Here is a 71,445-nt window from a genome sequence, read left to right as displayed (position 1 = left end):
AGTTCAAGAAGCATTTACAGTATAAGCTGAATTTCAGGGATATCCAGAGAAGGGAGCCCATTTTCCACAGTCCATCCATCTAGGGAGCCATGCCTTCCCCCCACCCCACCCCACACTTGCAGCTCCTCTTCATCTGCCTGGAAACCGGATCTTTGTTTCCATGCAGGCCCCTGCTGCTCCAGGCCCTGTTTGATGTCAGGATCCTCTTGTCCTTAACATAATCAACATCTCCCAGCAACGCCAGGCTAAGGGATTATGGGAGAAATAATCCACCAAGCAGGAACAGCAGCAGAAGCTGAAGTTGGGAGACAAAAGCTCCTGTTTTCATGCAAATGTTGGCCTGAACCAATGAGCCTGGGACTCCGGGGAGGTCCCGAATTTGACCTCACAGCTGGGCCACTCTCAGAGACAACAGCCTAAGAAAGTTGCAGATTGTACCACTCAGGCCTAGCACCTGGGAAACCCATTATGCAAGGCAGGAGAGCACAGTAAGCAGATGAGTTCAAAGGAGATGAGGCTCTTGGGAGTTTTTCTTTCCTTCTGCAGGATGGGTGAGGGTGTCACAAATATTTCAGGGAACAAAGTATCACAAAATGGGATTTATAGTTTTGAAACTACTGAGGAATTAAATTGTATTCCATCATGAGGACTAGAAACTTTATTTGATTATTAAAGTAAACAGCTTGATAGAATCTGTAAGGTCCAAGCATTAGGTGAGTTTTATACTTGCCAAACCCAGATCACTAGGATCAATCAAACAGAGGTCTTATATTAAAATGACTGTGTTTAAAATTTCTATTTCTTCTACCTGAAAATCCTTAGATATGTCAACATTGAAATAATCCAGTCTAGGGAAATCCCAGCCTCTTTGTTGCCAAGGGATGCAAAGCAGCACCTAGAAAGTTGCAGCATTTTACCTGCATGTATTAGAGTTTATAGCACCTGGAAAGTTGCGTGGATAGTAAATAGAACAGGAGAAATAATGTTCGAATCCTGGAACAGACATGTTGCTAGTTATCTCCTCAGTTTAATTTTTCTCTGAAAATCTGAAGTAATGACAGGAAAACATATTGAAATTTCCTAATTAAAAAGTACTAAGCATTATTATTTGAGACTTCCACTTTTGACCTGATTTTTAAAAGGTTAATTCACAATGCCTATTAAGTCTAGATCTGAGAAAGCCTGGCTGCGGCTGATGGAGTCAAAGAACTCTGGTGGGCACAAGTTTGGAAAAGGCTGTTCCACAGGTTATGACTCCCAAGCCAGAAATGCATTGGGATGCACTATAGCGGATTTCAGAGCAGAATCGTTGCTTATTTGTACAGTATTTATTTGCTTGTTGCAGATTTATATACAAGGATACGCTTTGCGAGTTCAACATCCTCAGGTTTGTGAACATGGACGGTACAGTCAGCTGAAGTTCTTTTCTAGACTGTTTACATCAGGGGTCAGCAAACGTTTTCAGCAGGGGGCCTGTCCACTGTCCCTCAGACCTTGTGGGGGGCCAGACTATATTTGGGGGGGGGGGATGAACGAATTCCTATGCCCCACAAATAACCCAGAAATGCATTTTAAATAAAAGGATGCATTCCCAGACCGTCCGCGGGCCAGATTTAGAAGGCGATTGGGCTGGATCCGGCCCCCGGGCCTTGGTTTACCTACCCATGGTTTACATGGTCAAATGGGATCAGACAGTACCTTCCACACACCACTACCAGGGCTTCCTTTGCTCTGGTTGTCAAGAATTTGTGAGCATGCCCCCATCAGAACAGCCACATTTCTTTTCGGAAGAGTCAGAAGATTTTGTTTATGCTTGGTGTCTAATGAGCATTCGAAACTCCCATTGTTCTAGGCACGTTTTGCGACGAGGAATTTCATTAGCGCGAGCAGTTCCTAAGCTCTGGGCCTAAGATTTCAGATTAAAACTGCAGAGTGGAAGGAAAAGAGGGCCTTTTTCTGCCTCCCCACTTCCAGCCACTCTCTGAAGACTGAGAGAAAAGACCCTCTTAAGAATATTTGGGGGGCAGGGAGGGGAAGCATGGCTTTCTTGTTATTTTTTGCAGTCTTCAGATGAGGACTGGACCATGTGAAAAATGAAAACTGCAGGTTTTAGCTGCAGTTCATTCATTTTTCAGCTTTGTATTCTTGTTATTTTAAAAGTGTGCCTAGACATTCCGTTTTTGCGCCCATAACCTAGGTTTAAGGTGCCGTTTAGCTCCTAGCTTTCATATCTCTGTTTCTAACACTGCCTCTCTCCAGTCAAACGTATAGGGTCCCTGATAATTTGTTGCTGTTTCCTGTAGAGCAATGGGTGATTTGGTTATCTTCAGCCAAATACTCACTTTGGTACTTCACATTGCTGTGCTTTCCTCCCCCCCCCCCAAGGAATCTATAAAGAAATAACTCAAAAAGAACATATTTGACATGTTCGACAGTGGAAAGGACCCCTTTGGGAGGTTGTGGACTCTTCTTCCTTGGAGAAGAAGAAGACGAGTTTGGATTTGGTATCCCGCTTTATCACTACCCGAAGGAGTCTCAAAGCGGCTAACATTCTCCTTTCCCTTCCTCCCCCACAACAAACACTCTGTGAGGTGAGTGGGGCTGAGAGACTTCAAAGAAGTGTGACTAGCCCAAGGTCACCCAGCAGCTGCATGTGGAGGAGCGGAGACACGAACCCGGTTCCCCAGATTATGAGTCTACCACTCTTAACCACTACACCACACTGGAGGTTTTTAAGCAGCTGTTGAATAGCCATCTGTAATGGGTGCTTTAGTTGAGATTCCTGCATTGTGGAGGGTTGGGCTTGATGACCCTTGTGGTCACTTTCAACTCTACTATTCTACGATATGAAGCTGCCTCATACTGAGTCAGGCCATTGGCCCATCAAGCTCAGTATTGTCTACAGCAGCTCTCCGGGTTTTCAGGCAGGGGGGTCTCTCCCATCCTTACCTACAGATTTCAGGAGTCGAACCTGCAGCCAACACTGCATGCAACAGAGGTGCTCAACCACTAAAGTCAAGAAGACCCGTCTCCTACGCAGGATCTTTGGCAACACAGTATGATGCTGTTATCAATGGCCCCTCTGACACAAGGAGGTGTTGTATGCAGGCAGATGCTGTAGAACACAAAGGACAACACACTGTGGGACGGAGATGCCACCTACCAAAGCACGGAACATTACCACGACTGGACCAATCTGCCAGAGGGCATCCCCACCCCTTTAAGTGCAGATCCAGGCTTCCCAGCATGAGGGCGGGCCATGTGATAGCTGCGCACATGACAAGCTAATGAGTTATGATCACTGGGAGCGCTGGATGGATGTGGAGTGACAGATCACCCAGAAGAGCAGCCTAGTGCACACTGATCAGGGGCAGCATTCAGTCGGGGCACGGCTGGGTCAACCCAGCAGGGTTCCTCCCACACACACATTCCACAGAAAGCCATGGAGAGGAGGAACCATCCTCACTCTCTCCTTGAGCCTGGGGAGTAAGGATTTAATCCCACATGATGACCTGGGCTGGCACCGGAGAACCAAAAGCTACCGGGTGATGTCCCTGCACCAGGTTTTTTTTTTTTTACAGGAAAGCTGTACAATTAACACGGAGACCCTTCAGAAAAGAAAAAAGGGGGGAATGAACAGGTACAAACACATGGCATTCTTAGCACTATTGAACCCTGCAAGTACTTGACACATCATAACTACGTAGCATAAGCAGATCCCAAGGCGCATGTGTGCACATATGCACACACACAAACCCCAGTCCTCTGAAATGCCAGTATGCTGACACCAGATCCAGCCAGCAGCTGGCCACACTCCTGTACTCCCAAGCCCAAGGTCTTGCCACCTAGGCTAGCCCAATCATAGTGGCAAACTGGATATGCGGGTACCACAATTCCAGCTATGTAAATACTTGCAGGCAGAGAGAAATGTGCTGTGTTGCACTTTTGCGAGCTCAGCGACTCATGGGATGGGCAGGGCTCCCAACATTCCAGGGGGCACAGCCTGATTGCTAACTGATCTCTGGAACACAGGCCCAGTTGTCAAGGGGAAGAAAGGAGTTACTTTGAAAATTAAAATGAGAAAGCAGAATTCCAATCAACTCTTGATTATTGCGTATGGTGGCACTGTGCTGCTCAGCATACAGTTAAGGGTGGTTTGTTGGTTTTTTTGGAGAGGGGATTTTAATTCACTGACCGTAGCAAAGCCTAGGGGCAGTGCTGCCCACCACTGTACAAGTTTAAACAGCAGGAAGTCAAAAAATGGATTGGCAGATAAACAGTCTAAATAGAGGGCCAGCTGCAGAGAGCCTTAATCCCAACTAGCTGCAACATGTTAACCAAAATAATTCGCGTTTGCATAGCATTTTAGAGAGTTTAAAATGTATCACATATATTAGTTCAGTAATGATGCTTCACAAAGTAAGATCAGCCTTATCATACCCATTTTGCAGAGAGGGCACTGAGGCTGAGAGAGTACTGGTTTGTTAAGACCTCTGAGTTTGCTGCAAAGGAAACATTTGCATGAAGGACTTCCTAGTTCACACCTTATACACTTCAATACACTTGCCTTGTAAATAAGCCAACAAAAGTTTGTTTTTCAAGAATTTTACTAGCCTGCATTCCCATGCTTGCCATAGATGTGAAGAAGTCCTATTCTGCAATCCCATACATGGAAATGTAGGCATCTACCCTCCTAAGAAGCTAGCTACAAGAAAGAAAGAAAGAAAGAAAGAAAGAAAGAAAGAAAGAAAGAAAGAAAGCCTTCTACCAAGTGGACTGGAAGTGGGAGGATGAAATGACTGCTCCTCTGGCACCCTCTGCATTTCCATGCTGACTGCAGAGCAAGGGTCTTTTTCTTCTCCTACAGCTAGCACAGAAACCAAGAGGACTGTTGGGAGAAGGAGCTGCCTCCCCCAGCCCTGTCAATCCCAACATGGAACTCCTGCATGCCTATAGCTATCAGTGACACTAGAACTCTGCATTGCGCATCCTTGGGCAAGCCCCTCCGGGCATTCATATCCTGCAAAATGAGATCTCCAGATGTGAGCAAACCAACTGGCTACAGTTAGCAATTAACCTTACACTAGAGGTTCAAGAGCATTGATGCTGCGCTGGGCTTTCCATGAGATAAATCTGCAGAGGTATATAGACAATGTACTAAGGGGGCGATCTATCCCCGCCCCAAGCTGGATCTGAGAGAGTCATTGACTGTAACTGTTTCTTCATTTGTTTCTCTGTCTAAAGGTCTACTACCTCACTTTTCACAGTGGTCTCAAAGCAACTCACAAAGAAAAAATTAAACATATAATGTACAAAAGGAATAGATTAAACATAAGAAAACAAGAACATTAAACATAAGAAAACAAGAACATTAAGCAGCCTCCGGGGGGGGGGGGATTGTTCTGACCCAACATCTGAAACTTTGCAGTGTGAATCCTGTCTGGTTCCTACTGCATGAAGCTCCATAGAAATGGGCTCACTATGCTGAAGGCACAACCCTTGTTGATGTGGGTCATGCTTCTAGACCATGGGAACCACTAGTAGTTTTCCATGGTGGAAATCCATGCTTATCCTCCACTGGGAGGACCAGAAAAAGAAGCCCTCTTCCGCCACATTTCTCCCAAACCACTCTCAGCATTCAGAGGCTTCTTTTCCCACAATGCAGCAGCGGAGGGCAGCACCTGTGGCTCTCTATAGTTGTACTTCAACTCCCATCAGCCATAGCCTGCACTGCCAACAATGGGGGGGTGATGAGAGTTGTAACCCAACAATGACCACAGCCCCCACTCCCAATGCTTTGGAATAAAATGTGCTACTTAGTGCTTGGCATCTGAATAAGTCTAGCAAAGCCATCAAGGGAGAGAAGCCTGCTGCCTCCACTTCTTAGCATTGGTCTTAAGCTGTGTCCCTGTATAACAGGGGTCAGCAAACTTTTTCAGCAGGGGGCCGGTCCACCGTCCCCCAGACCTTGTGGGGGGCCAGACTATTTGAAAAAAAAAATATGACCCTTTCTATGCCCCACAAATAACCCAGAGATGCATTTTAAATAAAAGCACACATTCTACTCGTGTAAAAACACGCTGATTCCCGGATTCATCCGCAGGCCGGCCTTAGTTTGGGGACCCCTGCTGTATAACAATGCTGCCCTGCGAACAAGACACTGCAGGGAGGGGAGGGGAGGTAGGTCAGGGCTATACCCTCCCTTCCCCCATCTATTTCACTTCAAAGCAAGGAGCGGAGGCATCTGCTGAAGCTATCAAGCCTGTCCAGCCTAAAGCTGAGGAACAAAGAACATGATCAGAGAGCAAGCACTCCTACCCTTCCACAGTCCCCCTCCTCCTCTCAACTCTGCCAGCAGAATGTACCCAAGAAAAAGCTGCTCTCTCCCCCCCCCCCTTTGCATGCCCGGATGCACCCATCACCAAAGATTCCCTAAATCCCAGCCCTGGCAGCCTGAGCACTGTAGAGGCTTCCTGGCCCTTCAATACTTTTCTCTCCTATCCACCGTTCACGGGCATCTGGCCTGGAACTGAAAGCTGCAAATGGCAGTGCTTTGCCCAGACTTTTCCAAGCCCTGCAGGACCAAACTGCCAGCAGCAGAGAGTTTTAAAGTTTCAGGGCTTTCAGGTTCTTGTTTATAGGAGAATGGTGATTCACAAGCTTGCAAAGGATAGCAAGCTGCCCCTTGCAGGAGAGTCTCTACCGCAAACAGGCTCAGGCTGAATCTTAAAAGCACCATATACAGTACAGAGGCAACAAATCCAAACACAATGAGTTGTGATGAATGGTTCTTGTTGCCTGTCCTCTTCACAAACACAAAGAGGCCACCTCATTTCTCCAGGAAATGTAATTAATACACACAGTCACACACACTCTTGGGGGTCCCCAGCTCACTCACATGTACCCCAATGACAGAAAAAGAGAGAACAGAATAAGAGAATTCATAGAATCAAAGAGCTGGAAGTGAGATGGCTTAGAGCAGCCTTCGTCAACGTAGTGCCCTCCAGATATTACTGGACTATTGCTGAGCGGGTCAGACCAGGACTGTAGAAACCCAGGTCGAACTCCCCATCTAACTACAAAGCTTATAGGGCAATTTTGGACCCGTCTCTCAGCCTACCCTGCAGGGTTGTTGTGAGGATAAAATTGGGGGACAGAACATATATCATTCCTGAATTCCTTGAAGGCAGGATATAAATGCATCTTATTATCACATTCTTGTCCTAGAGAGGATCTTTTATACTTAATGCTTCTGATATTAGCCCACAACACCCACTGTTATTCCACATTCAGACAAAAATCTCCAGGGCTTATCGCAGTCAGCCACCACAGCTAAATGCAGAAAGAGGAGCTGACAGAAACACACCTACAACAGGGAAAGCCAGCCTTGTTTGGTCTGCCCAGTGCAACGCACATGCTTCCAGCATGATATGCAACTGTGTGCATATAAACACATTCAAAGAGCCTTTTTAGCTATTGCACATGCCCCCCTACAGGATGCTTATGAAGGTCTCACGGTTTAGTTAGTCCCTGCACTTGGGGAGCGTGTCCCAGTATCAACATTGGACGGTTTCCTCGTTGGCCTCCCCACACCTGTGCTGAAAATAGCATCCTACACTCACCCAAACCTACAATTTTCATACAACATGCACACTCGCCTCCAGCATTGAGAGACTGGAGACACTCTGTCCCAGACCCTACAGACGACCACTGAACTCCAGCTCCCATCAGCCCCAGCCACCATGGCCAATGACAGGGAATGATGGGAGCTGTGGTCCTACTTCATCTGGAGAGCCACAGGTTCACTCTGCACAGTATCATCCAAGGGTTTCCCATAGGCTATCCTGGCTGCTGGGGTTCCCTTGGGGCATCCGCAGTCCTCTCCCTGGGGGGCAGCTGGAGGACTAGCCCAAATGCTCAGAGCAAGCACCTGCAATGGACTCTCAACAGGCATAAGCCCCAACCCAACCCATCCAGGCAGGGGAGGGAGGGCTCTGGCACACAGCCTGGCCTCCATCAACCCAGGATCCTGGCACAGATTCAGAGCACCGGGGATGTGGAGGAGGCGACGGCCAAACTTTCCCCATGAATGAAAGGAGGGAGAGGGAGAAGCCCACTCGGCCAGAACGACAAGCTCATTGGCTAGGAAGAGGCTGCCCCGTGACGAACAGGGAGAAAGGGGCACCTTCACGCGCGCCACAAGACCGGCAGCGCCGACTCCCGCTTCTCCGCTGCCCTTTCATGGAGAAAGTAACGCGACGGAACAACAACGCGCTCAGAAACCGACTCGCCGCCGGGACAAGAGGCAGCGGCGCCTCTCCTTTCCCACCGCGGAAGACCCGAGTCGACGGATGACGAAGGGAGATTGTGATCCCAAGCAGGGAGATGGAGAGGGAAGCGGGGGGCGCATTAACAGCAACATCGCCGGCCTGCTTCCGACTCCACGCAACAACAAAGATCGCCGCGGCGGGACCACACAGCCAACTCAGCCCCCTGAAATTCAGGAAGGGAGGTGGACGGGGGAAGCAGAGGAGCGACCCGTCGCTGGGGAAAGGCATCCCGAAAGAGGCGCCCAAGCAAGTCCCCCTCGGTCGCCAACTGTAACTCAGTGACTCTTAGCGCCCAAATCGGCTGGTTTTTTTTAATTTTTTGTTTGTTTTTTGGTGGTGGGGGGGAAGCTCTCCCCTTCTGATCTTTCTGGGCCCCAAAGCGAATTCCCGCCTGTCTCCCCCCACCCACCGGAAAGGGGATCGCGACCTCCCGCTGCCCGCCTTGCCCCGCACCTTGCCTGACCGCCTCCATGGTGCCGGTCCGCCGCTGGGCCGCTACGGGGCACAGTTCCCCCGGCCGACTCGAAGCGCCGCCGCGTCTGGACAAGTTTGAACAGGCTCCTCCCCTCGGCTAACCGGGACTCTCGTGTCTCGGATCCGCCCCCTACCCTCCTTCTCCGCCCAGCCCCACTTTCCTCCTCCCTTTCCCCCACCCCCACCGACTCGGCCTGGCCTGAGACACACGTGCAAAACGACGAGCGGGCGCGCCAGCTCTGCCTGAGCACCCCGTAGGCGCGCTCGGAGCGCCTCGCCACCCAGGGGCCCATCTCAGAGTCACCTGGTGGTGTACCGCGCCACTGACTTTTTTGCATCCGCACATCGCCAAACGCAAGCGAGTAGGAGCGAGCGCACGCACACAACTGCAACTGCTGTGTAACTTTAGGGCCTGCTGATGTGCTCGACGCTGTACATGACAACGTACCTCCAAGGCTCTAAACACCCTCCATCCGACTGCGAGGCACGGGGCTCTTTGCCCACTCACCAAACACTCTACATCTCCAAGGGGCACCTGTGAGAGAGGGGGCTTAGGTTAGCTTGTGCAGCCCAGTTTGCGCCAATGTTTTCTGGTTGCACATCTTTACCCAACTGTGTAGGTGCAGCTTCAGTAGCTATGGACAGGTTTCAGGCTTATTCCACCCTGACCTAATATAAGCTGGGCCACTGTGGTTGCATAACTGCCTTTCCCCACTTATCTCTGACTTCCCCTTGTTTATTTTTCAAAGGTGACTGGCTACAAAAGTGAGCAAGACTCCTGCATCTTCAGTAGTTCTGTCGCTCGCAAGATTTTTGGTACATGCAGCTTGTCATGCAGGAATTGGGGGGGGGGGCTGCATATATCTGCCAGAAATCCATCTTATGTTAAAGGTGCAATGAGGCTTGATCTCTTTCGTAAGTTGGTCATTCTCCGGAAGTTGAGAAAGAATCCCTTGGGAAGAGATTGGCTACATGCACACCCACCTCGCAATTCAAGGGCTCATTTCAGTGCAGTGGCATTGGAAGTTTCAAAGAATGTAAAGGCATCTCTCCCAGGAAGGGCAACGTAAGCTCATTGGTATAACCTTGCATGAAGAATGTCCCAGGTTTAATCCCTGGCATCTCCTGGTATGACTGGGAATGCCCCCCATTTGAAACTCTGGAGAGCTGCTGCCAGTCAGTGCAGACCACACTGAAGCAGATAGGTGATCGGTCTGACTCTGTATAAAGCAAGCTTCCTGTGCTCCTGCAAACTAGTGTTCAGAGTAAACACTTGCCTATGCATCCTTTCCCATCCACAACTGCCATCAGTTTCTTACCCCTAAACTACTCCATGCCCGCTTCTATCCATCCCTGGGCTCCCCTCCCAGGGCTGCACTGGGTCTCTCCATGCTGTCATTTAGTCCATATCTGTGCCTGGGTGAAGGTCCGGGCATGTGTTACCATTCCTGTCCCCAGCCCATGCCAGCCATCCAGCTGTGCAGGCCAGGAAGGCAGTCACACACACACACACACACACTGCTGCCTGATCTCGTTTTGTACATCGGCCACACAGGAAGCTCATTGCATTGGCTGCAGCAAGCAAGGACCCAGGAATATGGCCGCATGCAAGACTCTGCCTGCTGCTGTGCTGTCGCTTACAACTGATCCGTCCACTGAAGAGATGGAGCCAAGACAGATGGCAAGCCGAGTACAGGTGCAGGCAGGCCTTTCCCCAGATGGTGATATTCCACCCCCAACCCAGATAGCTGTCCTCACCCTCAAGCCTGGCAAAATCCTTTTGAACACATCTCCCACTATTATTTAAGTCCCCCCACCCCCCAAGAACCTGTGATCCTCAGAAATTGCTCCCTCCTTCAGCCACTAGAGGGCGCCATTGATTTATATAATCTTTCAGGGATATTCCTCCGATGGCTCACTGCCCCCTGCTCCAATAATGTGCTCATGCAGGATTTTTAATTTGCCTCAAACCTAGCATTTCAAACAAATAATAGTTCCATAAAGTGCCATTCACTTGGGAAGTTCCCGGCTCTAATATTGTACCAGTTTCAACAGATGACAGCCCTAGGAGCGCAAACCTGCTCCACTTTTGCCCGTCTGACACCCCAGGGCATGTGGGGTGACAGGTCTTCCAATGCTCATTTTAGATATTTTATTTGCCATCATTCATTAAGCTTATGGAGGTATATGCAAACTTTTAAATCAGCTTAGGTCTAAATCGGTTTATAAAACCACTACAGTCATACCCCGGGGTTGCGCACGCTCCGTGTTGCGTAGTTTCGGGTTAAGAACGCCCACAACCCAGAAGCATTTCCAGAGCACGCGCGACCCCCAGATGTGCAGAAGCGCTCAAATCGTGCTACTTCTGGGTTTTCGGGGTTTTTTCGTGCATTCGGGATACGCACGCATCAGATCAACAGAGCCAGACTGATACCCAGAGAAAACTTGCTGCAAGACAGACCCAAAAGAGAAAATAACAGAACACCACTAGTAATCACATACAGCTCCCAAGTTAAAACAGTTCAGCGCATCATCAGAGATCTACAACCTCTCCTAGGCAATGACAGTTCTCTTTCTCAAGCTCTGAGAGGAAGACCTTTCATTGCCTACAGACAGCTACCCAATCTTAAACAACTCCTCACCCACAATAATACAACAACCAGACTTAACATGGACACTGGTACCAGAGCCTGCAATAAATCCAGATGCCAACTCTGCTGCCACATACACCCGGACAACACCATTACTGGTCCCAACAACATCAAACATACCATCTCAGGACTATTTAATTGCTCATCTTCTAACATTGTGTATGCCATCAAATGCCAACAGTGCCCTTCAGCTCTCTATATTGGACAAACAGGCCAAACCCTACGCCAAAGGATAAAAGGTAAAGGTACCGCGAACAACTCTGGGGTTGCGTGCACATCTTGCTCTATAGGCTGAGGGAGCTTCTGGGTTATGTGGCCAGCATGACTAAGCCGCTTCTGGCGAACCAGAGCAGCGCACGGAAACACCATTTACCTTCCCGCCAGAGCGGTACCTATTTATCTACTTGCACTTGACATGCTTTCGAACTGCTAGGTGGGCAGGAGCTGGGACTGAGCAACGGGAGCTCACCCCGTCGCAGGGATTCGAACTGCTGACCTTCTGATCAGCAAGCCCTAGGCTCTGGTTTAGACCACAGCGCCACCACACCAAAGGATAAATGGACATAAATCTGACATCAGGAATCACAAGACAGAGAAACCAGTAGGAGAACACTTTAATCTTCCAGGACATTCTATACAAGATCTCAAAGTAGCTGTGTTATTACAAAAGAATTTCAGAAATAGACTGGAAAGAGAAGTTGCTGAACTGCAACTTATTACCACATGATAAAGCTATTTTTAGCCATCTCACCCCTTGTTTTTTTCTGTAAGACCAATTGCAGTCGTTAACAGTCAACAGGTTTACCACAGCTATCAGCCTATCACCCATTCCCACCACCCTTCTGAGTAATACCCCTCCCCACTCTCTCACTATATATAAGGGTCTGGTGACTTCAGTTTCAGTGTATCTGAAGAAGTGTGCATGCACACGAAAGCTCATACCAATAACAAACTTAGTTGGTGCCTAAGGTGCTACTGGAAGGAATTTTTTTATTTTGTTTTTTCCCTAAAGGAAAGTTATTCTGCAGGCAGAGGATTGGGGCCCCTCTCTGGACCAAAGGGAACAAAACTCTCCACTGACTATGGTCTCCCCTACTCATCCACTCCTGGTGAGTTAGAATAGTCCAGCTGTATCTGATGTTCCACAAGAGGTTGCTTCTTGCAAAATAACAATAAGAGAAACTGAATATATGTGTGTAAAATAAATGATTTATTTATTATTATTATTATTATTATTATTATTATTATTATTATTATTATTCTAAAGGTTGGACAGGCCCAAGGTAAGCTGAAGCTGTAAGGGACTGAGCAGCAGATTGGAGGAGATTTCACAACAGCAAAGTGTTCTTCACAGTGTATAAAGCCTAGTTCAAACTCAGCAGTGGCGTGTGAGGAGGACAGACTGGCGGCAGTGCCCTTCCAGTGGCTGTGGTGGTGATGCAGGGTGAGGTGAGGTGAGGTGAGGCCGTGTTGAGGCTGCGAACACAGACCTCCCGTGGCCTCGCTGCTGCTTGGCCCACCCCATTTCCTGTTCTGGTGAGCCGCCTGCCACTCTGCTCACACCCCATAGTGGAGTAAACCTACATCCGGACTGTACCACATTAGCCTGCTCCCTCGAGGGAAGGGGACACAACTCCTGCACATGGAAAATGAACGTGTCAGAGAGAAGGCTAGGCCAAAACCCTTGTCTGTGGCATTTAGCTTTTTATCTGCAGGGATTTAATTTTATTTTGTAACGAGGGCGATTCCAGCCTGTCATCTCTCACATGCAGTCTAAAGCAGCGCAGCCCAGGCACAGGTCTGTGGTCCTTAAAGTCCTGCCTTTGAAGGGCTGTCTAGTCCAAATCCAGTTTAAGGATGAAGAACCATAAAGGAGGGAGAAGGCCTTTTAAGTTGCCTGTTGAGAGTTAGCACTGGGACAGCAGACTGAGCGGGCACATAGGCCACCTCATTGCACTTCACAGAATCACAGAACCCAGTCCAATCCCCAGCAATGCTCAGGGATTATGTGAGCTGTTGGGTCAACAACATCTGGAGGACCCCAGGTTAGCTTATCCTAGATGCTGAACTTCAGCAGATTCTGAATTAACAGCAATGGAGGGAATGACAGATAGCAGTGGGAGGAAGGAGTCCTCACCTCACAGGGAGAACAAATAAACAGGGAGGTACATAGGCAGAGCGGCAGAGCACAGATGGGAGTTCAGGAAGGTGCCTTATACCAAGCCAGATAATTGGTCCATCTTGCTAAGTATTATAGACACTGCCTGGCAGTGTATCCAAAGATCCAGGGAGGGAACCCTTTTGCATGCAACATGTGCACTCTACCACTGTGCCAAGGCCCTTCTCCTATGCAGTGCCACTGGCAATACAGTTTGATGCAGTTATCACTGGCCCTGCTGTCACAATGCGATGCTGCATGAAGAACAAGCCAGGTGCTACACACAGCTCCATATGCTCCACACTGACTGGCAGGTGCTCTCCAAGGTCTTGGGGTGTTTTCTAGTCCCACCAGGGACCAAACCTCAAACGTCCTTGCATGCTCTTATCTCTGAGCAACAGCTTTTACTCAGAGAAGGGGAAAACTCTGATTTAGTGGGGACTCTGGTATGAAATCTCAAGGGCTCTGGTATGGAATCTCCTATGGGGTAGGATTACTGAAGAGCAAGAGCCCTTTGGCCTTTGTTTGCTTCTGAGCCTCTACACACTCACTGCCAACAATGCTCTGGCACCACGAGGCATTTGCAGTGAGCCCCTGATGTTGCCACCCCCTCATCTGTTCAAGAATGCCAGGCGGCTTCAGGACTGGCTGGCAGAGTAGATATATCTGTGTCCTGCTTGCCGATCAGAGAAGACAGGCCTGCCCACATCTTCCTTGTCACGAGGCTGCTCCGGGCCTTGGTGTTTATTTGCTCTTTGGATTTCTGCTTCTTCATACAGAAGTGCATCCGCAACCCCCTGGTGTGACTGTGGCAGCCATATGATTCGCCCAGCAGCTGTTCCTGGAAATTCACTGGAGAATCTTGCTATTTGGTAGATATTGGGGGGAGGGGGGGCGGACACATGGGAGGGGCTTCCCTTAAAGGCCTATGACACCAATAGTGGAGAAATGTTATTTGGTCGGCAGTGTTGTGTTTAGAACAAGGGCAGATTCAAATCCCTACTTGCCCACAAGACCCATCTCATCCTGCTGGTTTGGAGCACTGGTTAATTGTAAAGAACTGAAAACGCCCCAAATATCAGATTGTTAGAACTCTTTAAACCTGGTCTTTTCATATACCAGCAAAAAAAGTTAGGCAGGGGGGGGGGAATCAAAGTCTCATCCACTTATGAACTAACAGGAAATGTTTCTGATACATTATTTCCCTGTATTGGTATTTTTTAATGTCTGATGTTTTACTATTTTTTATATTTGCTGTAAGCTGCCCAGAGTGGCTGGGGAAACCCAGCCAGATGGGCAGGGTATTATTATTATTATTATTATTATTATTATTATTATTATTATTATTATTTCCATCTTCTTATAACAGCCTAGCAAGGTAGGTAGTTTTTAGCACATGCCATTAACATTTACACTACATCAGCTGTCCATCTGTACAAAGCTTAAAGAGATTTCAAGGAGACCGTTCTACAACAGGCCAGAAAACAACCACCTTAGGACACCCACAGGTGGTTTCTTATTTGTCTGTTGAGAACTATGGCACTAAGATATGGCCCACGTGCATTCAGAGATATGGCTATGTCTCTCTGAAATGTTTCAAGTGCTCCTACTACATTATTACTCATGAAAGAGAGCTTTTGCTACCAGACGGCCCAATCCTGCGTAAGTGTCCTCAGAAGTAAGTCCCACTTGGTTCAGTGGGACTTACTGCCTAGTTAGTACCGGTATGCTTAGGATAAGAGTTACACAACTCAACGGAAAGTACGCTGCGAGAAAAAAAGACTGCTCTTGATCTACCACTAGAGGGCAGTATGTTAGTTAAGCTGAAGTTTGCAGACTGCTACACATTTTTGCCTTTTTCTGACAGATGTTAACAATCTGTAGTCCTGCTTTCAGAGGTCTGCCCTGTATGAGTTTTCTTCCTGTCTTCACCAACCTAGTGCCTTTCAGAAGCTTCGGACTACAGCTCTCATCAGTCCCCGCCAGCAAGTCTTTGTAATGTAATCCAGGATGTCCTCTCTCCCTCCCAAGTCCTCGTCTCCTTCACCCTAAGAGAATTCACCAGGCTGGGCAAACACCAGATGGGGAGAACACTCCACCCATAGCACATCACACTCTCCAGCACAAAGCCTCACATGACAGGATGGAATCCATCATGTGCCGCCAGTCATGTGCTTACAGAGCACATTAAAGCCTAGTAAATGTTTAACCCCTTCAAAATCTGGCACAGGCAACCTATCCAGCTGCGCAGGTTTGGCTGGTGAAATGATGACCAACTTTAGCAGCTCACGGGGGGGGGGGGCAGAATCATAGCAGGAAGGAGAGGAACAACATACCTCTCAAATATTTCTGCTGTGCCACCCAAACAGAACAGTGTCACAAGAAAAATGTCAGAGCAATCACATTGGGTGAAGACCTCAAGGTGAGTGAGTCAACATTCAGACACTTTCAGAATAGCTTTCAGATTCCACACCTTTCTGCCAATAGTTTGAATGGAGGTGAAATGAATCTTCCAGCTTGGAATAGGATTAAGCTTGACAATCATTACAAAAGGGCTCATCCAGACTTCCGCTTGCCTCATTGCTCCTTCACCCCCGGGAGAAAACCCCAATCTTTACCGCTGAATTGGAGCAGACACCAATCGGGTTTTCTGCAGTTTGGTGTTTGTGCCAATTCAGCGCTAAAGAGCAGGTTTTCCTGGGGAAAGTGGCAGGGGAAACGGAAAACTGCTCAGACCCATGATTTCTAGGCATGGGACAAGCGGAAGTGTGTCCCAAGAGAAAGCTGGTATTTTGATAACTAAATTACTGAAAAGTGGACTACATTTATAACCAGCTGTTTCATACCAAGAGTTGCTCAGGTGTTCAAAGAAACGAAAGTGCAGTTTTGAAATCAGTGGTTAAAATCAGCACAGTTTCAAAACTTTCTAAACAAAAGTATTCTACTTATTTATTTACTTACTTACTCACTTATCTATCATTATTTATATACTGCTTCATCATCAAAACCTTTAGATAGTTCACATAGAATATAAACTAGTGTTTCTCAAACTTTGGCCCCCAGGTGTTGTTGGACTACAACTCCCATCATTCCTAACTAGCAGGACCAGTGGTCAGGGATTATGGGAGATGTAGTTCAAAAATATATGGGGACCCAAGGCTTCGAAAGGCTGATTTAGAATTACAGAAATGCAGAGTTGGAAGGTACCCTGAGCATCATCTAGTCCAACCCGCTGCAATGCAGGAATATGCAGCTGTCCCATTTGAGGATCGAACCTGCAAGGTTGGCATTAACAGCACCATGCTCTAACCAACTGAGCTATCCAGGCATATTTAGGAAGAGCCATTTATAAGCAGTTACAGTCCTTGCACAGTCGCAAAGGGAAGTGGCCAACCACCGGGGGCAGGGGCAGGCAATTTCACTCGAGCTTTAAAAGATGACATCCTTTGTTAAGAGAAGCTCTGCAAACTTTGGAGCTGAAGCTACAGCCCCTTCATTAAACAAATCTGGGCAAAGCAAACAAACAAAGCCAATGTTGTTTTCCCAGTTGGAAAACACGGGGGAGGCTTGGAATTAAGGCACGGAGCCTCTGCAGAGACTTGCTCAGAGCCCATGGGAGGCGAGAGGAGGCTTTCGGGCCAAGAATCTACCATGCACAAGGTGGATTCCCAGGCTGCCTCTCCCTGAAACCCAGGCTGTTCTTCTTCACCCTTCCTTCTTTCCAAATTCCTTGCACTGCACAATACAGAGAAGGACAAGGAAAGAAAAGGGGTTACATGACAGTCCTTCAAGCTGCCATCTGTGGCATGAGGTGAGCTAGTCTCTCTGTCGTGGCACCGCCACTTGCTCGGCAGGACCAGAAGGGGGCAAGGCAGGGTGGTGGCAAGTGTGCCACCACTGCCAACACGGTGCTTCCACTGCCCTCGCCCCAACCTGCCCCGAGTTAAGGAAACTTAACAGGGCAGGAAGAAGGCCTGCAGGGCAGTGTGGAGTAGTGGTTAGAGTTACTGCAGAACAGGGGTCCTTGAAAGTTTAATTTGGGTGGGGGAAAAGAAGCCTTTTGTTGTAGCTATTAAGAAGCTGTCTTATACTGAGTGAGAGCATTGGTCTCTCTATCTCAATATTGTCTACTCAGCAGCAGCTTTCTGGGGTTTCAAGAGGGATGCTCTTAGCCCTATCTGGAGGCACCAGGGATTGAACCCGATTGGTTCTACCTGCCAGGCAGATGCTCGCCCACAAGAGCTGCAGAAAAGTGCACAGGAACACTGGAAGCTGCCTTATACTGAGTCAAGCCATGGGTAAGTTTAACTCAGTATTGTCTACACTGATGGGCAGCATTTCACACAAGGGTCTCTCCCAGCCCTACCTGGAAATGCCAGGGATTGAACCTGGGACCTTCTGCATCCAAAGCAGGTCAACTGCCACCGAGATATGGGCCTTGCCCCCATAGGAAATAGGAGCCAGAAACCCTTGCCCGTCTACTGCAAACCACCCAGAGATCTGCTAACTGGGAATGATGAGTGAAATAGGCAGAGAGCAGCACCAAGCTCCCCACCTCCCCCCCGCAGATCTGGAGCAGAGAAAGGGTCCGCTATGAGACTCTCTGCCTCCAGGAGACTCTCTGCCTCCAGGAAAGCACATTCCTTTGCTTCATGTTGTCAGCTGGGGATTTTCTTAAAGAAAACAGAGGCGAGGAAGCAAGTCCTCTTGGCAGGCATCACATCGCCAGATGGGGCGGGAGGAGGTGGAACTTTTTTTTTTTTTTTGCACAAATCCGGATCCAAGTTGTTGCAACTTTTGCCAGGCAGACAGAAAGGTTTAGAGTCCTAGACCACAACATCTCTCAACTTAGCAAGCCCTAAACATCCAACACCAAAGGCTGCCCCTTAGGCCTACTGACATCCAGTGTAATTCTTCTGTTTCTCTCAGAGGGGAAATCCCCTCCCCCCAAAGGGTGAGTCACTTTGCGCTCGTGTATAAACCTAACCCATTGCACTGGCTTGAGATGCAGGAAATTGAAAGCTCTGCCACAGACTTCCTGTGGAGCCATTGGCAATTCTCTCTCTCTCTCTCTCTCTCTCTCGCTCTCAAATCAAGGGGCCTTTTGGACAAGATGTTTAGAAATACAGAGGTTGAGCAGATGGAAAGCAAGCACACACATAGGCAGTGCTAACTCCAGAAGAGCAACAACCCAGCACTCCCAAGATTCTAAAAACTTGTTTCTGCCAGCCAGAAACTTAACAGCAACCTTTACCAACCAGCTTCAAAATATCACCTCTCTCTTTCTCTGGCCCAATTCAAAGTGTACAAACTGTTCCTTTCAGACTCAGCCAGCATCCTCCAGGGAGGTGTGACTTAAGATATTTCCTACATGGATTTTTAGATTAAGACTAGCTTAATGATCATCAGACAGTAAGAAACCACCTATGGCTACAGAAGAACCTTAAAAGAAGATACAGTACTACTAAACCTAGGGCCAGACCAAATGGAACAAGATAGCAAGCAAGCTTTTGAGTGCTCCAGAATTCCTCAGGCAGGATGTCAGACAAAGGAGATGGTGCGGGTGAAGGGAGAAAAATATGGTCTAATGGTAAAGCCATAAATCTGAATTGGTATTAAAATAGAGCAGGGGAACAGCTAGGTGCTGTGCTAGTTTCGGGTCATACTTCAGGATTTTGGTATTAAGAAACACACAATGGCCGATTCCCTCTTTTTGGAAATGTAAAATCCAGCAGATACCCAGATCTGTTTCCAGCAGGTTCCTTATGACAGAAAACAGCAGTAAAAAGACACATGACAAGTCTTACAATAGGAAAGCCAGAAATTAATTTTAGCTGGTGTACAAGATAAAGGGGGGGGTCTCTTTTCCCTTGGTAAACCATAATAGCATACCCATGACTATTGAGTAATACTGTCATATTTGCTTTCCATGCATCTCCTAAAATTACTTCAGCATTACTAATTCCTCTTCTGTAACATCCAAACCCAGAGTTAGCTGAAGATGTAATTATTCCTATTGCTCCATTCCCCCCCCCAAATGTGCAAACTAAGACATGCAGCCTGATCTGATGCATCCTTACTCAGAAGCAAGCCCCCATGAAATCAGTGTGCACTCCTGCATGGCACTGCACAGATACATTCTCAGAGCCTCCTCAGACCCAAGAATTTCTAGCCATACCCAGACTCTGCATGTGTGTGTGTGTGTGTGCACACGCACACATGTATATGTGTATACCTGTTAAATGAGGAAAACAGTTAATGAATCTGACGAAGTGTCATTTAGTCCACAAAAGCACATCATAAATGTGTTTGTCTTTTAAAGCTTAACAGCTCTCTCCATATTTTTTTTAATGCCACAAACTTAACATGGCTACAAATCCAAGTTTTGAGATGGGTTACTTATTCACTAGCAAGGCATTGTTGGGACTCCTCTGACCAGTCACAACAACCCTCTGGGAAACAGTGTCCAAGGCTTGTGGCTCCCAGCCAGGAACTCTTGAAAATGCTCCTGCAAGTCACTGGAAGCGACACAGTTGTGAGGTTGTCTCTCTTCTGCAGGTACAGCTGGAGGGTGTTGGAGCTGAGGAGGGCTGTGCATGATGAGAAAATGCACAGTCTGCACCTTGTAGTGCTGCAGACCTTTACGAGAGTGCTGTGTCTGCCCCATAGACACTTGGCAATGCATATGGAGGAGGAGGCTAGATTTATAAAGGGCAAGCAACCATTAATAATTGTAACTCAGAGGACACAACAGAACACCCTCCCCCAATCACAGAGCATTTAAAGAATGCTGTCGAGGAGATGCCGATCCACATCGGCAGTGACAAAGACAACATTTCTGGTCAACTGATGAAAAATAATAATAGAAAAAGCACAATGCAAATTAAGTTTGTGAGCTGGGCAGTGGAGGAATCCTTGGCCACACATTAAACATGCATCAACTGTACTGTTGGGATAAACATGTGGTTAAAAGCGTCAAGACATAAGTAATCCTTCTTGAGATCTTGAGAATGCGCACCAAAAATGGACCAGAGCAGGGGTTGGGGACCTGATGCCCCCTCCAGATATTGTTGGACTACAGCCCCCATAATCCCGGGTTGTGGCTGATAGGAGGCCACCAACAGGTAGAGGGACATACCTGGGCTAGAGCATAGAGAGCTAAGGGGGGTGAGAATGAGAATCAAAAGGAGGGAGTTCAGTCCAGAATTAGAGAACACCTTTGCTGCAATCTTATGTGCACTTTTCTGGGAGTTGGCCCTACTGAAAACAGTGGGATTTAGGGCTCATCCACGTTTCTGCTTGCTTGTCCTGTGTTTGATTTCTAGGCACAGGTCTGTTAGGTTTTTTGATTGATATTTGCTCCGATTAAGCAGTGAATAGTGGGTTCTCCTTTGGAAAGAGGTGGGGCGAAAGAAAAACCTCTCAGACCCATGTCTAGAAATGACAGGACAAACAGAAGCATGGACAAGCCCTTACTTCTAGGGTTGAGCAGTGTTTTGTGACAAGTCTTCCATAACAATCTAAAGAGCGGATGTGGTCAGTTCCTAGCTTTGCTTTAATAGTCAAGTATCTTATGGCAACAGAAAAGTCGGGACAGTATCGGTCATCACAGTCGCCTAATCAAATCCCCTAGACTGGCATGGGATTTGCGAGTGACCACGTCTGCCGCATGATTATCTGCTCTGCTTTTGAGCGACCACAATCAGCTCAAATGACCAACGCCTGGTGGTCATTTCTAAAAAGGCATGCTAGGCCTTAGGCTCATGGAAGCCACATCCTCTTGAAAACCTTCTTCATAATCCCACCCACACATGTGGTGGTAAGTTATGGCTACTTACAAGAGTAAGGAAAATGCACTTTCCACATCCTCAGAGGCACCAGCTTAATTACAACTTTGCGGCTTCCCAGGCTGAGTCCTGGCACTGCAGTTCCTCATGCTGAGCCCCAATGAACCTTGCCAAACAACCATTCCTAGGGCTAGAATGTTTCTGTAACATCTGACCCAAACTGTAAGTCTTGCCATTTGAACCCATTGCTTCTTGTGCCCCGCAGCCAGAAAACTAAAGGATAACTGCTTGCTATCTGCTTTGTTGCTATCGTTACAATATTCCAAGATTGTTAGCAAGCCATCCCTTGCTTCATGCTGCTTGGATGGATCAGTCCAGAGGTAGGCAACCTAAGGCCTGGGGGCCGAATGCGGCCCAATCGCCTTCTCAATCCAGCCTGGGAATCAGCGTGTTTTTACATGAGTAGAATGTGTCCTTTTATTTAAAATGCATCTCTGAGTTATTTGTGGGGCCTGCCTGGTGTTTTTACATGAGTAAAATGTGTGCTTTTATTTAAAATGCATCTCTGGGTTATTTGTGGGGCATAGGAATTCGTTCACCCCCCCCCAAAAAAAAATATAGTCCAGCCCACCACATGGTCTGAAGGACAGTGGACTGGCCCATGGATGAAAAAGGTTGTTGACCTCTGGATCAGCCTATTCCCATTCTGTGTCAATGGGGAAGGGTGGAAAGATCTGTCCGTTTTGGTCCTCTCGTTTTCTTGTTTTTCTAATCTTAAATACAGTTCTCCATATTTTGCATCGATTTGAGATAATAATAAAAAAACCCATGAAAATTCATCATCACATTAGTGCAAATTTCTCCAATAAACACATTTTTAATATGCCATTTTAACATTGGTGTGTTCATTATTCTAAATAGCCAATCGTTATCATTAATTCCTCCATTTTGGATACTTTAAATACATGCAAGTATAGGGGGTGTTTGTTTTTTCATTCATTTGTTTGTTCTCCCATTCATTCATTCGTTCATTCCAGCGTTTCATGCCTGACAAAACACATCTGGGGCTACTGCAAATAACAACTTCACCTCCTGAAAAGCTGTTAGTCTGCAAAATAATGTAGACCAAAGAAAGCAGTCCCATAATTTTCATACCACCTAGTGGGGAGAAAGGAATGTCTCTAGGAAATAAGCCTACCCATTGAGCTCTAGTAGAAACCCAGCCAGATGGGTGGGGTATAAATAAAAAATTATTATTATTATTATTATTATTATTATTATTATTATTATTATTCACTTCAGTGATGAACCTGTGTCTGGACTGGACCATTGTAGACTGAGTGGTAGAAGGCTTACTTTAATGTTTCTTCTACAAACATACACCTCTAGCTAGAAAATAGGATGTCACGGAAAGGCTTCTAATCTAGCTTTCCCGCTGACATTGTGGTTTTTATGTGAAGGGTTTGTTTGTTTTAATGCAGGACCTTTCAGTCTCCCATACTAACCAGCTGGGGTTTTAAGACCTTCAGGAGTGGCCCTCTGGTCTGTTCCAGGAACTTGTGAAAGGGTAGTCTTTGCATTTTATTGCTGTTCTATATTTGTTGTTGTTGTTGTTGTTGTCGTCGTCATTGGGTACCTTAAACACCATTTGGTGGGAAGGCAGGATTAAAGTTTGCAAGCAAATAAATTAATCAATTTGCCTACCTTGCCCACCTGAAGTGGTACAGCCCAGACATCGGTTACCATCTCCAAGACCCCCTACCTTGAGAAATGTCAAAGCATTCTGACAATGGAGACTGTTTATTTTGCTAGTGACTATACAATATACAAAGGGATTTGACTGGAGATGAAAGGAATTGATAGGAGAAGGAACTCATCCTAAGGTATGTTTAAAAGTGTTGTCTACCTTCCTGCTTGACCCGATAGCAGGTGGAAACAGTGAGCAAAAAAATAACAACCAGACATGATCTGCCTCTCTCCAACCCACAAGTGGGAGAGGCTGTGATGCAAATCCTGTCAAACTTGGTCTAAAATCAAAACAGCCAGCCAATTCACAGGACCCAAAAACTGCCTGAAAACCTGGGTTTCAGGGATGCACAAAAAAGCAGTTGTGAAAAAGAGGTCTGTGCCAGGGGCACATTAAAACTTCAAAGCACATTGAGCTCCTTGGAGGAAAAGGTGGGATATAAACAAATGGCATGACTGCTTCAGCATATGCCCAGAAACACTCATGGAGAGGACTATCCTCTCCATGGAAAACCAGGCTAGTAAAGATACTCACAAGGAAGCAAAATCTATTGAATCCTAGCTCCTTGCCCGGTATGCTAACCATTAACTTGCCCCTTGGATAGAACTATGCGATTCTCTGCATAAAGTTTCTAGTTCTGTTTGAGAATTTAAAAAGTTAAGAGACATCAAAACCATGTTTGTTGTTGCAGCACGAGGGCCCTGTTCATCTATTTGTTCTCCACTAAACTTCCCTGAAGTACACCATCTCCTCCAAATGACAATTCCAAAGATCACCGCCCCACACTGTGACACACGCCTACAGTCACCTTGCTGATCTTAAAGAATAAAAATGCTGGAGGAAAGGGACTTAAAGGTCATTTCATCCGAATCCTTTTCCATTCCATTCACTAGAAGGTCTTACACAGACCATACAGTGGTACCTTGGTTTACAACCATAATCCGTTCCAGAGGTCCATTTGTAAACCAAAACAGGTTGTAACCCAAGCCGCATTTTCGCCAATGGGGCCTCCAAAAAAATTTGTTCGTAATCCAAAAAAAATGGGTTGTGATCCAAAAAAAGGTTGCAAACCGGGACACACACTTCTGGGTTTGACATGTTTGTAATCCAAAACGTATGCAAACCAAAACAAAATATAAAATCAAAAAATCAAAAAATCCTTCCAGTAGCACCTTAGAGACCAACTAAGTTTGTTCTTGGTATGAGCTTTTGTGTGCATGCACACTTCTTCAGAACTAGGTTCAAGGTCCTTGTATTAATTTATAAAGCCCTGAACATCTTAGGTCCAGGGTTGCCTTAGGGAACCACCTAAACCCTTATATCCCAGCCTGATCAATGAGATCATCTACAGGAATGTCATTGGTCATCCCCCAAGTTGGCAAAGCCAACAAGAAACAGCTTTTAGTGTCATCGGTTCAGTCCTGTGAAACAGAGGTCCAAGCAGGCACCTTATGTTCCAACCTTCAAAGGCCTGTTGAAAACCTTTCTATGCCTCCAAGCTTATTCTCTTTTGTTGTTGTTGTTCAGTCGTTCAGTCGTGTCCGACTCTTAGATAATACTGTATTCTTAGCGAGAAAATATCCTTCTGTAACAGTAGATCTCTGGGGTTTTTAATATATACATATATGGTTTTTACTGCATGGTTTTATGTTTGACTGTTGTAAACCACTTGGGTTTTTTATGAATAGAATGTTTTTTAAATAAATAAATAAATAAACAAATAAATAAATAAACAAGCAAGCCATGTTGGTGTGAAGTGTGGCTGGTTTTCAGCCCAGAGGCAAATTCTGTTTCTCATTCAAATGCATGCAAGATAGAAGGAGTTGCCTCTGGACTAAAAACCAGCCACACTTTGCACAGACACAGCATAAAGTACAGCACATACATCTCACCTGATTGCAAACGCAGTGGGCTTTTGGGAATCTTTGACAGATGTGCACCTCAGATTTGGGTATGGCTGTTCTTTTATTAGAAAGGTTTCATATGCAACCTTTTCTCTTCCCTACATTTATCATCCCACTTAGTCGGGTAACGTAGAGCTGGCAGGGCTCAAACAGAGTTCTCACCTGGGTTAGACAATGTTTGGCACCAGCCCTACTGCAGTTATAATGGGGGGGGGGGTGAGTTACGAGAACGCTTCCCTTCTTGCATTGAAGTGCATGACTCTTTTACATTTGAGCAACGGACCATGTTCCTATCAAACCTGCAGCCTTTAAAAATTGCACAATTTGCTGCAGAACAAACTACCTGAAACAAAAGGGTAGGAAACTTCAGTGGCAAGTGCTTTCATTTTGCAGCAGCGCCTATAACTAGGAAACTAAAATGAAAGGGAGCGGGGGAACAATAGCTGGCTCAGGGGGATTTGCCCACTAGTGTCACAATGGGCAGCATCAGTGGCTTTGACTGGGATGCTCATGAGGCTAGCATGCCATCCATGCTCAAAATGCAAGGTAAATTCTCATCAGCACCCGCTGAAACTGGCACAGTGCTAAACTTTGTTCCTATCCAGTGGGGTAGCGAGGGCGGGGTGTTGGGGGCGGTCTGCCCCAGGTTCCAGCCTAGGGAGGGTGACACTCTGTGCCACCCCCCGCGAGTGCGACTCCCAAGCCGCCACACGGAAGGGGTGCCAGGCGGCGTCTTGGGAGTCCGGGCAGACTGCGCATGTTCGCAGCAGCCCGCAGGACTGTGCATTTGCAGACATGCGCAGTCCACCCTGGCTGCTGCAGACATACACAGTCCACCTGGGCTGCGCTCCGTAGTGCATGCGTCATGACGTCGTGACGCATACGCTACGGAGCGAGGCCCCACCCCCGACCAAGCAGCTCGGTACGCCTCTGTTCCTATCCAAGCTCTTATGCAACCAACCAACCTACCATCCACAGCAGGCTGATCACTGAGTACTCACCGAAGGAGAAGGCTGATCACTGAGTACTCACAGAAGGAGAAGGAGGAGCAAAAAGAGAGTTGTGCTCTTGCAAGTACCAACCAGGAGCTGTGATTCCCCTGGCACTTAAGGCATCGTCCTAGGCAAGCACATCCTGCCAAGTGTGTTTAGGCAAAGGAGCTTCTCAGCTTTTTAAAGATCCAGTTATCTGTGCTCAGGCAGAGCCTTTCTGTTCCTTATCTGCCCCCCACATCCCACATGCAAAAAGGAGGCTTAAAGGAAGACCACAGGTGCAGGCCACAGACTAAGCAAAGCTGCCTCGTCGATGAACCCTTAGCTGATGAGAGAGCAGGAAAGCAGTTAAGCCTGTCCCTGCCCAGGAGATGAGAGAGCGGGGCCATGTCTGGCTCCATCTGGAGTTTTGTGCAGACCACGTGCATGTTTCAGCTTGCACTAAAATAGCTGCCAGACTTGGAGGAAAACAAACTTCACTTAAAGGGGAAAGTAGCAGCATTTTCCACAAACAAATGAAGGGTGTGCATATCGCTGAGATTCTTTTGGTTAACAGGCCCCAAAGGACACCAAGCAGATAACCGGTGGGCAGGGGGAGGCATTCTATTTCTATTTCTGGACGGATGTAAGGCAATTTAAAAAACACTGTTCACCGCTGAGGAAGGAGGGAGGAGATAATGAGCCCTGCCTTCACAAAGCAAGCACAGTGCCAACAGGACGTCTTGCATCTTTCTTATATGCTATTGTTTCATTTCACAGCCAACCAGTTTATCTCAGAAGACGCTCTCCCCCAGGTACCCAAATCTCAGCCCTCCACATTTATTTTTATTTCACCAAATTTATGTAGCACTTGATTGTAATAAAAACTCTAAAAACAGTTGGCAAGAAATATGAAAACTGTTAATAAAAGCAGCTAGAAACAAATAATTCAAAATATTCAAGAAATTAACAATGAACTATGCAAGATTGTAGCCTGTTAACTCTTACTCAGAGTAGACCCACTGAAATTAATAAACCTGTATTAGTCCTGTCTAATAGCTTCAGTGGGTATCCCCTGAGGACTAACACTGACTATCACCCAGTATAAAAGGTAAAGAAGAAGAAGAAGAGGAGGAGGAGGAGGAGGAGGAGGAGTTTGGATTTGATTTGATATCCCGCTTTTCACTACCCGAAGGAGTCTCAAAGCGGCTAACATTCTCCTTTCCCTTCCTCCCCCACAACAAACACTCTGTGAGGTGAGTGGGGCTGAGAGACTTCAGAGAAGTGTGACTAGCCCAAGGTCACCCAGCAGCTGCATGTGGAGGAGCGGAGACACAAACCCGGTTCCCCAGATTACGAGTCTACCACTCTTAACCACTACACCACACTGGTACCCCTGACCATTAGGTCCAGTCGCGGACGACTCTGGGGTTGCACACTCATCTCCCTTTATAGTATAGTCAGATGCTAATGGTGTTTGTTATGGGAACCCAAAAGTTCTGGGTTTTGTTCCTGTTAATCTCCTAATGTGAAGTCCTATCCCTCCCCCATCGCTGTACTATTTCTTTGTATTCTCCATTGGGAGGAAGGGAGACGTCACCATCCTCCCTCCACAGATGAAGATCAACATCCTGAGAAACAAACTAACTTACTGGTTATCACCCAAACATCTGTCAGAACAGAGAAGCGCCTCCCAAGGCCAGGGGCTTGTTTGAGTGTTTAAAATTCCTCAATGGAAAACCTCAGATACCCATCTGAGGATGGATCAGCTGAAACATTACAGAATTTGCACTAGACAATTCTTCAATGCGTCTGCATGTGTAGATGCATAGATCTGCACAAGGGCCAAGATGTCGGGTGGGACTCCTGGATGATACTGTGGCTGTGTACACACCATACATTTAAAGCACATTCTCCACCCACTCAAAAACAAAAGAATCCTGGAAACTGTACTTTACCCCGCCCCCCACAGAACTACAATTCCCAGCACCCTTAACAAACTACTGTTCCCAGGACTTTCTGGGTTGGGTGGGAATATACAATGTGCACCCAGCCTGTGCTACAAAGCATTCTGAGTGGGCAGGGCTAGGCTGACGCCATCTAGAAACAGACTGCACAGGAGCTCAGCTGTCAGGAAACCGTTCTGAAAAATTTTCATGGTATTTCAAGGGAGGACAAGTAGCTGATCTGTGGATTTCAAAATATCCTTTTACTGGTCATAGAATCATAGAATCATCGAGTTGGAAGAGACCACAAGGGCCATCCAGTCCAACCCCCTGCCAAGCAGGAAACACCATCAAAGCATTCCTGACAGATGGCTGTCAAGCCTCTGCTTAAAGACCTCCAAAGAAGGAGACTCCACCACTCTCCTTGGCAGCAAATTCCACTGTCGAACAGCTCTTACTGTCAGGAAGTTCTTCCTAATGTTTTCCTAATCTTCTTTCTTGTAGTTTGAATCCATTGCCCCGTGTCCGCTTCTCTGGAGCAGCAGAAAACAACCTTTCACCCTCCTCTATATGACATCCTTTTATATATTTGAACATGGCTATCAGATCACCCCTTAACCAGGCTAAACATACCCAGCTCCCTAAGCCGTTCCTCATAAGGCATCGTTTCCAGGCCTTTGACCATTTTGGTTGCCCTCCTCTGGACACGTTCCAGCTTGTCAGTATCCTTCTTGAACTGTGGTGCCCAGAACTGGACACAGTATTCCAGGTGAGGTCTGACCAGAGTGGAATATAGTGGTACTATTACTTCCCTTGATCTAGATGCTATACTCCTATTGATGCAGCCCAGAATTGCATTGGCTTTTTTAGCTGCTGCATCACACTGTTGACTCATGTCAAGTTTATGGTCTACCAAGACTCCTAGATCCTTTTCACATGTACTGCTCTCAAGCCAGGTGTCATCCATCCTGTATTTGTGTCTTTCTTTCTTTTTTGCCCAAGTGTAGTACTTTACATTTCTCCCTGTTAAAATTCATCTTGTTTGCTTTGGCCCAGTTCTCTAGTCTGTTAAAGTCATTTTGAAGTGTGATCCTGTCCTCTGGGGTATTAGCCACCCCTCCTAATTTGGTGTCATCTGCAAACTTGATCAGGATACCCTCAAGCCCATCATCCAAGTCATTGATGAAGATGTTGAATAAGACTGGGCCCAAGACAGAACCCTGTGGCACCCCACTAGTCACTTCTCTCCAGGATGAAGAGGAGCCATTAATGAGTACCCTTTGGGTTCGGTCAGTCAGCCAGTTACAAATCCACTGAATGGTAGCATTGTCTAGCCCGCATTTTACCAGCTTCTTTACAAGAATGTCATGGGGCACCTTGTCAAAGGCCTTGCTGAAATCAAGATAGGCTACATCCACAGCGCTCCCTTCATCTACCAGGCTTGTAATTCTGTCAAAAAATGAGATCAGATTGGTCTGACATGACTTATTTTTCAGAAACCCATGCTGACTTTTAGTGATCACAGCGTTCCTTTCTAGGTGCTCACAGACCGTTTGCTTAATGATCTGCTCTAGAATCTTTCCTGGTATTGATGTCAGGCTGACTGGGCGGTAATTGTTTGGGTCTTCTCTTTTCCCCTTTTTGAAAATAGGGACAACATTTGCCCTCCTCCAGTCTGCTGGGACTTCGCCTGTTCTCCAGGAATTCTCAAAGATTACTGCCAGTGGTTCTGAAATCACCTCTGCCAGTTCTTTTAATACTCTTGGATGTAGTTCATCTGGCTCTGGAGACTTGAATACATCTAAACTAGCCAAGTATTCTTGTATTACCTCCTTACTTATTCTGGTCAGCAAAGCACTCCACAGTTTTCACTTCTGGGGCAACAGGATAGGCCAGGTCCTACAGACCCAGTGCTTATGGGTGCCCATCAAAGCCCCATTACTTTCAGCAGGCTCATCAAGTTTTCTCTGGGTTGCAGCCCTTGTTCTTTCACTGCCCAGTCTGCTCATTTGGGCAAATGGTCTCTTCACAATTTTGCCTTTGCAGAAACCAAGCTTTTGCTTGCTGCCGCACCTGTTGCCCCGATTCTTGTGCTCCTTATCTCTGTCATCCATCTGAGACAGATCGCATGCTTGAACTCTGTGCCCCAGCTCCAGTCTGCCCCCTGTGCTCACTGCCCATGTTGATGGATGTTCTTGTTGCAGACACGAGAGACTGAATGCTGCTCTACAGCTAGACAGGCTTTCCCAACCTAGCAAGTCAGGATCAGATCCTCTCTGCCATGGGGGGGGGGGGACTCAACCATTGAGAATTGCACAGCATCAGTGCCATTTAGGGTGAGGTTGTGGCTTGCAACCCTTGCAATTTTCAAGTTTAGCAGAGAAAATTGCTAACCTCAAGTATGGGAGGCTGTCCTTTGCCCCAGGGTCATGGGGAACTGACCAAGCTGCAAAGATAAGGCGCCAGCTCAAAATTCTTCCCTTCCTAGCAGAGACAAAAAAAACAACAAGGGCTCAAGGAAGGAGCATTGCCAAGCATGCTACTACTAGCCCGGGCGGGTGGAGGGTGGGAGAGAATGGGACTTCCCAGGAGCACAGCTGCCCACCACTCCCAGAATCCCCTGGCGCAGAGTAACAGCAACAAGAACACATGAAATGTCCTGTTGCACCATAAACGAGAGCTTGCAAATCTATGCTGCTCGTGTCACATGCTGAGCAAGATTTAGAATTCAAAGGGAAGAGGCCCTCGCCCACTGGGCCCCCCATCCCCTTCCCACACATAAGGGAATAATTAGTTCCAGCAGACTACTTTCCCCAGACACAGTAACCTAAGAGGTAGGCTCCAGTGACACAGCTGATATGTTGCCGAGTGTGACAGAACAGGGTGACTAACCATCAAACCGCGTAATGCAAAGGCATGCCATAGGAAGCAACAGAAACGGATTAACTCTGATCCATTTAACAGGAAGCGCAGTGGGGAAAATGTGTTGTGCCTTATGGATGTTCTTTTGCATGTGGATCAGGCACATGGCAGCTCACACCAGGTACATGGGTGCCACCCCAAGCAGGATGCACCCTGGAACAAGGGATCAACCTTTCTCTGCTGTGCCATTCCATGGAACACCTCCTGTTAATTCCTTCCTTGAAATCAAGCCCTCCTGTTTGTTTGGTCAGTTATCTTTCCACGGAACCATCTGTGCAGCCTGCATCCCACCGAGGGGTGTGGCCACCTCCCGGCTGCAATCTATTCAAATTGGGGAGGAAACCACAATTAACCTGATCCACGAGTTATTCTGTTTGCAGAAACTCTATTGACATGCAGGGCCCACCCACACAAAGAGGCCTCTGGCACCTGGAGAGCAGCTTGCAAGGCACCTCCAGCAAATCCATAAAACTATAGTAGTGCTAGATCTCCACAGAGATGCGTTCAAAATAGGGTGACAAATTGGTATCCAAACCATAACTCTTCCAGGTCACCAAAGCACCTTAAGAACCATCAGATTCCTTTTGTTCCACTGCGATCACTGAGATCATCTAACAGGGCACTTCTGGTGGTTCCCCATATCCTTGAAGTTCAGTTGGACTTCACTAGGATTCGAGCCTTTACTCAAATCCTAGTGTGGCATACCTTGTCCTGTGGAACTCCCTGGCAGTAGAAGTTGGGCAGGAACCACCCCTCTCTTCCTTCAGACACTTTTTGAGAACTCTTTTGTTTAGGCAGGTTTCTAACAAAATGAATCCCCCTCCCCTCTCCTTTTAACCAACCAGTATTTATTGATGTTTTATGGGTGTTTTAACTATGGGTATTTTTTGTTTATTTCATTATTATATACAGTATTGTATTCTGCCTTGCTGTGTTTTTACTATAGATTATAAATTTGTAACACAATCACACAAACATTAGTGAGCACTCCCTTTGAGTCAAACAGCCCGATTGTGCTGTGTTTGTGGACTCAAGTAAGTTCGTATTGCTACCATCATCAAGTCTGCCTTTTTTTCAGGCCTCTTGGTCCAAGGAACGCAAGGTGAATCAATCAGAAAGCAAAGGAAACTGAAATGATTCTCATTCTCATTTATTTACACCAGGGGTAGCGAACCCCCAGGCTAGGGTTTTTTGCCTGGCCAGAATGCATCACTTGCTTGCCTGGATGCAGAACACAGAGGAACATGTGGCTGTGTGTAGAAACAGGACTACTGAACAAAAGTTAAATAGCATTTGTTGCTCTACCCATTTTTGCTCCTGGCCCTGCTCACCAGTGACACGAGGCCACCAGGAGGCAGGCTGCCTAGAAGGGAATGTAGCCTTTGGGCTGAAAAAAGTTCCCTGCCCCTAATTTGCACCATTTTCGAACGCAGTATTGATGAGCACTTGAGCTGCCATGTAAACTAGAACCCAGCACTCAAAGGAAAGGCAAAATCCCATTTCACATCACCTTTCATTTCTACCAAAAATTCCTCCCCTCAGCTTGGACTCTTAGCCATTTAGAACAACTATCAAAAGAAATTCTGGCTGTTCCTGCCTTGCATGAAACAACGGAACACAGAGAGCTGCTTTACACTGAATCAGACCATTAGCTCATGTGGCTCAGCATTGTCCACACTGACGTCAGGGAATGAACCCTGGAACCTTTTGCATGAAAAGTACATGCTTGCTACCACCGACCTATGACCTTTTCCCTTCATTCACCCCCTCTATAAAATTGCATTGTGACTAAAAAAAAATTGCATTATCCACTACTGAAAATTGTGCAAGAAACTCTTTTATTCCACATCAAATTTTATGATTGAGTGGTCTTTAGCACTCAGGTTCAGAGTCATTTTATAAGCAAAATTATCAGTAACGAGGTACAAACTTTCTCCCTATTGCCATTTCAGTTGTATACCCAATTATCTAGATATCAAACACAATTCTTCTGGTAGTGTCTTTTAGCAGAAGCTAAACCTGGCTACTTCATAATTCGTAAATTTGTAAATAGGTGAAACTGTACAAATTCAGCATTCATTAAGAAAACAAAATCTGCAACTCAACGCTTGCAGTTCCAGGACGAGGAAGCAAATGTGAAACCCTGAGATTGGTACAAATAAGGTGAAAAGGCAAAACTGAAATGAAGACGGTAGTCCTAGGCAATCTTACTAGTTTGGAGTGAGACTCAGTGAACTCATTTGAGACTTGTTTCCTAGTACAAAGATCCATACTTGTAAATGAAATGTCATACAGCACTTCCCTGGGCGCATCCAAATTCATGCCATTGATGTTTTAATTTGCTGGTGTTTTAATTTGTTGGAATCCACCCAGAGTGGCTGGGGCAACACAGTCAGGTGCACAACATATAAATAAGATGCTGTTGATGTTCTTGTTATCCATGTTTATTCAAAAGTAAATCCTGCTGCATTTAATGGGGCTGTAACCTCTTGCACACCTACTCACAAGTGAATCCTCCTGAAATCAGACTTACTTACTTCAGCTGCTGTTGGACTCCAATTCCCATTAGCCCCACCCAATATGGCCAATGAGTAGGGATGATGGAAACTGTAGTATAACAACAAATGGAGGGCCATAGGTTTCCCAGACCCTCCAAGTGTCCCTATTTTCCAGAAACACTCCTGGATTCACAGAGGCCGTTCCAGTTTCTGATTTGATCCTAGAATGCTCCACTTTTCCTTAAGATGTCCCTATTTTCATTGGTGAAATGTTGGAGGGTATGGAGGTATGCAACCCACATGCCAAAGAGATAAAACCTTTGGAAGACATCTGAAGGCAGCCTTGTATGGGGAAGTTTTTAAATGTCTAATATTTTATTTTGTTTTTATATATGTTGGAAGCCACCCAGAGTGGCTGGGGCAACCCAATCAGATGTGCGGGGTTTAAATTTATTATTATTATTATTATTATTATTATTATTATTATTATTATTATTATTGAATAGGATGTCCCTGTTTTTATCAGAGAATGCATGCAGGCTTCATTCGAAATCAGAGGGCAGCTGCAGTCTTGTGAAGAGAGGCGAGGTCTCAGCTGCAGGTGTTAACTTTGCCTTTCAGAACACAGAGATTAAACAAAGCAAGCAAAGAACTTTATAAGTACTTTCAGTAATCACACCCAAAGGGATACAAAAGGAAAGCCCCAGAACTTGTTTCAAAATCAGAGCTCAATTCTCAAATGTGTGAAGTAGTAACAATAGAGGGAGTGTCTTTCAGTAGGTTCCAAGCGCCTTTGCCTTCAGATGGAGAAACTGCAACCACCTCTGGACCCATGTAAAGAGATTCCAGAGCAAGCCTGTTACATTTCAAGGATGTATGAGTCTTAGCATCTCCAATTTTGGATATTAAGCACTTAGTGGTGAAAAACACAAAAGTGACCAATAACAAATTTCTCGGCTATTTGATGAGGGAGGATGTCCATCAGTCCACGCATGCACCACAGTTTTGTGGGATGACACAACAGAGAATGAGTTTCCATGAGGCCAAGCGGCCTGGGTCGCTTTAAAGAGATCTAAAGAAGCAAAAAATATTCTACTATAAACATGACTATTTCCTAAGACCCTGGAGCCTCTTTCTGTCCACCTCCCATCTGAGGAGGCATTAGACTTGCCCTTGTTGAGCTCAAGACATGTGACAAGCCTTCCATGCACAGATAAATTATAATACTATTACTACGCAGGGCAATAACACATGGCACAGACAGCCCCAAGGCTGTCCGTATCTGCAAATGCTCTGAATGCAGATTAATGTCAATTTCACTGCATTTATCATTTCCTGCTCCGAGCTGCCTTGAGCAGGAACTGCAAGCCCACGATTGTAAGGTCATCTGGTTTAATGGGTGCTTTTGTGTCAGTCTCTTAGTGACCTTCACAAAAAGAGGAAAGGGTGGGAAAGGCCCTTTTGTAACATGCTACAAAATTAACTCCCCCTCTGGAAAGTCAAAGCAGGCATCCCAGTTCTTTTCTCTCTCTTGCCACAAAGACAACCAGTGTCAGAAAAGGTTTGCCAAGTTAAGTGGGCAGGCGAAGCTATCCTCTGTTGGCACCAGAGGAGAACAGAAATTAAAGGGAAAGGCCTTAAGATTGCAGTACGTAGGATAGCAACCAGGTACAGTGACAAGAATGGGGCACACTGAGTGCCATGTGGATGCACAATGAAAACATGGACTACCCAATTTTATGTGGTAAGCTAGTAAATCTTTTCATTCTATCTGCAAGATGGAGCCAAAATAAGGTCCAAGTTCCCAAATAAATACAGGGTCAATTTACCAAAGAGGGTATTGGTGAGCAATATCCTGAGAGGTGGTTGTTTTAAATATCTAAGTCATTTGGTGGGGTGGGGGGAGTTGCAAATTCTCCAAAAGCTGTCATAAGCACAAACCATCCCCTTTCCAAGTGTATATCCCTCAAAGAATGCAAGGGGTCCAAAGAAGGGGGGTGGGAAGATAAATGAGAAATACAAAAAAGGAGGCTGTTCAGAATGTGATTCCTTGGCCATTCCTTGCCAACCAAATCTGTTGCACTTTGATATATTCATAAAGAGCTCCGTATGTACCAGAATAACCAAAAGACTGCACATTAAACCAAACTAGCTTGCATTATGGAGAGAAGAGGGCGGCCTTAAGTGAATCATATAAAGAACAGCACATCATTTCAGCATCCAGACCAGCACACCCTATGAACACAGAAGCCAAATGACAGTAACTCTGTAACCTTTGCTGTGGTATCTGAGGGGACTCTCTCTTCATGTACCTTACCTGCCTCAGGTCTTGAAAGTGAGCTCTGCTCTCCTGTCATCAACTTCCTCCTGAAACAACAGAAAATTTGTGAGGCCAGAAGATTAAGTGAAAAATCAGTGCAGTTTCTGGCATGTGTAGCACATGATGAGTTTCAGTCACAACAACCAACCAGTCTATAGGGTAGGTTCTCAGACATTATCAGTCCCCACTCTCCATATTGCTCTGGTTTCCTTGTGCAAATGCAAAATTAAGGAACGTGGAAGGATAAATACACAGTAGATGGTATAAGAGGAAAATACAGATCGCCCCTTGCTAAAATCAGCTGAGACCCTTAAGCCTCCCTCTGTACATGCACAACTCAAGAGCCACAAGGAAAGTTCGTACTTCTCTACTTTTCTATTCTGCAATTCATTGCTGGAGGACACCCTCATTACAGTGATTTTCGCTATAAATTCCTCTGCTCCACAGTGGAGTTCTCCACCCAAACAGCCAGCTTTGGTGTCCAAGTTACAAATGCAAGCAATTAATTTAACAGCGGCTGAATGGAGTTTGTTTTTCCCCCTCCTCAAGTTTATCGTTCGAAGATCAGGGCAGGGACACTCCTCCCTCTAGGCAACATTATGTTTCAAACTGTGCCAGAGAAAAGTGAGCTGCACAACACCACCTCCCCTGCTCTGTATCCCACACCATATGCCTTGGCAGGCAGAAAGGCAAGAAAGACATACCGAACAAACACAAACCCGGTCAACAACAGCCAGACTTCCGAACCAAAGGACAAACCACCAGAGAAGCTTGTCCATGTAGGAAAATGGCAGATGAGGCTGGCTCACACATCCTGCAAGAGTAAAGCCACTAGCGGTTTCAAGTTGATTCCTGCTGCCTGCCCTTCTCACTATCATTCCAACTCCCCCCAAAAAAATCCTGGCCAGCGTCACAGCCAAACAGTCTTACCAGCTAATCAGAAAACAGGAGGGGAGGGACGCCTGTCGCTTCACATTTCTTTCATGCTAACAACTAGGTTCGTGTGTGCATGTTCCCACATGTGCAGTGCATATCACGTTCCTCTGTTTCCGTGCAGTTCATTTCTTGTAGTCTTTACAAGCTCCAAGACATAACCTAGAGAACAACTTAAAGCAAATGCACACGGAGCTACCAAATTTAGGATCAGGACTAGAAAGCAGCAATTTGTACAGCCTCTCTTCTTTCCTGCGCCTGGCACAGGAAAGCGCAAAAACTCCTGGATTCATGCCAGAGGAAGGCCCATGAGATTTTTCTCTTTCCAGCGGGCACAATGAGCAAATCACACACAGCTTACAAGCCCCCAATACTCTTCCCTCCCTCCATTCCTCCCTCCTTCCCACCCCATTCTCCAGCCTTAGAGGTCCGAGCATCATGTTACAGACCCTTTCATGCTCCAAACACAAAGCAGAGACCGGCTCATTATGTAGCGCTCAACTAACTACTCATGGAGCAGCTGCTGTCAGCCTGCTTCTACGCAGTCCAATCCACAAGCTCTGAAGAACAGTGTCACGTGACCAGCAAAATCCTTGCATATGCTTATTAACAAATGTGACCCAGTAAAAAAAGTACCATTTTACCAATATCTCTCTTTCCCCAAGGCTGTGAAACGGATAAGGTCATGTTATGTTCAGAAGAGAGGAGAGGGACACATTTATCCCACTTCTGCCCCCAATTCAAAAGATCATTGCAGGCAAAAGAAATGCTACCAAAGAAAACACAGTGGCTTTTCAATTTTGTTTTTTGTTTTTTTAAAAAAATCTTGCCATCAGTTCTACATTAGAAGAGCAAACTCTTCCAAAAGGGTCAGAGCAAAGCTAAATATGTTCTCTACCCATGAGGAGCTCACATAAGAGTTTCTTCCTTTGATTTGTAAAGTGTCATTCCTATGTTGGGGCTTGTGTTAACAGGGTGTATGTTCAGGGCAAGAAAGCTGAGGAGCACTGAGGAGTGCCATCTATTTAGGGGCCTCGGAATCTGCACAGGAGATGTAGGATATGGTGCATATGGAAACTGTCGCACTAGGGGTCTAGTAGTTCCATGCAAAGCTAAGGGATTGGGCTGAGCTACTGCTGAGGGGCTAGGACAGCAGTGGGGAGCATATGCCCCCCCCCCAGATATTATCTTCAACTCTCATCAGCCCCAACTATCTCCTTTAAGGTTGCAATCCTTTGCACACTGACCTTGCAATAAGTAAACACCCACCAAACTTAGCAAGATTTAATGCTGAGTAAGGGTACATGGGAACCCTTTCTGTTAAGAGTGCAGAAACTATAATGAATTTAGTGAGAAAAAAATCTAGCTCAGTTTGACAGAAGGGGAATAAGCCCACAAAAGTTACCAGCTTCTGTTTCCATGCTGGCTGTAGAGGAAAGGAAGCCGCCACCCTCTGCTGCCAGCATGCAGATACAGGTTCCTTAATCTTTAAGTAGGCTATTGAGTGAACTGGCAGAGGAAGAACAGATTTTTTTTCATATCCTTCTCTTCTCCACCAGCCTGCTTGGTTTGCATGCTTCTCAGGGTCCGGGAGGAAGGGGCTTTCCTTCCTCTGTGATTAGCACAGGATCCACGTGGTGGAGGGAGGTGAAGCGAAGGATCCACCCCTCATCCACCACCCCACTCATTTGCCTGCAAGTAATTCTTAGTTACCTGCAGCAAGTTGTTCAATGGAGTTTCAGTGATGGCTGGCCCATTTTGGTGACTGGAACCCTGCCCCACCAACCTCAATCTGACATCAGCCAGGCACCCCACCCCACCCCCCAGCCTTGCCTTCTGACTTCCATCTAGTCTAGGAGCTGGCGTTGCCTGTCAGCTTCCTCCACCTTATGTCTCAGTGTTGCTCTTGTAACAAGAGTGCCAACTTGGCCCTGCGAACATGGGTGCCCAGGGCTTTGGGTGCCATGCTGAGTGCATGGCCCTGGCACCAACATTTATGGATGCCTGACCCCTTCATGGAGAATTTTGGGGCTCCAGGGAGTTTGCACCTATGCCTTGTAAGCAGGGCGAGGAGGAAGGGGGCAAAACTCGAATTAGTTGGTTCTGAATCTCATTGACTCTAGCTCCATCAGCTGTTGGGCTCCCTGCTTTCTGCCAATGGGCACAAACCACCACTGTGCAGAGAGTACATAAGGTGATGCAGTTCAGGCAAATTTAGCTATAACCTGGGGAATGCCCAAGAGGCACAGCCTGCAGCACAACCCTGAAATGACCATCCAAACCAGCTAGGCAGGAGTACTTAGGCTTAAACCATCTGCTCTGCATCCTGGGCTGAAAGCTAAAACCAAACAAGAGAGGAGAGTCTGCCCAGGGAGGGAGGGGCTAACTGGCAGTTGCCACTCCAGATAACAAAGTCTCTGCTCCTGTCCAAATAAGCTACAATGTCCAAGAGTAGATGTGTCCAAGGATCGGAGGAGGGAGGGAAGGCATGTGAATACTTCTAGCCACAGTTTTCAATATATCTGATTGCGATGGAGCCAGCTTTCCCCATGTGGCTGTGAAATGGAAATTCTATATTCCGAAAGGGAGAAGGAAGGCTGCCAGGCCAAGCTGGGCACTGCATGTATCGGAAAGAAGCTTCGGGGGAAAGTTTGCACTGGAGGTGAGACAGGGAACGAAAGCCACGAAACCTCTCCGGTCCCTGCTGACTCCTGAGCCTGGAATGTACACTGTTGAAACAGTCCCTCCCTCAGCATGCCAGAGACTTCTACAGATAGCCACCCTCTCAGACCCAGAGCCCATCTCAGCCAAACCCCTTGAACCCCCAGAACCTTGGATCCATTATCTGCGAAAAGGCAGGATATAAGCTTTTAAAATAAATAAATCAATCAGTAATCAAATCCCCACTTCCCCACTTCCACAAATGCTAGTCTCCTACCAGGCCAGGAGTGGGGAGCCCGTACCCTTCCAGTTGTTGTTGGGACAATGACTCCCATCATCCCTAACCATTGACTATTCTGTTCCAGCTGTTTTGGGACTACAATTCCCTTCATCCCTCACCACTGGCCCTGTTAGCTAGGGGGTGATGGGAGTTGTAGTCCCAAAACAGCTGGAGGGCCAAGTTTGGCCATCACTGCTGTACAGGATCAATGAGTCGGATTCCTGCACAACAATACAGTATCTGGAGGGCGGTAGGCTCCCTACCCCTGCCCTTGCCCCTCAGCATCAGCCCCTTCCGTCCCTGGAAGAGTCACTTTTGCCTTTTCAGCCACTGCCCCACACTCAGCCCAACACCTCAGCTCAGTACCACCGGATCTCCCAGTCCCTTGCTCCTCCACTCCACCCAAGATCTGTCTCCAGCAACCCATTGCCCATATTCCACTTCTGGGCAGTGGCTACATAGCCCAAGGAACCACCAGCCTCGTAGCACAACATTTTCCTCATACATGATACCCCACACCCCTTACACAGATTCTCAGCCCTCCCCCCCAAAAAAATTACACCCCCAGCTCTTCTGCCCCACACATACAAACCATCAACAAGGCAGCGTATTTATTTTAAGCTTAGTTTAAAAACATGTCGAGGGCATATAGCCCTCCTCAGAGGCTTGCCTTAAGCGCCTGGAGGATCTCTCCCCTATATTTGCCCTACAACCCCCTCCCCCCGCGTTTTAACTCATCGCTGCCTCAGTTTTAAAGCGTTTTCCTCCACTGACCTCCACACAGCATCTCGGGTACAACACAGCCAGCCAGCTCTCTCCCCTCGCCCAGACGAGCGCTAGGACAGGACAGCCCTCCGCAGCCTCCTGCTCCCTTCGCCTCCCGGCCAGTCCATGCCCGGCCCCAACGCCAGGCTCCGCCCGGCCGCCACCCCCCTAAAGCCCCCCCCCCAGACGGACGGGCGGACGACCGAGCGAACGGGCAGCGGGAAGGGGCCGCGCTCGGGAGAGCCCCGACAGGCGGACAGTGTCTGGTCCCAGACGATCAATCGGGGGAGGGGTAAGGAAGGGCGCCTTTAGGGTCGAGGGCAACGTCCCAGCCCTAAAACTCTGGGGTTTTTAAGAGAGACAGCGGGCGATGCCGGCTTGGCTTGGCCAAAGCTATGCCTCTTGCCCTCCCTTCAACTTTTTAACGTTATGATGATGTCTGGAGGACTTTTTCTGGTCTTGTTTCCGGGATAGGTGTGTGTGGGTGTGTTGTGTCGTTGTTTCCCATACCACGTTCCTTTGTTATGCCCTTTTAACTTCTGAGATTACGAGGGAAGAGCCAAAAAGGTGCCCACCTGACCTCACTATTTAATTCCCGGTGTGCGCGCACGTCAATAAAAGCAAACGAGGTTAGACGCGCCTCGTTAAGAGGGCTATTCAGAAACAACCGCCTTTCTTCTGCATCACGTGCCGTCAGAGACATATCTCTATTTCTGGACCAACTAAAATATTACAAAGCAACAATTAAGCAAGCTTTCGAGGTCTCCAGGGCTCTTCTTCAGTCTGGGTGTTAAGCAAAACATAAGGCGGCAGCGGGAGGTTGGGGGTGGATGGTGAGAAATACTAGTCTGTAGCTTGTAAGAGCCTTAAATTGGAGTGCAGGAGGCATTAGGCAGACTTAATTAGATTAGACTCTGTAGGTGCAGAACAGATTTCAGGTTGCAGCGAGGGCTGCTGGGACACAGAAGAAGCAATAATAACTGATTCCCTACTCGGGGAGGGAGGGCCTGTCATTATGGGTGGTAACTTTTAAGGTGCAACCTGAAATCTGCTGTATGACGAGTGTATAATCTTCCCAACACCTCCTGCACTCCATTTTAAGACCCAAATTATGGACTGCGAGGCTCCAACGTTTTGTCTTCCCTCCCTCCCCTCCCCCTTGTTTTGCTCAACATCCAGAACTCTGAAAAACCCCAAAGCTTGCTCACTACTTTGCTCTGCTCTAGTTACTCCTCCTCATAAGGGTATTACCATATCATATGGTAACTTTTGGGGTTGTTTTCTTCAAGTGGGTCAAAAGAGTTAGTTACCTACATTTATTTATTTTTACTCCTGTGCACTTCACACATTTTATACACGAGCTCACTCAATATTTTCCATTATGAGGAAGATCATGTTTTTTGAAGCATTGCATATGCTCTGTCTGTTCTGACAGTGCAAACCAGATGTTCAAAGCACATAGCTTTCCCCCAAAGAACCATGGGGACTGTAGTTTTCCGCTCACAGAGCTGCAATTCCCAGCACCCTTAACAAACTGCAGTTCATAGGATTCTTTGGAGGGAAACATGTATGGTGTGCATGTGACTTGAGTGCCACCCTGGGCCAAAGTGAAGCTGAGCAACTGTGTATTCTGGTAAAGACTACAGGAGCAAAATAGTTCTATGGTGGGCGTTATGTACTAAAAAAGCCAAGGGGCGGAGGCGTTTCAATAGAGTCATAGCATAAAATGGCACTGCAATTATTTCTCTGTTTGCCACTTTGCTTTTGTAGTAGGAAGATTGTGCTTCCTTTGGTAGCATTGTGGGAACAGGTTTTATCACTTGCTGTTTACTGTGTCTGTCTGTGTGTGTGTGTGTGTGTGTGTGTGTGTAATTTTATGGCTTTAATCATTTGCATTGCATGCCGCCTAGAGAACTTCTGCGCAGAAAAGCAACAAGTAAAAAGAAGAAGTAAGTAAAGCCAGCACTTGAATGGAGTGGGGAATATGGCATAAGAGAAACTCTAGAGTTGTTGTTGATTATGTTCTTTAGAGTTCTGCCAAACTACTACAACCTGAAAAAAGGAGACTGTAACATCTTAGAAAAAGAAAGGACATCTGGCAAAATGTATGCTGAAACAAACAGGAAAACAAGCCTCTGCAAAGCGGGAGGCACATGAGTGATAGAACGAAACTAAGTTCCTTGAAAAAGAAATGCCAGCATAAAAAGACTCTGTCATTAATTAACCATAATTTCCAATGGAATTAACACGTAGGGTTTGTCACAGAGCATGCATTATTTGACATCAGCTATGCAGGCATCTCAAGGCAAGTGACTTTTCCTATGTTGCCTGCGAGACAGGAGTTAACTTCCTGTGCTTTTGAGGGCAGGGAGGAGAAGAAGCCTGTTTTTCCACTCCATTACATTCCTTTTAACCACCATGTATCTCCAGTGAATAATGCATTTGTTCACCTTTTGCAGAAGATGCCTGGAGCCTCTCCCCCCAACCCCAAAAAAGCAGGGAGTAGAGCACAGACCCCTATTACCAAACTATAGAAGCACAGAATAAAAGAGTGGGAGGGATACAAGGTTCAGAGCAATTTCTACATTGAGGTGGGAACTCCTCCTGGCAGAGGGGGTGAGAACCCTGATGTACCTTCTTATTCATGCAACAAGCACATAAACAGAGGATCCCAGAGGCTGCACTGGAGTAATGGAGTCGGGGAGATGTTTTGTACGGCACATGGACAATCCTCTTCCTGTTTTGCTGACGAAGCTGGGAGTGTTTTGTTTTGTGTGCATGTGTGTGGTCTTTTTTTAGCATCAGGCTGCAACGTACTAAAAGCATTATTCTTTTTTACACCGAGCAGCATCTGTCCGCCTACTCCAAGAAATGTCTCCACCCAAATACGTCAAATGTTTCCCCCACCCCCACCCCCGTGCAATATACACACATAGTAGTTTCCATAACCATGTTATTGATTTTTAGATCATTTTTAGCTCAGATAATTAGCCAAGCCAGTACCGAGCGTCTGCTTGCTATGCGCTCACTGCGTTTCATTCCTTACATAAATCACGCAGCATTTGGGAGACACTTTGCGCATGAAACATTATAGATTTTAAAAAAAACTTGATTAGTAGCTTATGAAACATTAAAGAAAAAAGAGTCAGTGTTGCCATTAACTGATGCTCCAAGATTTGCATAACTGCCTTGAGCCCCTGGCATAACAGCCCTGCTGTTGCAAGGCTTCCAGTGACTTTGTGTGTGTGTGTGTGTGTGTGTGTGTGTGCGTGCCCTTGCATGATGCAGCATTTTGCAATTGTTTTCTGAAGCAATGTGTTTTAGGATCAGGCTCTTAGTTATGTAAGCAAACACACACACAATTGCTGTCGACTCTCTCTACAGGGGCTAATGGAGACTGCTGGAGATTTTCTTTGAAAAGTCAGTGAGCATTAAGCACAGAATACACATTAACAGGGACGCGGGTGGCGCTGTGCCTTAAACCACAGAGCCTAGGGCTTGCTGATCAGAAGGTCAGCAGTTCGAATCCCTGCGACAGGGTGAGCTCCCGTTGCTCGGTCCCTGCTCCTGCCCACCTAGCAGTTCAAAAGCACGTCAAAGTGCAAGTAGATAAATAGGTACCGCTCCGGTGGGAAGGCAAACGGCGTTTCCGTGCAATGCTCTGGTTTCGCCAGAAGCGGTTTAGTTATGCTGGCCACATGACCCAGAAGCTGTGCTCACTCGGCAAGTAACGGGAGATGAGCGCCACAACCCCAGAGTCATCCACGACTGGACCTAATGGTCAGGGGTCCCTTTACACATTAACAAGCAAACATATGGAACTTAAACCATGTCTAAGTCACATGCAGCCAGGGTGGAAGATCACACACACTTTCCCTGTCCACCTCCATCTGCTCTGAGCATGGTTAGTGTCCCTACTGCTTTTTTGAGACCTTTCCCAGAAGATGCCAGGGATTGAAACTGAGATGTTCTGTATGAGTGGCATGCACCCTACCATCAAGCTACAACCTCTCCTCCAGAAATGTTTGCTGGTATTAATGCTTATACAGAGATAGATAATACAAAAGGATTTGTTTGCTTGTATATACCCAGCATAGGCAAACTCGGCCCTCGCTCCAGATGCTTTGGGACTACAACTCCCATCATCCCTGACCACTGGTCCTGTTAGCTAGGGTTGATGGGAATTGTAGTCTCAAAACATCTGGAGGGCCAAGTTTGCCTATGCCTGGTATATACACACAAGGTAGGTGGGCAGGGAATGCCATGCCTCTTCCAGATAACTGATTTTAAGAATTTGAAATGGCAAGGGGAGTTTGGGTTGCATGGATATTTTGTAGGCTCAACTCCAACATCCTTTATTGAGACTCAACAAGATGTCACAAAAAGGTGGCAAGCTTTTGAGTGCTTCAGAAGTCTTCATCTGACAATATGTTACACAAAACAGGAAGCGAGAAGAACAAGGAGTAAACAAAACGCAAAAAGTACAAAAATTAGGCTTAAAGTTCATTTGAAGTTTGGGACCAATATGGATTAAAAGCTTCCTCATCCTAGAATCCAATGAATGGTATCTAATGTAGTCTAGTCAAAGTAGACCCACTGAAATTAATGGAACAACTGAATTTACACATAAACCAACATTGGCTACAACTCTAGGTGTGTAACCCATATCAGGTGTGTGTGTGTCCTGTCTCCAATGAGCCTGCAAGCTGATCTCATGGTTACTACATTGGCCAAATTTCTGCACTTCTCATGTTTTATTTGTCTTTGTCTCCTTCGTCTTCTGTTTCGTGAAACATCTCGCATAATTACTAGTTCTAGGGAACTCAAAAGCCCCCACCCCAACCCTTGTGGCATTCTGGTTGATCCCAATAAAAGTATTGCTCAATTGTAGATTTTAGAGTTCTTCCTTAGGAACCAACATATTGGAAACCTTTTAAGGTGCTTGCCGTTTGTGAAGCGAGACCCTGTCCTTTCAACAATATTGGAGAAAGATTCAACTACCAGTCCAGTTGGCTTCTGTGCATCTTGTCCTTCACCTCAAGCAGCAAAATGTCCTGAACAGGCGCTGGTGGCCATGATCAAAATGGAGCTCAGCACACCAAGGGTCTATCACCATCAACACAATGTCTCCTACTCAGTCGCAGTTAATACTGGAGGCACGATGAAAGCATGGTATGCCACTAATAACAGCGACAACCAGGCATGACCAAGTAGCACCAGTGTATTCAGTTACACCAGTGTTATTTGGTTGTATATACAGGCCCGTGGAGAGCTGCCAATGAAAAGTACAATTTTCATGCTGGAGATAATGATCTTTGTGTGATAATGAAAACCACACAGATTTGAAATTGGAGAACATACTGCAAATGCTGTATGCTGAAAGAACATGTGGATTAAAAAAAAATACATTCCAAAATTTCATCAGCAAGTTATAGCAAAGCTGTATGCAGAAAGTAGTTACATTTTAAATAAAATACTCCTTACATTTTTTTCCTCAGACCAATCCTGTCACCACAAAACTTTTAACTTCTTAATGTATCAGGATTTATTATTATTATTATTATTATTATTATTATTATTATTATTATTATTATTATTATTATTATTATTATTCTGAAGACTTTAAACTTCTCAGAACCATGAAGAAACAGATACTTGACTTATTCAGAGGATTAGAACATTTTTTCTCTCCACAATTTGGGGGGTGGGGCGTGTTTTTGCTTTGCCAAAATGAAAATACTGAAATGAAAATGAAAATACATTATGCTTTTCAGGGAAGTTCCCCCAGGAAAGAAAACAGAAAGGGGTTTTGCTATAGTCAATCTGTTTTAGTTTATTGTGATTTAAGAAGAAGGGAGTACAATAAAGGCAAGCAAATAAAATAGCTTTGAAGTATATCAAATCCAGGCATACAGAATTGCAGCGAGCGAAAAGATCCACAGGCAATCATTTCCCATTATTTGCTACCATTCAGACACAGACTTAGGAACTGATGCTACGACAATAGTCTCCTCCCGGGTGTCCAGACAGAATGAACAATTGAGACAGTGGTCAAGTGACGTCAGATATAATCAGTAAGAAACAATTAAGAGACACCAGGAAAACATTTGGTCCAACTGCAAAACTGATCATGTTGGAAATTTGGCAAATGCCTGTCAGCTAGCGCAGCAACCAAAACAAGCAGCCCATGAGTCAGCAAGTTTGCTCTTTGAGGGTTTTTTTAAATATGGGAGCATTTCAGGTTACAAAAAGGTCTTTGTTTGTATAAAATTCAACATACACATGAAATGGGGGGGAGCAAGAGTGAGAAAAACTATTATTTGAGGTTAAAAACTTGCACTGAAAAAATATAATTTTTGTCTGGGGAACTCAAAGGCACTGGGTGCAAATAAATAAATCAGGATGAATTTAACCAAGAATTATGGACATTTGTACAAGTAAATAGTGTTTTATTTATTAGGCAGGTTAGGATTTGGCGCCACATACAAGTTTAAAATATATTGGTCACAAAGCTGTGGGGGTTCAAGCAAGACCGAGCCAAAATTTCTTATTCGTTTACAGCCACTGGGAGAAGAACAGAGAAACGGATGTACTAAATGCAAAGGAATGGTTTTCCCCAGTAACAAAATATCGCTGCTGTGAGGACAATGTTGCATCAAACAACATTATGCTGAGCTACTTGCAGGAGATTACTAAAACAAGTAATGTTGTATATATAAAAAAATATAGAACATAAGAAGAATCCCTTGGATCAGACCAAAGGTCCATCTAGGCCAGGGTCCTGTTCTTATAGTGGCCAATTTATGGGAAGCCTGCAAGAAGCGATTGCCAGCAACTGGCATTCAGAGGCATGCTGGGTCTGACAATGGAGGCAATACATAGCCAACAAGGCTACTAGCCTTTGGTAGCCTTATCCTTCAAGAATTTGTTCAGAGATCTGAGTTTTAAAACAGACACCCTACACTTAACAAAAGCCAAACCTGTCTGCAAAAGTGAAGACTGGTTTAAAAAAAAAAACACAAAAAAAAACACCCCGACAACACACCCTGAAATTCCAAAGGAGCTAAATTCTGTATTTTTTGCAACACAGAAGGCAGATGCACAGAGCGTGCATATTCCAGCAACCATTGGAAGCATATCACTACACCTACAGGCTTCCCTGCTCCTTCCAACCAGTGTTCCCCATCACAAAACAGCCCTTGCATCACAGGACAGACACAGTCCTGCCATCCCCACAAGCCAGTTATGTAATTAACAGTGAATCAATTGCTTCTGTTTCCCTCAGTGCATTCTAATAATCCAGCAGGTTCCTTCTGTTTTCTTACAATAATGTTTTCAGGACGTTATGGCTTTCCTTCCTTTGCCTTCAATACTGAATCATTGCTGCAATTTATTGAAACATGGCAATGGGTCAGTGCATCTGGCTGTTAACCAGAAGGTTGGTGGTTTGAGCCCACCCAGGGACAACTGTGGGTGGGCAGGAGGATTCCTGCATTGCAGGGGGTTGGACTAGATGACCCTCGGGATCCTTTCCAGCTCTTTACTTCTATGATTCTATAAATGGCTTAGAACCAAGTTGCTTGAAAGATCACTTTCTCCCACATATACGTTCCTGAACCTTAAAATGCACTTCAAGAGCCCAACTCCATGCCCCCGCCAAGTAAAGCAACATGGGTGTTTATTAGGCAGAGGAGATTTTTGCGGGTGGCACCCAGACTGTGAAATAGTCTCTCTAGAATGCCTCATCTGACACCATTTTAAAGAAGTGTTTACCTGCTGGACAAGGTTGGCTAGAGGGAGCAAATTAACAAGTTTGGATTGAGAATTATGGGGTTATTTTTTTTATTTTTATGAAGAGTCCAATTCCTTCACATGCCCAGTGTTTATATTTAAATTGTAAGTTCCTTGGGACAGAGTCCTCTCTTTCTCCTTTTGTTACTCTGTAAAGTAACATAACAATTATAGAAATCATACGGGGGGGGGGGGATACAGAGAAGAAAAGCCACCTAGTTCAATGTCCTGTTCTTAGGCAAAAATTCCTACAACTGCTCTGACAAGCATATGCAGATCCTCTTTCTTTGAAACTCCCAAAGAACAAGATGCCACAGTCTCCGTAGGCAATTTGGGCCACCGCTGAACTGTCCTTGCACTGAGGGAATAAGAACAGTTTGGTAATAGAACAAGCTGCATAGTTAAACAAGCTGAATTTTGCAAAAGGTCAGCTACAAGTCACTTAAGATTACAAATAAAGAGCTGAACAATAGACCTTTAGTGTGTGTTTCTTAACTGAGCTCTGGTCAACAAGTATGGGTCATGGGACAGGGGTAAAGTGAGGTAACACCAAGTTTCAAATTCCAAATCATCCAAAAGAGTCATTCAGTGTCAAGTCACTTATCTCTCAGCTTATTTAACCTACCTTACAGGGTTGTTGTGTGAAAGTGGAATAATCCATGCATGTTCTCCAGAGCTTCTTAGAGAAAGGGTGGGGGACCAATGCAACAAAAAAATCAGCATCAGAGGAACAAATCTAAATATTATCTCCTTAGGATTTGCAAAAGTTGACAAGTATGTTGCACACTCATCCACCACCCTAACTTCCCCCTAACTTTATATTAGTTTTAAATAACAACCTTATCTGTAAGGCAACAGATTAACTTGCATATGGTTTAACCAAAGTGTAATTACAAGTTTTACGCATACAGAAAATGTGTCACCTTTGGGGTGGAATATGCTGCTTGCTGGTCTCTCACTAGAACATGTAATGACTATGTCATCATGACTTTAGGATATGAACAAAAGCACTTGGAGAAGGCAGCAGGACAAGGTAAGGAGGCAGCCTATAATAACCTGGAATTGGGCAGTTCTACAAAGGTGGAAATCTAGGCACACTGGCTCTTCAACGAACCACAAATTAGGCCGCCCTGTTCCATCAACCAGGCCCTGACAGATCCAACATCAAGCAACACCCTCCAGAGTCAGATGGTTAAATCATGACCACCTTTTCTTGTAACTTTTATTGCTGTGGGGGAAGGCCTGAAAATACAGAATAAAAGCCAGAAGGCAAAACCAAGAGACTCATAAGGACCTAAATGCACACAAACACACACACAAACACACACAAAATCAACATTAAAATCTCGTTGGGACTACTTTTTTAATACTGTCAGTCCAAATACTTAGTCCCAGTTTTGGGAAAACAGGCTTGTCCGATGCAGGTTATTTCTTCAAATCTCCTGAAATTAATTAATGTGAAATTTATGTAAAAAATGGGGTTTGGCTTTTGCTGCCCAACTCCCCATGGGACTCTGAGTCCCCTAAGTCCATGATCGGTCAGAGAAGTATGGATGGAGGCAGGATCCAGTGGGAAGGAAGGCAGATACCGGTACTTATTTTTCTGTTACAGCAAAGTTCCCTCCCCTCTTTGCAAGGAGGGAGAGACCCAGAACAAAAGTGTGCAGGAACCTTCAAAGACTTTTGATATCACCCAAGTCTCTTGGCCAAAGACCACCCTAAAATCATCATTCATACATACATCATAGGAGGTGGTCTACAGCATAAATCCTGTCTGCCAGGATACCTGATAATGGTCGCTGGTAGCATTACCTGGGCAGCCTGGCCATTCTTTTGTGATGGTTAATACTTTAGTTCCTGAATCCAGGTCATAGGCTCACCCTATTCGTACACAAATACACCCTTATGACAGGATTTGTAAGCAAAAAGACAGTGGGAAAGCTTTCCTCATTTGTCTGCCTTACTGCAGAGGAATATTTGAGGTCATTGGGAGAGTAAAAATGGCTTTAGCATTGCTCTCCTGTATTGTTTCAGACACATGGTTTATATATTTAGATATGTGCGTGTTTATAAATATTTATTCTATATTTGAGATCTTAGAATTCTTATAATAAGACTCACTATGCATAAACTCTCATTGCCTTGCTTTGGTTGAATATTAGTTCTCACATGGAACACACCTAGCTGATCACAAATGCTTGACAACGCGACATCTTTTAAAAAGCAAAAACAAGAAACCGCTATAGGGAAGAAGCTGTTTTGGAGCAATAAAGAAGAGGATGCAAAATGTGTGTTTCTCCCCCAGCACCTGGTAACCACAAGAGGTCTCCAGACATCTGGACTTTACCAGCATCTGAGTCAGGCATCTCACATAAACAATTTTCTCATGAGACCCAAATCTAAGACATTGCCCTTTCAGCACTGCACTGCAAAATCAGAAAACATACCCCTGAATCTTTTGCTATTTCTCAGAGGATGGCAGAGTGTGCCTCTTAAACTTCCTTCCTTCAATCCTTCCTTCCTTCCTTCCTTCCTTCCTTCCTTCCTTCCTTCCTTCCTTCCTTCCTCCTCCTCCCTCCCTCCCTCCCTCCCTCCCTCCCTCCCTCCTCTCCTCTCTCTCTCTCTCTCTCTCTCTCTCTCTCTCTCTCTCTCTCACACACACACACACACACACACACACACACATACATACACACACAATTCCTTCCCGAGTGGTCACTTGAATTGCTGCTTGTCCAAGTGTGCAAGAAGGATAGGCCTTCTGCTTCTTGACTGAGAACATTCAACCTTCCTCCAAGTACTTTAGAACTGCTTTTGTGCCCCTCAGCCAGCCTTCCATATGGGGGACTAAGCCCCTGTGTGTCAAGTCAGATTGAGTAGAGCCAGACAATTCCATCAAGAAGACACCGTCTGGCTCAATGCCCTGTCTCCACTTTCACTGTGTCCAGCCTCCCACTGTGGAAGAAGAGTCAGAATGTTTAATATTTCAACCTAGATGTTGAATATTTAAACAGTGCACTGCTTTTTTGGGAATGCTGAGGCAGCATCAAAGCAGAGAGGGACATGTGTTGTTAGGTTCCCTCCAATGCCTCTGTCACTTCCCTCAGTGAATCCAAAACACAAAACCCACTTTATGCAAGGCCTGATCAATCACAAAGCAAGCAAGGGAGTTGGGCTTAAGACGCTAAGGCTGTATCCCCCTACTCTGGATGAGACTCCATCCCGAGAACTCTTTTTTCATTTCTCTCTGCCTTCTGGCATGAGCACAAAAATATCATTGACTAGAATGCACATTCAGTTTTCAACTGGCCGGCTGCCAGCTTCTGTTTTATTTCCATCACTCTTCTTCTTAGGAACTCAGGATTGCATACACCAGGTTACTCCAGCAGCTCCCAAACGCTTTTTCTTTCCATGGACCACTTGAAAAATTGCTGAGGGTCTTGGCAGATGATATGATTTTGCTGCATGTTGTAGCAATTGCAATGCACTGTACTGTACTGTACTAGATGCTGTATGGTTTTTAATTGTAGGTTTATTGTTCATTTCGTTTCATATATATTGTATGTTACCATATTGCAGTTTGAATTCCATAGAATTAAAATGGTATTGCGTACGATATAAGAAAGAAAAGAAGCAATACAAATACAATTAAAAATCACATGTTTCATGCGATGGAAGTGCTGTCTCCTGTCTTAAAACCACAAATCCATAGATATGCTAAATACCATCTGTATCAAAATCAGCCCGTGGACCACAGTTTGAGGAACTCCTTGGTTATTCCATTTTATTTGCACCACAATCCTGTGGAGAAAGCCAAGCTAAGACTCACAGCTACTAAAGTGGTTTTCATGGCTGAGTGGTCATTCCCACCCCACCCCACCCCACCCATACTTAAAAAACTGAAGCAATTGTACAATTGTGCTGAGATGTAAAAGTGACTTTAGACAGACCACTGGATTAAGCCAGTGGCCCATCAAGTCCAGCATCCTGTTTTCATAATGGTCAACCAGATGCCTATGGGATGTGCAAGCCCTATTCCTGAACAGGATAAGCTCTTGCTTGAAAACTGAAAACAGCTGAGCCAGCTCTATGTGTGTGGTACGATATCTTCCTTCTTTGATGAAAGGTATTACTTCTCAGTGGTTGACTGATTGATTTAAGCCCACAGTTTGACACAGGGCAACACAACAAAAACTAGCACCTTCACAGGAATGTAGGAAGCTGCTCTATCCAGTAGCCAACCATCTTGCTTAGTATTGTCTACTAGACTGCAGCATCTCTCCAGGGTTTAAGTCATGAGTGTTTCCAAGCCCTCCCTGGTGTCTGTGCACAGGACCCTTTGCATGCAGCACATGAGCTATAGCCCTTCCCTTATCAATCTAAAGGGTGCAATAATCCAAAAAAGAAGATTGGGGGTGGGTGGGTTAAACCAATGCATGGGAATTCTTAAATATCATGACTAAGCATCCTTGTCAGAATATTGAAGAAATTCAGAAATTTATATCAGCCTATTATATGTAATTAAAATAACAAGCAATAAAACTGCCCACCACAGCGACAATATTCTGGCACAGACACACAGGTCTCCAGAGTTAAGAGCAATGCTATTTTGTCCCTTGATCATGAGAGATCACTGACATCATGGCTTCCACTAGAACGGAGAAAAATGAAAGTTATAATTAATTTTCCAAAGTATTAATAATTTAGCATAATGAGAAGAAATGATCATAGTTAATTAGGGCAATGAATTAGGATGTCTGGTCTGCACCCAGCTGGAGGGAGGTGTAGAGTGTGGGGGTGGGGGTGCAGGGTGGGATTCAGAGTTTACAAAGACTCTCATTTCTTCTTTTTTGTGGACTGACTAGCATCGTTTTTGTTGTGTTTCCAGCTCCGGTTAACACATTCAGGATAATTATTTTGCTTGGTATGCAATATGTTTCTATTTTAAAACACAGAAGGGCAAATCACGCAGGCTCGTGAGTGTTTGCATATTCTAAATATGGCCCCAAATTCCAAACCATAACAGTGAGGCTTAATTAATGTAACGAAACTGGTATGCTGGGAATGTGGATCGGGCAGCTCTTTGCAGAATTCATCACATGCTAAAACAGACATCTTAACATAACATATTTTAATCCTTTATTTCCTCCAAGGCTCAGTGAACACCAGTCACAATGTCTGCCCCACCAGAGGGCCAGAGTACAGTGCTGCGGTCTTCAATACATCCCTGCCACACACAAGCAAAATGTCAGAGACACTACAGTGCTTAGCCAGGGGCTCAACTATGTGGCACCTGGGGCAGCTCGCCTGATCAATGCTTCCAGGTGCCAGTTTGCAATGCATCCTTGCACTCCCTCCAAAGGAGAGCAGGTGAGAAGCAGGGTAGCATGAATATGGTGGGAACTTTGGGGTGCAAATTGAATGGGTTCTGCTGGGTGTTAAGAGGTCTGGATGTGCTGGGAGAGAGCAAGGTGGGGAAACTGATGCATCAGCTGCTCCTTTGTCACTGACTGGCCTTTCTCACACTTGGCAGTTAGACTTCGCTGGCACCGTTCTGTGCCTAGAACAGTGAACAGACTCTATCCAGTTGCCTGCACCACCCATTCATTCACACAGTGCCTTCCTCAATTGCTAAGCACTCTTCTCCTACTTCCACCGACCAGTACATGGGCTTGGCAGGAGAGGCTTCTCAATGGCGCAAGCTGTCTTTTAAATCAACCCCTCCCTAATAAACCTTTCAATGAGTGATTAAAGAAAGGATGGAGATGAGGGGGGAGGGGTGATATTTGGAGTGTGGGAATTAGGGATGAGAAGAGGAGAAGTGGCAAGGAGAAAGCCAAGGCCCAGCTGCTGGGAATATGATCCCTGTTCCTAAGCCTCCCACCCGCCCACTCTCTTCTTCCACCAGCCTGGAGATGAACTGCTTGGAACTCAACTGCCAGTTTTCTGTGAGAAAGGTCCCCATGTCTGTGGCTTCGACAACTGGGCAAAGGCACAGCTGCTGATTTCCCCCTGTCCAGCATCTCCCTTTCCCTTCTCTTAACCCTCGCTGCAGAGTTTTCTCAGGAAGGAGGGGGACGCAGCAAGCCAAGGATTCCTCCTTTGCCATAGTAATCACCCAATCTCTTGGGAGGTATGGGGGGGGGGGGAACTCCGGCATCAAATGGTTCATTTCTGAACCAAAACCATGGTGCTATTTCTTTATACGTTGCCATCTGCCTTGGACCACACCACACCTGGAGTACTGTGTCCAGTTCTGGGAACGACAATTTAAGAAAGATATTGACGAGCTGGAACATGTGCAGAGGAGGGTGACCAAGATGACCAAGGGTCTGGAAACCAAGCCTTATGAGAAAGAGTTGAGGTAATTGGGTATATTTAGCCTGGAAAAGAGGAGACTGAGAGGAAATATGGTAGCCATCTTCAAATATCTGAAGGGCTATCACATGGAAGACGGAGCAAGCTTGTTTTCGCCTGCTCCGAAGGGTAGGAACCAAACCAATGGCTTCAAGTTACAAGAAAGGAGATTCCAACTAAACATGCGGAAGAACTTTCTGATGTTGTTTAACAGCAGAACAGATTCCCTCAGAAGGTGGTGAACTCTCCTTCCTTGGAGGTTTTTAAGCAAAGGTTGGGTGACCATCTGGCATGGATGCTTTAGATGAGATTCCTGCATTGCAGAGGATTGGACCAGATGACCCTTGGAGTCCTTTCCAACTCTGTGATTCTATTATTCAATCCTAAATTCCCAGTAGCCTGACTGCCAATCGTCTAGGGGGCACATGGAAATTCTAAAACTCTAAGGCTGGCAATCATGCAGATTTCAGTGGTCAAATTAAGAAACTTTATACGGTATAAAGGAAGAGGGAGAATAGGCAGAAGGTCAAAACATACCGGTAATACAAAATAAACTTGAGCACAGTCTGAACTAATTGTAGCCTAAAAACAACTCTTCTTCAAGTTTACTCACAAAGAATCAGCAAGACTGGTCAGCTCCTCCTAAAGCTGAAAAGGGAATGAGATCCTCTGGTGTTGAGGTGAACAAGTTGCAAGAAGCAGCCCAGCTTTATGAAGGTTTTTTTTTTATCAGATAGGCCTCTTAAGTACCTTTTTTGCATATGAAAAAGCATGACAGGAGACACCTGACAATTGTTTAGGAAAATGGTGGGCAGCTCAGGCCCGTTCTTCACATATGTGTCCTGACCTTCTCACATACATATTTTATTAAGAGCTAGAATTCTATATACATGAGATAATCCATACCACATAAGTCAGTACTGTTTAAGATTGGACTGCACATTGAGTCATAGGCTTTATAATACTTCAAGTTTGCATACTAATCAGAACCAAGTCACATCTGTATCTTGCAAAATTGGTATTGCTTAATAAACGCCTTTAGTAAGGAATTCTGGCTTGATCTAACACTCAGCTCTTGCAATATCTTGTTTTAAATGCAAAAACAAACAAGCCCATGGCTGGGTCAGAATTCTAGAAATGCCTCTACTGGGAAGCACCTCTACTGGTGCTTTAGTGAAACAAACCACCTCATTAAGAAGCTAGTTATTGGGAACACTTAACTGTAATCTCCTTGGGATCAAAGGGACTCAATTAGCATTAATCCAAGGACTCTTGTTTAACTGGTTTGCAGATCAAGCTGCTAGTAGCTATGGCAGATGTGTTTTGGTATGCTCTTGCTTGTTGTGCAGAAATCTTTGTAGAGTTTCTGGAGTCCTTCCCATATCTCCCTAAAGACAATATTAACAAAACACAAACATTGCACCATCTCATCAACCCATTTTGCACACCTTTAGCAACCATCATGTTCTGTGACCAGGATAACACCTTTCCTTTCCCCTCCGTTCTGTGTTCCCAGCAGTTTCTTTTGAAGTTAGGTGTCGATAGCCACTGGTGCCTGAACTAAACAGCATGCCTTAAGCTCAGACGTTGGACTGGAATGAGGTACTTAGGGTGTGTTCACACTCCTGTTCACTGTTTACTGCAGCTCCAGTGCTGGCTTTTTAACACATGTTCACACCGCAATATCCAGAATGCAGGGGCGTAGCAAGGTAAATTGGTACCCAGGGGCAAAAAAAATTTGTCACACACACACCCCCCCCCAAGGCATGGGAAGATCAGGTGGTACCCAGTGTGGGAAATTTCTTGTCAACCCCCCTCCATTGATTCCCCCCCCCCAAAAAAATGGTTTTACGTTATTTCATATTTTCTTACAAAGGAATAATAACAAGTAATAATAAAAAAACCTTTTATTTATATACCACCCTCCCTGGCCAAAGTCGGGCTCAGGGTGGCTAACATCAGATACATAACATTGGTATAAAATCAAACAATAATTAAATTACCTCCTAAAAACATCTCAAAATCAAATTAAAGTCTAATTAGATGGCTTTCCACAGGGTTAGGGTTGGGAACAGTAAGTGTTCTCTGAACTGAAATTTCAGCCTTCATGACACAGGAAAACAGCCAAGTGAACAGCTATTTTGGTGGAGGAGGCTCAAGATATTAACCGATATGCATGAAATTTCATATATAGCTATATAATCCCTAGTATAGTAAGATAAGACCTTCGGAGCAGGCATTTTCAAAAAAAAAATTCAAAAAAAAGTCAATTTTTTATTTTTATTTTTAAAATTGTTCCTTGATAATTTGTCACCCCCTCCATTATGGAGCCCGGGGCGGACCGCCCCCCACCTCCCTTGCTACGCCCCTGCCAGAATGTGTTGTGATCCTGGACTTCTTCATGGAATGCTTCCATCTGATGCATTGCTTCTCAAAGCAGCTTCATGCTGGCTTTTCCCCTCAGCATGTGCCTGATCCGTTTCCTTTAAGGGCACGAACACCTCTGCAAAAGACTACATTTCAGCCAGGCATCATGCCTAGATGGCACCAAACCTATAAACACACCTGTTTATGGATGAGGTAAGAAATCGCACACACTTCCCAATGTGAGCATTCGCAGAAATGAATTAGGCCCTGACCAGTGCTGGTGTGAACAGACAGCGAGGGAATGTGTTGCAAAAAAGAACCAACAAGCAAGCATTCACTGCTCTTTAAGGTGTGAATGTGAAGATAGGATTCAAATCCCCATTGAGGCATGTAAGCCAAGCCCTGGGTGACCTTCGGTTCTCTCAGCCAAATAAACCTCATAGGGGTACATGGGGAGGGGCTCCTTGAAGGGTGTGAAAAACATGTTGTAATACAGATGGTCCAATGTTGCACAAATCACTTATTTCCTGACAGATGCAAATGTCTGGTTTGCCCACAGCTTTGGGTTAGGGAGGGTGGAAGCCTGTGATTGAATCATGCTTCAAGAGCAGCTAGCCATAGCAAAGGAAATAGCTTCCAGGCACAGCTCAGCTTCCGATGAGCCCGTTTGAATTCCAGGCTCCAGCCTTGGTTTCAACTCAAACCACAAATCAAGAGGCAGAAGAGTTTTGAAACACGCTGAAAGTCTGGTGTGCCGCTCTGTCCAGGCTGTTGCAATGTGCGATGTTTGGATTCAAAATATCCCTTGCTGCCAAGTTGAAGACTAACTGGGAACCAGGCTATTGGGTCATCCTCTCAGAGGAACAGGCCCTGCCCATGGCTCAGTGTTCAGACCTGATTCTCAGCCAGCCCTGGGCCCTTGTTCCTCTGCCTCCTTCCAGTTCCCACCATTCAGTGGCCAAGTTCTTTTCATCCTGCCCTGGTGCTGCCAGAAGCTAATTCTTAAAAGCTGCAGTTGCCCAGGTCCCTTTCCACCCCTCTGACAGAACAGAGGGGAATGCTCTGACTAGAACTAGGTTGGGGTATGTAGTAAAAGAGTCCTTCCAGGATTCAGCCACCCTCTGCTATGGGATAAACCTTTGGAGCCTGCAATTGTACAGTGTACTTCACTTCACCAAGATGGCCCCCACCATATATTTTGGCCTACAATTCCCTTCAGTCCCGGACAGCCTGATGTTGGCTGGGGATGATGGGAGTTGTTGTCCAAAACTGCTGTCAGGTATTAAGTTGATAAAGGCCAGTACCATGTATGGAGGAAGGGAACAAAACCAGCACTTAAAGATACAGGGAGGAAAGTGGAACAGTCCCATAATAAAATCCACAAGCCCCCTTCTTCTCCCCGCTGGCCTGTTTTAGACAACCATGTCCTCCCTGTAGCCTTTCTAAGCAGGGGCCATGGCAAAAGATTAGAGGCTGGTTCCCTCCTGCAATTCAAACATTGGCATGGAGGGAAAAGAATTGCTGCTAAGGGGAGGAGGGACAGTCTAAAATAACCTAGCCACAGAGAAAAACCTATTACTAGAGAAAGGTTGTACCTTCTCTTCACCTCATCCCGACCCCAGGCATGTAGCTTTCGGACACAAATGAGGGCAAGTGTGAAGAAACAGGTCTGTGTCAGACCATGAAAACAGACACGACACAGCTGTTTGGCAGGGTCTTTGTGCCACCAGACCCTCGCAGAGAGCCCTGAAGGAAGTTAACTTTCCTCTCATAGAAGTTAGGCCTGGTGCCAGAGACTTGACGGTGCTGATATGGAGAGGTGCGGGACGGTCGGGCTCCAGCAACGCTTTCCAGGCTTGGCAAAGCAGAGCAACAAACGGCACAAGTGGCCTTGGGCGCCAGAGACATTCAACAAAATGCCAAGACTTCCACTCCATTCCCCATGTAGCTCTACACAAGAAGCGACTGCACCCTTTTATATTTCAGCAACCAGATTAATTCAGAAACTCTTCAGTTCAGTTGGTTTATAGTTCTCTTTGGGCTTATGCCTCGAGCAGGGGGGTTCGCTGCCACTCATGATAGCCCTGGGATGGGGAATGCATGCCTCTCCTGCTGCTCTTGGACCACAACTTCAACCATCCCTGAGCATTGGCCAGGCTTGCTAGGTCTGATGGGAGCTGGAGTCCAACATCACCCAGAGGACCACAGGTTAACTGTCCTTTCTGCAGCCTCTTGAGTCTTCTGCTTGACTCGGTTGCCTGCTCCCTTGAGCAAGCAAGTAGTGAGAGGAGCAAGGAGAAAGAACAATGATTTGCACACTTCTTGTTCTTTCCCTCTGGGAGGTGGTAGCAATTGGACCCAAGGGGAAAGGCAAGCAAATAGGCAGTGGCAACCATGCTCATGAATGAGGCACACTGACAGCACTTCGTCCAGGCCAACTCACCCAACCCAAAAAGCTAGAATTGGCACTGCTTCGACCAACGAGACAGAACTGAGAGGAAGGAGTAGAGACCATACATTGCATGCAGAAGGTCCCAGCTTCAGTCCCTGGGCTCAGCAGGGAGGGCTGGGAAATATTCCTGTCTGGAGAGCCGCTGTCAGTCAGTGCAGCAGACCTCTGTTCTCCAGTGCTGGGCCCCAGAGGTTGTTGGACTACATCAAAGCCAGTGGTCAGCAATGGTGGGAGTTGTAGTCCAACGCAACATCTGGGGAACCATGGTTGAAGATTGTAGACTGTACTGAATTATATAGGCTGGAGGTCTGATGCAGTGCAAGGCGGATTCCTAATGTTCCCACAAAGTGCAGGATGGCACTCTTAATTTCCCCATGTATTTTGCCAAAATGATGTCCAACTCAGAGGAGGCAAAAGAGATTAAAGATACAACACAGCCACGTTCATGCGAAAGGAGGTGTGCTTTTAAAGGTTGATGGAAGTCCATCTAACACTTGGCTGCCATTCCAATAGTGGGTAATTATGTGCTCAGCATTATAACAAACTATGTGTGGGCCTGCTGCTCTTTTCTATTGGCAATGGCATAAATCATCACCTTCAACTAACCCTTGACTCAACCTGGTGTCCTCCAGACATTTTGGGCCACAATTCACATCAGCCGCAGTTAGCATAGCCAATGATCAAGGAGTGGTTATAGCCTACAAATTAAGCCCTGAAACCCTAAGATCAGATGGAAAATGTTGTTCTCGGTGGCTCAAAAACTAGTACTCCCAAACATCTCCTGCATCACTTCTGCTGGTCTTTCTATGCTTTCCGAGGTTTGCTCTTATTCAGCGATTCCTTAAATACAAGGTCAGGTTCTGGAATGGGATATATGCGAGTAAAGGCCAAAGTAAGTATTTTCATTTGCAGGCAAGGTTGATAAGAACTTCTGCAATTACCTATCTAAAATGCAGGCCCAAAGAAAAAGGGTAACAGCTGCTGAGCAATGTCAGAACAGGACAAGCAGGAAAGAGGCTCAAGGTGGATTAATATACATATTTGGGTTGAGTGAGGGATCCTCTTAATAGCAAGAATAAGTAAGAACCTGGAAGGTTATGGAAGTTAGTTACCTATAGATTGTAGTAGTATTAGTATTAGTATTAGTATTAGTAGTAGTAGTGGTAGTAGTAAGGAAGAGTAGTTGAGCCTCTATCAGGGACAATGTTAAATCTAGGGAATCTTAGGCTAGATGATACTGCTAGTAACACCACAAATCGCCTGTTTTAGTGAACTGGCTGCTATACTCTTGTGTCTGCAATTTCAGAGCTCAAAGCAGCATGCCAACGCTTGGCACATGATGGAGGTACTGTGGGTTAGCATGGGAATTATGTAAATCTTCCATTTGAACAGGCTGGCCTCTTGTGGACAGTATAAGGAACAGCACACATTAAGTACAAACTGTACTGTTTTTAATTTAAATAAACGATACAACATCCAACACAATGTCGACCAACCCGTAATTTCTAGAATGCATAGATAATTTCAAATACCGTTAAAAGACGGAGAGTCCTCCCCCCAGTGTGTGCATGGCCACACCAAATCACAGTCAGAATTAGTTTGGATTGCTGCCCCTCCGCCCTGCAAGAGTCGTTCAGTTTATTAAAGTCGTAAAGGTTGAGGGAACACACTTTTACTTCCATAAGCATTTCAGCTTATGCATTGATTAGTCAGTTGTGAGATAGGTTTTCACAAAGCAGCCATTTCTACATGTTTATATCCTAAACAGAGGTATCTCTGGTGCTAAAACTGAAGTGGACAAAACCAAAACCCACCCCCAGCCTCAAAACCAGGGAGATCGATCCAGAAGTTTGACAGAACCATGAATGCTTTAGAAAAGGATTTTTCAATAAAGTTGCTACTTTTCTTAATAGCAGCATTTCAACAGCCCCCCTTGGAATACATTAATAGTGTGGTTTTTCCTTCAAGTAATCTCCTCTCCTGAACTCACATTAGGCTAGAACAGTAAAGTCCAGAGCCAGTATGGAACAGGCATATAAGAAATAATTAGAAGGAAGGATGGGCATTTCAGACCAATTTACCTTTGTGCCAACCGTTTACTCAACCTCCACAGCTAAGTGCTTTGTCAATTCCCTTTGCCGAACCCATGGCTCATTTAAATCTCAGGATTTGCTGACTCCTCCTCGGCTCAATTTAACCATTCTCTCTTTAATTCAAGCCCTGAGATTAGGAGAGAAAGCACAGCCCCTGTTGCAACATTCGCAATTTTAACCAGTGATTTTTGCAATGCATATGGATACAGCAAGTCCCCTCTGATCCCATGCCAGGGATCTAACACTTTACTAGGCTGCAGCAAACCATTTTTCTGTACACATACCAGTGCAAGAAACACAAAAAGCAACAACTTGGAAGTACTTTCAATGTTCCTTTTGATATAGTCTTCACTCTTTGCAGCTACTGAGTCCAGGCCAAGGCTAAGCCGAAGATGGCAAAACAAAGCTACTTCCTTGCACCAACAGCACAATCTCCTCTGTGTTGCACAAATGGAGCCACCCAATAGTTGCCTCTTGGGTGGAATGAGGCAGGTATTAAAAGTTTCCTCTCCAGATTATTGCTTGATTAGTAAAAGGATACTGGGAATCTTGTGACAACCCCACAGATTTGTCATACAGATTTCCAGCACATTATCCCAACGGAAAACAGGCAACCAAGCAGGAAATATCCCGCCAGTGCCTTTCTTTGCAGTCCAATGATTATTCCTATGATCAGATGTGAGGCAGTGATTTTGCTGGCTTCCAACCCTTTTCCAAGTCCTACACTCCTCCTCATGGTTTGATGGGCTCATCAGGAGAAGTCCCTGGGGCAGGGGCTGTGCTGCTGGGGGACTGAGACCTCTGCTTCTTTGAAGCTCCACCGGCACCTGCTGGAGGTTTCTTGGCAGGCACACCATTGTCATCCTTCACCTTCTTCAGCTTGGCTTTGCCTTTGACGGGGGCAGAAAAGGTGAGGGCTGCTTTGCTGAACTCCAGGGGAAAGACTCCCACATCCCCATCAAAGCGATTCTTGGAGACCTGTAGATAGCGCTTTCCTGGGCCTGTCACCAGCTTCCTGTCCTGCAGGATCAGCACGTTGTCGGCTTCCTGGCTGGCCTGCGCAAGAGACCCAGAAGGAAAGTTATCGTTTGGGGGGGAGAAGGGGTGGCCATTTTGTACAGCATGGAATGTAGCACAGCAGTATGAGGAGGAGGAGGAGCCTGCAGCTAAAAAAACGAAGAAGCAGATTTAGAGTACATGCTATATGAATACAATTGTACTGAATGTGGTGGGTCTTAGGCCAGTCAGGTGATCTTGCTGCACTTTCCCCAGGTTATCTGCATAGCTTTCCCCTCAAGAAACAAGTTGAGACATGCCGTACTTTCCCCAGCTCTTCCAGCCAGTTAAGGATCAAGAACCACAATGTAGGTATCTTCATTGGATCAAAAATAACGACACTTCTCTTTAAAAGTGAGAACGATACAATCAGATAAATAAGTAAGCACTTTAATCCCACTGACTGTAATGGGAGAGTATTAAGCACAAGTACCTCAAAGGGTGCCAAGTGAAGCCATCCTACTTCTGTCACTAGGAGTTGCTAGGCAGAAGATGGTTAAATCATCTGACTATGGGTTGTCTAGTTAGACCACCCCAAATATGCAGGGGGGAAATGGATTCTTATGGGCCAGACATGGGGAACCTGTGGCTCTCAAGATGTTGTTGGCCACCAACTCTTATCAGCCCCATCCAGGATAACCGGGGTGATGGAAGTGGTAGCCCAATAACATCTGAAGGTCCACAGGTTACCCACACCCACAATAGCCAGAAGGGATCAAAGGGACAGAAGACTGCATACCAGACTTAGCAATTCCAACAGCCACTACGTTAGGGATACAGAGTGGTGGGATGAACTCTTGATTGTTAGGAATAAAGCACACACACTTTGAGCTAAGATGGAAATATAAGCTCTCCAAAGACCAAATTTGCCCACTTCCACACAAACTCTCACCTTTGCAGACCCAAAAATCGAGGCCGTCTGCAACTCCCTCTCTTCATCTTCTTTCCGGGGGTGAATGACCACAGTGACATGGCAGTTGTTTTCTGTGGCAAACTTCCGGAAGGCACCCACAATGTAGTCTTGCACAGCAAGCCTAGAATGGCAACATGGTGGAATAAATATACCTTGTAGCAAAAGTAATTACATTAGACACATGAATAAAAGGTAAAGGGACCCCTGACCATTAGGTCCAGTCGTGTCCGACTCTGGGGTTGCGGCGCTCATCTCGCGCTATTGGCCGAGGGAGCCGGCGTACAGCTTCCGGGTCATGTGGCCAGCATGATTAAGCCGCTTCTGGTGAACCAGAGCAGCGCACAGAAATGCAGTTTACCTTCCCACTGGAGTGTTACCTATTTATCTACTTGCACTTTGATGTGCTTTCGAACTGCTAGGTGGGCAGGAGCAGGGACCGAGCAATGGGAGTTCACCCCATCACAGGGATTCGAACCGCTGACCTTCTGATCAGCAAGCAGACACATGAATAGTGAAGTACAAATAACAAAATTTGGAAAGAAAGGTTACTTGATGTTTACCTGCTAGAGAGGGGTAAAGAATATTAGTAGAGGATGAAAAGAAGAACTGCAAGACTGATCTCCATTCTCACAGTGAGAGACACTCTATTTTCCTCTTGAACATGTTCATATTTATTTATTATGTTCACTGCTTTTTATAAAAAGTCTCAAGGTGACTTACAAGACACTTAAAACACAGTACAACTTTTAAAATCCAAATACCGTAAAATGACCACAAAAAATAAAACGTAAAAATGACTAGAAGGCCCAACTGTGGTTACTGTCACTACCAATATAATGCTTATCTATGGTTAAGGAAGAAACTCACACTCAGTAAGGACTAATGTTTGCACCGGAATGATTACAATTTTTTTAAAAAAAAAGGTAGAGGAGAAATATAGTGTCGTTAAAAAAAAAAGTCTAGGCCAAAGGATGAATGCATGGGGGAGAGCTTACCTGTCCACATTGAGCTGTTCCTGGCCCATCATGAACTGGAGATTGTCAATGATCACATGACTGATATCATACATGTACACAGCATGCAGCATGGTGTCTATCACTGTCCTGCATGGAAGAGACCATCACAATTACAAACACATCTTTCATCATCAATCCTGAAAAAGGAGGGATTGAAATAAGGGTCACACATGGAAATATGAACAGGAATGCCGCCTTAGTATCTCAGCAACTAAAACATCGTTTCATGCCCACCACTGCATCACATCAAGAACATTAAGCCATTACATGCAGGAGGGAAACTGCCACCCTGAACCTTACTTGATATTCTGATGCCCGTGGAAAGTCATGAAGTAGAGTGGAAGATCCTCAAACTTGTCTGCCCACTCGTCATACTTTTCCAGCTGCTCTTCCAGCCTCCCCATGGCAAACTGGGTAAGCATGATCTTGGCCAAGCGCACATTGTTGATCTCAAAGCTGCCCCACAAAGTGTTCACTCCCTGTGTGCACAGGTCCAAGGCATATTCACTGATGAAGGTTGTCTTCCCACTGCCCGTTGGGCCTGTTCCACAGACAGGATAAAATTAATACGAGGACAGGTTGTTGCAACCTACAGGATGGTTTTCACCTTGAGTTTTCATGTGTAGACCAACACGCCCTTTCTTCTGAAAGACCACCCACTTCAGATGTAAACAAAAAAATCAGTTATTTAGTGGGAGCAACGGCAATCAGAATTCATGGCAAGTAGTGACATGAAAATTGGCCCAAGGCAGAAAATAGCAAAATATAGGTTAGATTCCTTACATTCCTGAAGGAAAAAACGGAAAGCTCAAGAGCCACCAGACTGAGGTAGCCCAACTCTGCAACAAGTCATTGAGCTGGCAAGCAGGCATTACAACAAAAAAGCCAAGAACCACACAGTACTAAAGCATACTGCACCAGTTTCTAATTGAAGGCTCAATAAGCCTTTGATTGTAAATGACTTGTGAATGAAAAGTGAGTGAGCTACTGGCAGTATCCTTTGCAGAGACCCCAGGAAAGACATCCAGCTAAGATTTACAAGTGAACACTCTCTCTCTCACTCTAACACACACACACACACACAGAGAGAGAGAGAGAGAGAGAGAGAGAGTGAATGGAGAATGAGAGTAAAAGTGCTACAAACCACATAGCTACTCACCTGTGAAGACAGTGAGCTCCCCTTTTCGATGGCCTTTGAGGAGTTTGTTCAGTTCTGGGAAACGAGCCCACTTGACTCCTGCCACCTGCTCCACATTGGCCAGCTCCCCAAGCACCTCTTCCCGCAGCTGGCGAAATGAAATGATGGACTTGTGGCCAGCTGGTAGAGCGGAGCGCAGAATCTTGGTGAGGTTCATGCCCTGGGTGAAAGCTTCCAGGGGCTGTAGTTGTTGGTCACTTGGCCGCACCAAAGAACAACGCTTAGGGTTCAGCTTGCGGGCAAAGAGTTTGGCAGCTTCCCAGGAGCGGAGGTCCTCCCCTAACCACAGGGTGATCCGCTTGAACTGTTCTAAGTAGGGGAGAAGGGCTGGCGGGAGGCAGGAAATCCCCCGGGGCAGGGCCAAAGTGGGTAGCCCAGTCACCTGGTGCAGCACCAATGTATCCAGCTCACGGCCAGTCAGTACGACTTCTGTATCTCGTCGGCTGATCAGAGGCAGTCCAAAGAGGTTGTGATAGGCCGCAGGGCGAGGTAGGGTGTTCTCCACATAGTGCACCATTTCCCCTTGGTGCTCAACTCCCAGAAGCTTTAACCCCTTCAGGCTGGTGCCACGGGGGCTGAACCAAGGGAAGACCAAGGCTCGTGCTGTCCGCAAGTAACGTACCCCAAACCGTTTGAGTGTGGCATTTGAGACATTGGAAATGCCAAACATAGCCTTGGCCTCCTGCGTCTCCTGCTCATCCAACAGTTCCCAGAGAGGCAGGGCTCGTTCCCATATATGCATGGCATCTTTCCCATCTTGGTCTCTTTGGCCACTGGCCTCTTCCAGGTCACCCACAGCCATCCCTTTATGTCGCAACTCTACACTGACCTGGAAGTCTTGCCAGTTACCTTCAGCTAATGAGGCTGTGCACACAAAGCGGCCAGTGGTCTTGTCGATAAAGAGGCTGTAGCTATGGCGGACCTGCTGCTGCTCCTCCACAAAAATACTGGGCACGTGAAGACAGCTATAGCCATCATGAAAGGGGATGCCCTGCGCCCTCAGATACTGGCGGATCTCTGTGACTGAAACAGGGGGGATTGGCCCTTCTGGGGATGGAAGTGTCTCTTTCTTGTAAGACCTGCAGGATTTGCTCCCTGTAAGGAGCCACCTGCCCCTAAGGGGCCAGTGGCTTGAAAGACTGCACAAGGAGCGGGTGAGGAACCACATTTTTTCTGTACACGTGGCAGAAAGATGCCAACCAAGAGCATCCTCTCAAGATACTAACCTTCCAGACTGGCACACTAAAAATCCCTACTGGGAAACCTTTCCCCAAGAGCAACCCTTCCCATATCGAGACTGCCTTATTTCACCTTGCTATAATACCTCTCCCTCCTAATCACACGAGCGCGCACACCGCCTTCATCAGAGAAGCAACCCCGTCCTCAACCATCCCCTCCTCTGCCTCGCTGCTTCCCTCCCGGCCACCCCAACCACCTCACAGGGACTCGCCCTCTCGCCGCTTCCTAGCTCGCGGCGCAAGTCCCGCCGCATAACCCCGCTTTGCCTTGCGATGGGCAAAGAGACGGCAGCCCCAGACTTCAGCCCCCGGCAACCGGCTGCTTTGAATGAAGCCCCGATCCGCTGCAACAAGCAGCACCTGCCCCCAAACTCGACCTCCCCGTCCGCCCTCCCGCCCTCCTGTCACCGCGCGGCCGGAGAGCTCCGCGCCTGTCTCGGATCTAGCATCATCCTTGCCCCCCACGTGCGGCTGCGGGGAGCGCGCGATCGCCGCGCCCCGGAACAACAACACAACACGGAAACGTCACTTCCGCGCGGGGATCCTGGCCTCAAATGTCGAGTCAGGCATATAGAGATAGGAAAGATGAAGGCGTCATTCCCACGTTAGCACTTGGCGACTATATAATAGGGCGGCCGTGGCGCGTTAGTCGGTCCTAAGTGCACAGACTAGCGCTGACCTTTGCTATTTCTACCGGGCAGGCAAAGAAAAGACGGGCGTGATCGTCAGAGCCTTCATAGGATATTCCCACAACAGTAGCTCTAGGGCGCTAGCGCCCTATTGCGTCACTTCCTCCGCTGCTTCTTCTTCCGGTGAGGAGGAGAGGGAGGAGGCCAACCTGCTCCCATCCCGCTTTCATTTGCCATGACCAGCCGAGGTACCCCGAGCCGCTTCCTGGCCAGCGTCTTGAGGAACGGGGTGGGCCGCTACGTGGGGCAGCTCCAGCGCCTCACCTTGACGGTCAGCCGGGATGCGCAGAGCTCGCGGGGCGCCAGGTGAGCTGCTTTCCCCGCAAAGAGGTGCCGGGACTCGGGCTTCACCTGAGCGCCCTTTGCTAGTCTCCTCCATAGAAGGGCTTCGAGCGGGGCTTGGCGTCTTCGGCTCTGGGGAACGCGGACGCCGTAGCGGTGGCCTCTCTTCGCATTTGTGGGCCGTTTTCACCTTACCCTTCAGCCGAGAGGCTCCCCAAAACGTTTTTATGCAGCACCAGTGGGTTTTTTCTGGGGGTGCGCAAGGGTACGCATACCTCCTAAACATTTTGTGAATCTTTGTGCAGTACTTTTGTCCATTTGCTGTATTTATTTTTCCCGATTCGAACTATAAAATGGTGATTTTCTTGAGTACCCCTAAACATTGTTAAGGAAAAAATGCACTGGGAAGCACTATTGATTCTTATTGACTGACTGATTAGTAAAACTTTTAAGTTATTTCTATTGCTCATTTATGATAAATTAAGTACAGTTCAGTTTAAAAAGAGACAGTCCCCCCCCCCCAAAAAAACTTAAAAGGTAAAATACATGATGCAAAAAAAGGAAGAGGGAGGAAGAGGAATAGTTACTGGAATATTGACTTTCATATCTGAGCCAAGGGGGTCACTGAATTTTTGCTTTTTAGGGCCTTGAAATACAGTTTGAAGTTTCCAGATTAGGATGGGGGGAATGTGTGTGTGTGAAGTTGCAGGATCTTGTTCAGAAGTCACATGTGGTATTGTACAAGAATACATATCTTGTGTTCAGGTTTGTCATTATAGTAGAGTAGCCACTTGGCTAGGGATGCGGGTGGCGCTGTGGCTTAAACCACAGAGCCTAGGGTTGCTGATCAGAAGGTTGGCAGTTCGAATCCCTGTGATGGGGTGAGCTCCCGTTGTTTGGTCCCAGCTCCTGCCCACCTAGCAGTTTGAAAGCACGTCAAAAGTGCAAATAGATAAATAGGTACTGCTCCGGCAGGAAGGTAAACGGCGTTTCTGTCCGCTGCTCTGGTTCACCAGAAGCGGCTTTGTCATGCTGGCCACGTGACCCAGAAGCTGTATGCCGGCTCCCTCAGCCAGCAAAGCGAGATGAGCACCGCAACTCCAGAGTCAGACACGACTGCACCTAATGGTCAGGGGTCCCTTTACCTTTACCTTTAGCCACTTGGCTAGGCAGTAGAGAAAAACTAATATTCCATGTATGGGAGCTTTAGTTAGCTTTATAGCTCAGAAACAAAATAGGTTCTCAAGGCATATGAGAAAATTGTGTGTTTTGTGGAAGAGGGTCCTTGTACATCAGGTGGCTGGTACTCAGGTAGAAATATTATTGACAAATATTAATAAAGTAATGTCCATGAACAACAAAGACTTGGTTGATGGGTTTGAATACTGTAGTTTTTTCATTCTTTTTGGTTGTGATTCACTTGCTTATTGAGAGTATGTATTTATGAAACTTAAGTCTCTGGCCTTCATGCATCTCTAGAAAGTGCCCCACTTGCTTTCTATTTCTGGCATATTATAATCTGGTTGTTTTCATCGGTTTAGAAAAATGTTTAAATTGCTTAATGGAAAAAAACAACCCTCTAAGCCATGCACATAAAACCATTACCTGTATCAGTAAAACACAGATAAAATTAGCAAACATTAAAATCGCATATCCCAACTCTGTGTTGGGATAGGCCTGTTGAAATAGTATTTTTAGCAGCCACTTAAAACACTATAACTAGGGTGCCTGCCTAGTACCATATGTTTATGCTACTAATATTTTGAATATTTGGGCTGTTTTAGGTGTGTAGGTGGCTGCCAAAAGGAAATTGCATGTCCTTTCTGTTGTTCTGAATAATTTTGTATAGGATCACAGAACAGTAAATGAAGAAATAATTACCTGCCCTGCAGTTTATGTAGATTGCAGTGCTGCCCGCTGGGAATTACTGCAGTTGAAATCCCCCAATTGCAGGTGGTGGTGGCAGCTTTTCCTGAGCTCTCCTTCAGTTGTTCATAAGAATAGTTATACCTCAGTGACTCTTTTCTTTTTTGTTCTAGACAATACATTGAAGAAAAGGTGGTGGACTTTGCCAGGCAGAACCCTGGGATTGTGTTCTATGTTACTCCCAAGCAGACCAGGGTCCCTACGTTGACTGCTGAATACAGTAAGTATCGAAAATACAGCTTTGCATTAGAACCATGTTAACGAGAGATTGGCTGGCTCTTATTGGCATTTCCTGTGAAACTTGCTCCTAAAAATCAGTGGGGGGGGTGCACCCTGCCTCAACAAGGCTTCTAAGGCAACCCTCAGCAGCAATTGATGTGTGCTATCTGCTGAAAGAATTACACACCAAGGAGCTGTAAATCAGGTCTTAGTTTGTAACATTCAGGAGTAAGAGGGTGGATGTGTGGATTTATTGAGGTTCATCAATGGAAAATCCTTGGGAATTGGGTATAAGTGTCCAGGGAATCTTACCTCTCCAAACAGAAAAGGAATTGGTCCACATTTTATCCACCTAATTTTCTTTCTAGTGAATGGAACCATAAAAGTAGAGTGTTTAACCAGCAAGACAGTGGATGAGATTGAAAAGATCACCCAGAAGCTGGCAGGCCAGTCTGGCCTGGAGATCATCCGTATCAGAAAGCCTTTCCATACAGATAACCCCAGTATCCAAGGCCAGTGGCACCCATTCACAAATAAGCCCAGCAAGCTCAACGTGGAAGCTCTGGGTCAGCAGCTTCTCCAGCCCCCACAAAACTAAATCTACAATGGTGCAAACCACCCGGGGCTTTTGTGATTGGAAGTTTCTTGTATCCAGGGCAAGATCATAAAGCTACGTTGATGTAATTCATCTGGAGGAAGAATATCATCCCTCTCCTGAAGAAAATGGGCTTTGAAAGGATTCCAAACTACTATATGTTGACATGGGACAATTTCCTACCTGATTTGTTGTGTTTTATCAGCCAAGTCACAGGCCAGCCCAGGTCAATGATGAACAAGGCCTAGAACTGGATGGGACTGGTTCCTCCTCCTAAAGAGTGGCAGAGACTTTAGAGGCGACTGTTCTCTACACCAGCAGCTACTTGTGCTGGTAGCTTTTCTTATCCATGTTTTGTGCTGAATGTTACCCTCGGGTAATGCTACTCCTGCTGGAATTGGAAATAAATGGATGGAACTACCTGTAAGCTTCTCTGAGGGCTTTCTTGCTAATGAACATGCTTTGAGTTGCAAATACTTAAGTCAGTAGAGGACTAATTGTGAATACCTGCCTTCACTGGAAGCTGCAAAGCCAGTAATCTTTGTTTCCTAAGCCCTGTTCTAGTGTTCAACTCAAGCATAGGAGGGCTAAATGTTTGTAGAGGGTCAAGCCTGCATGTGGCGCCTTAACCCATGGTGTGCCCTGCATGTCAGTCACTCACTCTCCTTCCTCCCCCTGACTTTTGCATGTTTAGTACAAAGATCTGGAGAGGGCTTCTGATCCCAGTTATAGAAGATTTTACACAAACAGGGACCCTGCCTTGTTAGGATTTTTGATCTTGGGGAGGCTTCTAGCTATGCTCAGCTGAACATGCCTAGAGGTCCTCTTGAGGTTTTTGAGCTCTGTAAGTGAAGTTTTGAAGGGGTCTTTGAAGGTGGTCCTTGCATTTGTTCAACCTTCCCTCCT

The 71,445-nt window shown here is 46.0% G+C and overlaps 2 protein-coding genes and 1 long non-coding RNA gene across 3 annotated transcripts; 1 reads left to right on the top strand and 2 right to left on the bottom strand.

Annotated features, from left to right (window-relative positions):
• Nucleotides 1-30,362: 30,362 nt before the first annotated feature.
• Nucleotides 30,363-40,458, bottom strand: LOC117047066. Its single transcript, XR_004426659.1, has 3 exons — nt 40,357-40,458; nt 35,706-35,755; nt 30,363-30,452 (listed from the first exon to the last, which is right to left on the bottom strand). It is a non-coding gene; the product is annotated as an uncharacterized LOC117047066 (long non-coding RNA).
• Nucleotides 40,459-60,743: 20,285 nt separating this feature from the next.
• Nucleotides 60,744-67,225, bottom strand: TWNK (twinkle mtDNA helicase). Its single transcript, XM_033149807.1, has 5 exons — nt 65,552-67,225; nt 64,693-64,933; nt 64,372-64,479; nt 63,356-63,497; nt 60,744-62,463 (listed from the first exon to the last, which is right to left on the bottom strand). The coding sequence occupies exons 1-5, from the start codon at nt 66,756-66,758 to the stop codon at nt 62,140-62,142; spliced, it is 2,022 nt and encodes a 673-aa protein (XP_033005698.1). The 5' UTR covers nt 66,759-67,225; the 3' UTR covers nt 60,744-62,139.
• Nucleotides 67,226-67,627: 402 nt separating this feature from the next.
• MRPL43 (mitochondrial ribosomal protein L43) lies at nt 67,628-70,961 on the top strand. The gene is made up of 3 exons (XM_033149808.1): nt 67,628-67,823; nt 69,839-69,945; nt 70,313-70,961. Exons 1-3 carry the CDS (start codon nt 67,693-67,695, stop codon nt 70,540-70,542), a joined length of 468 nt encoding a protein of 155 aa, XP_033005699.1. The 5' UTR covers nt 67,628-67,692; the 3' UTR covers nt 70,543-70,961.
• Nucleotides 70,962-71,445: the final 484 nt, after the last annotated feature.

Source organism: Lacerta agilis, chromosome 5, assembly GCF_009819535.1.
Source record: "Lacerta agilis isolate rLacAgi1 chromosome 5, rLacAgi1.pri, whole genome shotgun sequence".
Classification (NCBI taxonomy): Eukaryota; Metazoa; Chordata; class Lepidosauria; order Squamata; family Lacertidae; genus Lacerta; species Lacerta agilis.
The sequence above is the reverse complement of the archived record's forward strand: the minus strand, read 5'-3'. Positions and strand labels throughout refer to the sequence as shown.

What these genes read in the sequence shown, in the direction of transcription:
- MRPL43 (XM_033149808.1), top strand. Translation starts at nt 67,693, where the DNA reads ATGACCAGCCGAGGTACCCCGAGCCGCTTCCTGGCCAGCGTCTTGAGG. An exon ending in CAGAGCTCGCGGGGCGCCAG is followed by an intron (nt 67,824 to 69,838) that starts GTGAGCTGCTTT and finishes TTTTTGTTCTAG; the next exon opens with ACAATACATTGAAGAAAAGG. An exon ending in TACGTTGACTGCTGAATACA is followed by an intron (nt 69,946 to 70,312) that starts GTAAGTATCGAA and finishes TTTTCTTTCTAG; the next exon opens with TGAATGGAACCATAAAAGTA.
- TWNK (XM_033149807.1), bottom strand. Translation starts at nt 66,758, where the DNA reads ATGTGGTTCCTCACCCGCTCCTTGTGCAGTCTTTCAAGCCACTGGCCC. An exon ending in GGAGCTCACTGTCTTCACAG is followed by an intron (nt 64,934 to 65,551) that starts GTGAGTAGCTAT and finishes TCTGTGGAACAG; the next exon opens with GCCCAACGGGCAGTGGGAAG. An exon ending in CACGGGCATCAGAATATCAA is followed by an intron (nt 64,480 to 64,692) that starts GTAAGGTTCAGG and finishes TCTTCCATGCAG; the next exon opens with GACAGTGATAGACACCATGC.